This window comes from Pinus tabuliformis, chromosome 1_2 (genome assembly GCF_031772625.1).
Source record: "Pinus tabuliformis cultivar Carrire ecotype Pingquan chromosome 1_2, CPIR1, whole genome shotgun sequence".
Classification (NCBI taxonomy): Eukaryota; Viridiplantae; Streptophyta; class Pinopsida; order Pinales; family Pinaceae; genus Pinus; species Pinus tabuliformis.
In genome coordinates, this window is record NC_142298.1 from 219820747 (window position 1) to 219892835 (window position 72089).

Sequence of the window (72089 nt, forward strand, 5' to 3'; positions counted from 1 at the left end):
TGGTGGTTAAATGCCTATTAACTATGTTTAAGTGAGGGTTGAAGGCATATTTATTATTTAGAAACAATGGAAACCCATAAACATAAAAAAACCTAATCCTAGGAGATGAAGCACCAAACGTTTGTGAGCCCCATTGGGGTAAATTCGTACATCAACTTCTCGGGGTCGTAACTTTGGCATATGATCTTTATTTAACGTGTACGATATCTCATTATAAATATTTATCTTAGGAATACAAATTTCGACTACAAAACCTTATCACAGACTACTTGTTTTCCCATTTTCTAAAAGGACCTCATTAAGGGCCTCAAAACAATTTCGAAAGTTTAGGAAAATGATGCAGGTCCAAATGGAATAGGTGAATGGCCACCAATATCCACCTAGATTATTCCTCCCCACATAGGAAGCAATGTACCCATTTTGTTGAGTGCCTTCATGACATATGTAAACTTCTTCTGAATTTTGTCATTGGTGAGCCACTTTCCTTGGTGTAGGAGTTGGATAGCTTTGATAACTCAATACAATTTGATCCTCTATTTGTGAGTGTTCCTGATATGTGTGTCCATGATCCAATCATCTATGTCATGTTCAATGCAGTCTAGGTTGAGCTTTGTTGGTGTCAACTACTCAGCGATGTCTGATGTGTCCAACAATGATGGAAAGTATGGCCGAAGGTGGTCCACATTGAATACGAGGTGCAAGCCAATGAATGGGGGGATATAGATCTCAAAATTGTTGTCTCCCACAACCTTGGTGATGGTGTAAGGCTCGTATCAAAGTGTTTGAAGCTTACGATGGGCTCCATCGAGACACTTTTTCTACAAATGTAACCAAACTTTCTCGTCCACCTAAAACGATAGGGCACCTCATGTTGATCATGCTATTGTTTGTATTTGGCATTGGATTTATCTAAGATGTCATAAACGTATTGGTAGATGCGCTAATGCACTCAATAAACCTAGTGGATTTATTAGCTTCAGACTGAACGTGGGTGAATTCTTCCTATGTAGTTGCAATAGGGAGTGCAACATCAAGGGAACATAATGGTTGAAATGGCAGGCCCACTTCAAAGTGGTTATGGCGAGTCGATCTATGGAGAACCTTGTTATAGCTATGTTTCACATAGGGAAGACTCCCATCCCATGTATTTAGATGCTAATAATTGTACATGTGTAGTATCTTCACAATCATCTTGTTGACGACCTCTGTCTGCCCATCTCTCTGGGGGTGGAATGCAGTCAACTTCATGAGCTTGGTGTCCAATAGTGACAAAAGGATCGACCAAAATTCACTTAGGAACCTGCTATACTGATATGATATAGTGGTATATGAGACCCCAAATTGTAACCACACTCGTCAAAAGAAAATTCTAGTAGTGGCCTCTATTGTGATACTCTTCTTACCAGTAGTTAATATGGCCATCTTAGAAAATTTATCGACAACCACAAACACACAATCATTGCAATGCATGGTACAAGGAAGGAATACATATAGTCCATGGAAATGGATTCCCAAGGTCAACTAAGAGTAGACAGAGGAGCATACATGATTTGATTCTTAATAGTTGGCTTGGTGATGGCACATGCAGTGTAGGATCTGATATATTTTCCAACATCCTTTCGGAGATTTGTCAAATAAAAACACTTTGGTAGTATGACCACAGTTTTATCCACACCAAAGTGTTGTGCGACCTGATTGTAGAGCACCTCCTAAATTAGCTTGGCACACTCACTTGAAGGAGCACAAAGGTGGCCCAGGTAGCATAATTATGCATTCTAGAGGTGTAAGTTTGGAACTTTCTTGCCATTGAATAGCATATGGTATGTGATGGTGAACTCTAGATCATTTTTATATAGTTGTGTTCATCCAAAGATATCGTGTCCACAAGAGTCGAGAACGAGGATCAATGATGAAATTTGTGGTCGACTAAGGCAATATGCAACATGATTTGTGCTACACTTCTTGTATTTGATATTCAAATGGAAATCTTGCAGATATGTGGACCACATTGATGGAAACCATTATGCAACTTCCCTTAGGTCTATATAAACTACAGGCTTCGGTGATTTGTGTGGATGAACATCTATCTCCATAGAATGAAATGTTTCCATTTTTAGAAATCCAACATGATGAAATACATCTCCTTACCTTAGGTGGGGTATTTTTGAATTGTGTTTGAAAGTGTCTCACTTTTATAGGCCATTGGATGCCCTTGTTGGGTGAGAACTAAACCAATGGCATAGTTATAGGAATCCATCTCAATTTCAAATGGTTTTTGTAGGCCTGGAGAAGTGAGTACTGGTGTAGAGCAGAGGTGGTGCTTCAACCCAAGAAGCGACTTCTGTTGGGAGTTAGAACATAAACATTTTCTTTCCTCTGCCCTTGGTAACTTTACTAAAAGTTAAATTGATATGAGAGAATCCCAACATGAACCTATGATAAAAAATGGTATGGCCAAAGAATGTGCAAAGGTCTATTAGAGTGCTCAGGGCTAGCCAATCCCAAATGACTTGGAACTTATCTGGATCCACATGCATTCCTTTCTCATAAATGTTGGGATGGGGTCCCGTAGGTTAGTTTGGGATTAAGATAAACCAAGCTTTGATACAATTTTGTAAATAATGTAAAGTCTCCACGATTTGTGAATGCAGAGTGCATAGATGAATAGGAGTCAAAGTGGCTTAGCCCCTTGTTTCATGTAAAGTTTTGAGTCGGCTTTAAGATTCACCCATGGTCCGCGGACCATGGAATTGTATGAAAAGTCTATAAATAGTGAGTCTTAGTGAAGGGACAAGAAGTAATAGAGGGACCGAAGATAAGGAATTGGGTTGATTGAAGAGTCTAGGATAGGAGTTAGGGCAGGAAGGCTCTTCTTTCTACACTTAGATAGGAAAAGAAAGGCTCCATAGCTGAGTGTGTGGAGGCCTAGATAGAGTTCGCAACTGAGTGCAAAGACCCCTACAGCTGTGTGCGCAGGGAAGTTTGACCCTGTAATCTTGAATTGAAGATCAATGAAGACAATTTCATGAAGAATTCCTAAGTATTTATGTTTATCTCTGTTAATGTTATATGTTGCTTATGAATGACTTTTTTTATGACATATTGATTGAATGTTAGGTGATTCTCTTTAATAAGTATTAATAATGTACACACTGTATGTTTAAATACTTTCACGAAGACTCTAGTGATTTCTCTTATGTTTACTAATGACTTAAGTAAATTTGTGTAAATGCTAATTTAGGACTGCTCTCTGATGTGTGTAAGTAGACAAATTGACTCTTAAAATTCCGCAAGGTTTGATCGTATACCTTTGTGCAGGTCTGAAGATTATTTTAGTAGAGTTGCAGTGATGGACCCTGAGAGTTTATTGACCTACATGAAGGCAGATCTGAGGCATTCGAAGACATCACATTAGTCTCTGGATGAAAAAACTTGGTTCTTGCATCCCCCCATACTACTTTAGGTGAGGCTGCAACCTACGCTACATGGGTTTTTGCCAAAAGTGCCAGTAGTGTATGGTTTTGTTGGTTGGCCCAACTAACTCTGCACCTGGGTCAAGACCGCCTAAGACAACAAATGGTTCCATTTTTGGGACCGGTATCTACTTGAAAGAGATGTGTGATGTCGCATCATTGGAATCTGACCAAGAAATAAATTGAAAAGTGGTTGGATCAGAAGATTAATGAGCTCGTGGTGCAAGAAAATAGGAATTCACGCCTGTTAAAGGAAGAGTGGTTGCATAAGTATCTGTATACAAAAATACACAAGATATTCTTATGCACCTTCCCCATTAAGTTGTATGAGTGGTTGGCTAAATTGACAGATAGTGAAGGAAGGTGGAAGATCGATAATCCTATAGTGTGGACTCAAGAATTAATGCAATAGCTAGAAACCTTTGAAAACAAGATTGCACAGGCTGTTGATCATAGGGTCACATAGAATTCTAGGAGGATTTGTTAGAGAATTTGCAGTTGATACCTCAGTCAGCTATAGCGAAGTGGAGAAAATATTTTTCAAAGGACCACGAGGTAATTATTTAAGGTCATTTAATACTTGGATTCAAATGTTGTTATGTGAAAAATAGATGATTCAATTACCTTGATGTTCAGAGCTATGTGAAGTGGACAATTCTTTAGAAATCACGAAGGATCATGGCTAGAATATATTCCATTGATTGGGCCTCCTTCAAGTGATGATGAAAGGGTGGGACAGACTATGCCGTGAAGCATTGTTCAACAAATCACTTAGGGGATTCCTCGAGAAAATCATCCTTCCACTCTACCTCTACCTCCACCTCCACCACCACCATTCAACATGGCTAACATGATGAAGATGTTGATTTTCAAGGGCATAGGAAGCTATGATGTAGAGCAGTTCTAGTTTGTTGCAAATGATATATGGATAGCGCAATAGGTTACTGATGATAATATAAATAAGGCACAAGTGGTTACCACTTTACAGGATCGCGCACTATCCTGGTACATTAAGTATTGTTATGATAATCCTCTTGCAACACTAGTAGAGACTAAAGCAGATTTAAACAAAGAGTTTAGTAAGCCCAATTTTGACTCACAATCAGTAATTAGATTTAAAGAAATCATGATGAGGGTCGATGAGATGCCCTGGGAATTTGATCAAAGTTTGATGTGTCAGATCAGAGAAGCTAATATGCAGATCATAGATAGCTAGCATCGTGAAAGGTTTATAGTGTTGATCTTGCCCCACTTGAGAATTTCTTTGTCACGGTAGAAGATAGAAACACTGACAGAAGCCTTGGAAATCATGATGAGGCTACATGCATCACCTATTCAGGATATGAACCTAGGAGTACAGCAGATCTGATCATAATTACCTAGCTTACACCTAGAGTTACAGATTTTGAGAAAAGACAAGGAGACTAAACCAGAAGAGCACACACAAGTCTGGTGTTAGAAGTGAAAGGGCCATGGGCATGATAAAGACCATTGTCTAGTGTACGCAAATTATATTAGAACAAGGAGGCCAATTCCCCTAAAACCAGAAGCCCCAGCAGAGCCGAGCATGGGGTTGCACTATGGTGTGCTTGTTGGCTTTATGGGCCCTGACCCAGGTTCAGTGTCAATCAACCAAACAAATCCATACACTACTGGCCCTTTTGGCATCAACCCGTGGAGCACGGATGGAATCTCACCTGAAGCAGTATGGGGGGATGCTAGAGCCAAGTTTCCACACCCTGAGATGGTTGTGATGTTGGTTTATACCCCCTTCCCCTACTTTCATGCAGGTCGCCAAGACTTACGGCTTTATCGATCTACCCTTTATTCCACCCTTTAGTACCTTCGTGAAGGTGTACGATTGACCTTCGCACAACCCTAATTAATGGTTCAAGTACTTTCACATAGCTATGACAATGTAATGTATAGGTTCCCAAGTTATCTCAAGTGTTTTACTTATCTTACCAATCAATTACAGTTATCATCACGTAAACTGATATCATTACTTGCGTTCAATTAATAGATATAATCACATACATTCACGCATTAAATAAACATTGTAAAATAAACCCAGAATGCAATATAATCAAATGCATTAAAAGAGACTAAATACTAAGTAATTGCAAAGTACTTATCTTTATTGATATCTTCTAGTTTAATACAGACTCTATCCACCCTGCACACATAGCTGCAGGGGTCCATGCACTCAGATGCATACTTCAACCCTAGGCCTCTGCACACTTAGCTGGAGATCCTCTACCTATGCTAAGACCTGAAACACTTAGACTCCTCTACCAAAACTTTCAAAGCTTAATTGACTCTCTTACTTCCTAGAGCTTACTTTCTTAGATCCTTTTTATGTAATCCCATAGTTTGCAAACCTTCAGTAGATATTTACAGCTGACTTGACATTTTACAAAATAAGGGCAGACAACCCTTATGACTCTTAACACTTTCATGCTTTGGAACCACAAAATGTGGAGACTTTACAACTTTATTACAAAATTGTCCCAAAACATGGGCTTTTAGCCCCAAAACTTCTCTTGGAGGAACTCGTTCCCAACAAGCCCCCAACACAAACATGGTGACTCGCCCTTGAGTCACTCTGCGAACACAAATATCTTCACGTGAAGACCCCCCATCTTGACCTATATGATGGAAACCTTACTAGTGCACTGCACGGCTGCCTGCTTCACTTCTTCAACTAACTGCTTTATCGTTGGTCTTGAACTGTGAGCCTGAAGCTTCTGCTGAGTCGCTTGGAGACTAAAAAGCTTGCCTTCAATGGAGGCCATGACTAAATAAGCTTTATCCAAACAATGATTCAAGCACGCCTTCAGTACTGCCTCTTTGTGATGTGCTACTTCTACCTATTCCTTTAATGTTTTGGCCTCCAATAGGTTCTCCAGTCGTTGTGTGAGAGCGATATTGCACATTGTTCCTTTTACTTCGTCATAGCACTGCAACAATTCTCACGCCTCTATCTCCAGCCCCTGTACATTAGGATCCTCTTGCATGCTGGTCAAGACCTTGAATGACTATTCAAACAACCATGTGGAGTCTGCTACTACACTCTCTATTGCCGCTATCGCCTCTACAATAGCGGTTGCACGTTGCTCCTTCACTTCTGGCGGAGTTGAAGGCTGGGACTTTAACTGCAAATCTACAATATGTACGTTTAGCTCCAGCTGAACCTTAGCCAACTCTGTGTAAGCATCGTGAACCCCTGTGGTAATCTTGTAGAGTTGTTCATCTGCTTCCACATCCTTAGGAATGGCCAATTTAGGGACCATTCGGTAGGCTTCCTTCATGTCCTTAATCATGCGTTGATCTGTGTTAGTAAGTTCCACCATGGAAGTGAGGGAAGTATCTCGTTGCAAGGCCATCTACACATTGTTGATATTCAGCTCACTGATTACTTGCAAAGTACATTGGTCTCGGGCCCTCAACTCCACGATCACCCCATCCTGCAGTAGGTGGAGCTCCTCGCCAGGAAGCACTACAAATATCAGCCCTACTCCCTTGAGGGCGCTGACAGCGGGCCTATCAGATTTGTTTCCTATGGTCAGTGCTTCATTTGACAACACTATCACTCAAGAGTCCTTCACAAGAAGCATCCTGGTGAATTTTGAAGTACCGATGGCAAGGCTGGTGGACACTGCACCAGCCTGTGATGCATGGATATGTATCTCGTTTAGACCCTCTCAATGGCCCCCAATAGTTGTTGTTGCTACTGCTCAAACTGATGCAGTACCTCAACAGTGACATCCCGTATCATATCTCCAATGTCATTCAAATCTCCCTCTGTTAGGGAAATTAGGTCTAGCAACGTCTTACTGGCCTTTGATTTCTTTCGCAACCCAAATTTTTCTTTTTTTCTTGGACATTTAATGTGGTATGATGCCGTCTACAGGTCCGCTCCATGATGCTCTATTTGCTCGTCTGTTTCTTCCTCTGTTTTGGGCAAAGGCAACCTCACACCTTCGTCAGAGCCATGCTCTGCTCCATTTGTCTGCTTTTCCTCCTACTGTGCGGCATCGCGCTCTTCTTGGGCCTTGTCAGTAGCCTCCTTCTTCCTCTTCTCAGCTAGTCATACCATCTTGAGCTTGGCCCCCTCCTTTTTGCATTGCACGGTGGACTTGCTTGACCCCACCACCGAGTCTGAGGTAGTGCACCACTCTACCAGCCAGTGATCAAGAACTGCATCAATCACCTCATCAGTTTCCAAGTAAGGCAAATCATTCCACTACCTCTCAGGGTCCTTCCATGCCCTAATTGGTACGCGTTAAAAGTCTGCCTTGAACTCCACGTACTCCGGTAGTTTGGCAAACAAAGTAGGTGACAACTGCAGCTTGCGATTGATAGCCATACGTGTATTCATTTCCATCAAGATCCAAAAGATATTGTTATCCTTGATGCATTGGGAATCCTTGGTTTCCCACATCGAATTGTATTTCACTACTTCTGGTAGGTCTGGCACAACCGAGGGGAATTGACTATCTTTAGGCAGCTCTTAGGCTACCATCACAATGGACTGCAAGAGCTACGCATAGTGGAAGGTCTTGTTGAGCTCCTGTGCCTTGTGGCAATTCACAAGAAACTCGCCACAGAGATAGCGCGCACAATTAAATTGGACTGCTGGGTGGATTAGACTTCTAGAGAGATGACAGGTGTCGGCACTTCATCTGTGCAACACTTCCTCATAACCTTTTTTCCCAAAACCTATGTGGCCACCTTGACCACAGGGTTGCAGATGCTCGAGATGGCATCGCCTCATAGCTTCTTCACGAGTTTGAATTTCTCCTTCATGGCCTCTCCAAGGGCTTGATTTCCACCTTTTCTGCCAAACATCATGGCTAGATTTTCCCTTGTATAGGGCAGTCATGTGTTCCTATGGATAAACTTATCGGTGATGGGTATCAGCTCCTCTAGCCACAAACATCCATCGTGCACCAAGCATAACAGCTGCTTGATGACCAACACTGTAATGGGTGTGCAATTGTAGTGCGACATCCATAGCGGGTTGAGCATACCTGCCTTGTCTACATTGTTGAGCCACTTCCACGGTTCCAATGCAGTCATCCTGGTGGTTATATGAACAACATGGTGCATTAGTTGTTCTATTGCTGAATGAGGGAACTTCTCAGTGTCATCTAAGTCCTAATCTTCCAATTTCAATAGCAGGACCCACCCCAAGCGTGGTCCTTCAAAGCGAATCTCATCCGGCAACAAAGGTATGTGCAAGGTGACATTTCTTTCATCGATGTCCTTCGACACCTTAGTCTTTCTCTTGCGTGGAGGGATGTATTCAGGAAACTTAGTAACAAGGTCAGAACCCTTGACTTCAATGTCCTCCACTTCTACCCCCAAATCCTCATCATTCATCAGGATGTCATCAATATCTTCCTCCTTTAGTTCCAAGTTAATATTTTTTCCCTCTTCCTATGCATTGGGCTTCTCCTTCTGTGGGTTTCTTCGAGGCGACGCGTGCATCGGTATCGCGGCCTGCTTTCCCTTCTTATCCTTCGCACTCTCCTTGGTCAGGGTAGGCTTCAGCCTAGGCATCTGTGGTGATTTAAGGACTTCAGCGAGTACCTCTGTGACCTCTTGAGCAGCTCACTTTACCTACATAACTACCTTCGGCACAACCCCCTCGGCTGTTACTGCTTCAGCATCCATAGCTTCAGATCCTGGGATAAATGCACAGATGAAATTATGGTCAGACTCTGGAAATCGATCAACCACTGGGTAGTTAAGTAATGCTTGAAAGAATGAGCAGATCATGCACGTCTGAGAGCTCACCAAATCAATGTTCAAAATTCCAAATGCTTTTCGTTGGGCCTCCACATGTAATTTATAGGCAATTTTGAATTCAAATTTGACCGTTCCCACCACATTCGGTTCATTAATGCCAGATTGGCGCAGATTTTCAAGGATCTTACCCATAAATTTCATCTTAAATGTCGTTCAGCCACTCCATTTGGCCGCATTCTCATCGTCAAATCATGAAAAATGAATTTAACGATCACTTTCCAGCTAACCTGTACGATTTCTCCCCAGGCAGTGCAGTTCACTCCATGTTGTCGCGAACCCTGTGACATCTCCTAGTTCCGCACAATCCTCCAATCGCGCAGTTCCCCAACTTGGGTAGTGTATTTTATAGTCCCGCACCTCCTTTTAGATACTTGGAGCACTACGACTATGCTACCTTCATATAATCGACTGGCCAGATCACCAGTGTATGGCTTCACTCGGCTTCCATTCACCTTTCGTGGGAAGGGATCTCCATACAATTTAACCAACTGAACGGCTCCACCATCAGTAATTTCCTTAATGACATAGGGCCCTAGCCATTACATCCTAAATTTCCCTAGAAATTTATCAAACTTGTTGTCATATAACAAAACCAGATCATTTACCATAAAGGTGCACAGTTTAATGTGTCAATCATGCCATGATTTTTCACGTTGCTTTTGGACCTGTTGTTGAAATCCAACTAGAAACCTTTCTTCCTCAAGCTCAGCAAGCTACAAGAGCCTCTCTTCCAAGGCTCCGTGATCCGTCATACCCGTGAATGCCGCTATGCACAAACTAGGCACAATGTATTCCATTGGCATCAATGCTTCAACACCATATACAAGCCTAAAGGGTTTTTGTCTAGTTAATGTTTTACATGTCGTTTGATAGCTCGATAGTACTATGGGTATGTGCAGGTCCCAATCACTTTGTTGAGAATTATAATCCTTGGTCAGTGCATTCTCCAGTACCTTATTGAATGCTCCCATTGTCCCATTATACTGTGGGTGATAAGGCATGCTTTTCTGTTAATATACCTAAAATTCCTCTGTAAGTGCACTAATCATTTCATTCAGAAAGTCCGTACCATGATCACTCATCAAAATCTTTGGACACCCAAATCACGTTAGTACATATTCAAATAGAAAATTTGCAGCAATCGCACTTGTGAAATCCTTCATAGGATGTACCTCTGGCCATTGAGTGAAATACTCAGTCATGGTGATAATGTACCGTGCACCCGTCTTCTTTCCTTTAGGTTGAATGGGTCCCACAAAATCCATTGCCCATTTCTTGAAAGGTTGTAATGTCATCTGTGGGTTCAAAGGTAGCTCATCTCTTCGTGGTGGCTTCCCATTCCTTTGACACACGTCGCACACCCTATAGTAGGCTTTTGAATCTTGATAGAGGGTTGGCCATAACAACCCTGTGCGTAGAATCTTCTGCCTGGTCGCCCTTCCTACATAATGGCCTCCTGCGGCACCACCATGCGCGTCCGCGAGGATATTGCTTCGCTCAAAATTTGGTACATATCATCGCAATACTTCATCAGACCTCCTTTTATATAGATGTCAAGCAATGAGAGAAAAGTCTGTCACGTGCACCTCTAACTCCTTTTTCTATTGGATGGTGTAGCCTTCTGGGGCAGTCCCTATCATTGGGAAGTGTATGATATCTTCAAAGTTACCATCCACGACACGCGCTACAAATAGTTGTGCATCAGGTAATCCTTCTTCCAAATTAGTGGGCTTTTCTCCTGTTTCAATGCACGATAGATGGTCTGGTCCCGTGTTCAATCGTCCAGGCTTCACCATAACTTCAAAATCATACTCCTCGAACAATAACAACCACCTACAAATTCTCCCCCCCAACACAGGCTTATTGACCAAGTATTTTATTTCAGAATGATCCGTATACATCTTAAAATGTCCAGCCAGCAAATAGTGTCTAAACTTTTGGATTTCTTATACCATGGATAGTCCTTCACACTCAGTGGTGGAATAGTTCTCCTTAGCCTTGGATAACCTTATTCTTGCGAATTTTATAGGATGGTATAATTCTCCTTCACCAACCTGTGTTAGTACTACTCCTAGTGCTATACATGACGTGTCTACATGTACATGAAACTCCTCCTTCCAATCTGGGAAGACTAAAATTGGCACGGTGACCATTTTCCCCTTTAGCACATTCAAGCTTTTCTGATAGTCCTTGTTCCAACAGAACATGACATCCTTTTTCAACAACTTCTCCATACGCACGATGATCTGGGCATAGCCCTTGATAAACTTCCTATAGTACCCAGTATGTCCCAAGGTTGCACGAAACTGTTTCAAACTCCTCGGTGCCTCCAGGTTAATTATCACTACAATCTTTACGTGATCTACCATCAATCCCTATTTTCATACCACATGACCTAGCAAAGTCTCAAAAGGGAAACAAAACAGACAATTCTTCAAATTGTGTGCAATCTGGTACCTTCGACAAGTATCTAGCATTAAGCGCAAACTGGCCACATGGAATTTTACCAAACCAAACACAGTCCAGTCATCAAAGTACACCTCCAGAAAGCTATAAATGAATTATTTGAATGCAGCAATGACTACGTGCGAAAAAATTATATGTGCATTCTTTAGTCTAAAAGGCATGACAGTGTACCGAAAACATCCCCATTTAGTCGCAAAGGTCATATTCCTTCTATCTTCAGGTGCAATTTTGATTTGATGGTACCTAGAGAACCCATCAGTGAAGGAGTATGCTTCCTGGCCACCTACATTATCCAATACCTCATTAGTGAATGGAGTCGGGAAAGGATCATGTACACAAGCATCATTCAACTTCCTAAGGTCTACACATATCCTTATTTCATTCGACTGCTTCTTTTCTTGTACCACCATTTAACTTACCCGGTCAGATTCTTCTACGGGCTCAATGATGTTTGCCGTGAGCATCTTATCTAACTCTAGGTGGACCTTCTCCTTATACTTCGGATTGAGATGGTAAGGTCTTTGCTTAACCAGCTTCACGTCGGGTTTTAATGTGCTCTTCATAATGCCCAAGTCTCCTATTATCCCCTTTAACTCTGTAAACTTGGTAGGGAACAAATCCTGGTAGTCACAGAGCAATTCGGTGACCTTATCTACCATCGGGCCATCCCAGTAATCTCCAATCTTTGTGAATTTGGACTCTGCCTCTATACCAATATTTATTTGTTTAGTCTTTAGCGGTGTAGTTATGTCAGGATTCTCCATCGACAGTCCCTTGACCTCGCGGTGACCCTCTGTTTCAGGAATATTAATCTTTCACGGATCCTCATATTCTTCTTCAGTAGTCAGATTGTAGCATTCCAATGCGTGGCTCAGCTAAGTAGTCCAATTGGGTTGAATCAGATCAAAAGGATCTTGCAGTGTCCTAAAGATCACTGCTTTAACATCTTGTAGCACTTCATCAATATATTCAAATTCATATTCAAAATTGAACGTCATTATGAACCCTTTGCGTAGAATATGCCATTCTCCTATGCCATGGTGGAGCTCCGTCTCCAAGTACTAGTTCATCAGGATGACGTCCAAGGTGTGACAAAACAAGTGCACCCATTCACGTTGGGGCTTCGCTCCACTGGCCTTAGCCAATTTGGCCAAGTGTGCACACAGATCATCCTTCCCATCATACTTGTTTTTCACTCATACCTTCAGCTTCCCAAAGCGTGTTTTCATCATCCTCCTACACTCGCGCCAATCATCAAAACTACACTTGTGCGTACCCCACCATCTCGCGGGTGTAGCGCGCAGTTCCCAGTCCAAAGGCTGGAAGCGCTACTTCTCTAGTAATTTCCTCTCAAATACATCCAAAAACACATCCACATCATTCAAGCCAGCATAAGTGGGCAGATGTCCTATTTTTGATGACACATAGTGTAGTGACCAGGTCATCATGTTACAACTCAGCGTGGTTACTTCATGTAGCCAATTCTGTTAGCGCTTTAATTGTTCGTCCGAGTCTAATTGTAGGAAATCTCATGATCCCATATAGTTCTTCCATCCACTATCAGATTCACTGAATATTGGTCTCATGCTGTTATCTTATATATGCAACCCAATTCGCCATCGCTTTTGTAATCGCGGACTAGTTCAGTATAGGGCGATCCTTGAGCAGGATCTAGGGGTACTATTACAGGAAGCGATTTCTTTTCAAATATCATCTTTTTCTTCTTTAGGTTGATTTACCCCATTCATGTCAGTAGCCCAATCAAATCCCAGGAGCACAGGATAGGGGTTGTTGTCATCAACAATTTCTATTACTTCAAAATCAGTCAATGCGCTCGCGCCTTCAATATCCATAGTTACTCTTTGCAGCCGTCCCATGGGGTTGATATTCTACTGATTTTCCATCCTTAACTAAATCAGAAACCACTGTAGCACAGGTCTCTCCATCTGCTCCCAAGTCTACTTTGGAAAAACATTTGCGTCTAACCCTAGATCCAGAATGACGTGATCCATTTCATATTCTCCTATCTGTGCGGTTAGTCTCATCTCACGTCCCGTCCTTAATGTATGCTTACCAATATTTCGTACCACGTGCGGTTCACCTAGAGTGCTTTTGATGCATATATTTCTAAGTTCATGTTATCCCTTTATAGCCTTGCTATCATGCAGTGCAGCTTCATGCAGTTCTCTAGAAAGGTCGTAAGCATAGAACGGTCCATTTCCTAAACAGGTTTATCCTAGCTCCATGAGGTAGTGGCTTGAGTGAAGCTCTTCTTTGCTTCCATGAACATTTTGCAGGAATGCTCCAAATAAAATTTAGCCTCCTTCGCTGGAGCGTTGTAAACCCATACGCTATCCTCAGGCTATTTCCCCTTATTGTCTCCCATTGCAAGCCAACTTCGGAGCACTATATTCACATTCGAATCCTCTTCATGAGGCTCAACCCTCATCAACTGCAAGTTTTGATTTGGTTGCGGTGGTAGTACCCTTTTGTCATGTATCCTCGCTATTAGTGTAGGATAGTCCTTTGTCTCATATTTTCAAGATGGATGCGTTGGGTTAGTGTATTCATGGGCATAGTGCCCTGGTCCTCCAAAATTGTAATAGATTATCTATCCTCAACGTTTGCCAAGTCCTCCTCTACCTCGGCCTTGTCTGCACCCCTAAAAGCCTGTTTGTGCCATCCCAACACTCTGGTCAAGCCACGTTTCTTCCTGAACTCTATAGGCAGGTTTTATGTCCACCATCAATTCATAACTTCGGCAGTTGTGCTCATCATGCCCTACCAACCTGCAGAAGTTGTAATGTAGTTGTTGTGGTGCCTATACAAAGTTCTATAGCAAATGACAATTATCAGTCATATGTTTCCCTGCTACCTGACATATAGTTCACCACAAGGAAAGCCTCGTGCTTGGTCCTTCTTTGGCTTCTGGCCTCAAAGGCATCGGTCCTCCTCCTGAAATATAGTTTGGAAAGACCAGGTAGTGGTCTTTGTCATGCCCCTAACCTTTACACTTTAGGCACCATATATCTATTCACACACCTCTGGTTGAACTATTCTATCCTTCTTCAAACTTTGCATTTTGAGGCAAATATTAACTGTGCATGGATCTGCTAAACCCCCAGATTTGGATCTTGGATCTTCCTGAATCGTAATCTTCTATGGTGAGGTAGGAGTGAAGCCACGAACCACTTGTGGTGTTGTTCATTTTTCAAGTTCATATTAGCTTCATGGATTTTACACTTCAATCTCTGATCCAACTCCCAAGGTGTCTCACCTAGTTTCATTGCAATTTCCTTGAACCTTGCAATCAACTCTGCCTCCGATTTAGGCCTACTGAACTCTTTATTCAATGTGGTCTGGATCTTTTCCAACTTAACATTTGGGTTATCGTTAGAGTACTTGATGTACCAAGTTAGTGCACGACCCTACAAAGCACTAACAAAAGTTGCCTTCTTCATGTGATCATCTGTGATGCTGTGAACTTCCCATACAGCTTTTATGATGAACCAGAACTAGTCTAGGTCTTCATTTCCCAAGCCCTTAAACAAAGGTAGCTTCACTGAATTCACCATGTTGAACTGCGATGGAGGTGGTGATGGTGTGGGTGAAGTCAAAAGCAACGATGGTGAAGGTGGAGGTGGTGTGGTTGGAGGTGGTAGTCATGGGAACCTTTCTTTTATCAACTGAACTGCACTTCGTGGAGAAGCCTCCGCTACTCCCTCTTCGTCACTTAATTCAGGTGAAATCAGTGGGCTATATTCAAGAACCTTTCTTCCTTCATTCTTGTAAGTCTTTCCACTTCACATAGATTTGAACATCAAGGTAGCTGCATAACCCATTTTTTTCACAATAACATCTGAATCCAAGTCTTACCTCGTGGACCTTTGAAAAAGTGTCGCTCCACCTCACTGTAACTGACTAAGGTATTGACCGTGAATTATGTCACAAAACCTCCTATGATACGATCGAGCCAATGATCGACTACGCGGGTGATCTTATCCTCAGAGGCTTCCAGTCTCTGTACTAACTTCGGGGTCTAGACAATAGGACCATCAAGTCTACACCTTCCTTGGTTATCTGCTAGCTTCGCGATCCACTCGTATAACTAAACTAGAAAGGAACAGAAAAATATCTCGTGGATTTTTGTATACGGGTACCTATCTGGCCATTATTTCTTTGTTCACCGTGGATTTCTGTTCTCCTGAACTACAAATTTGTGGATCTTCCTATCTAACCAGTCTTAGATTTCTTTCTTAGCTAAATTAAAGTGATATGACATCACACATCTCTTATACAGATTCAGGTCCCAACAATGGAACCATTTGTTGGCTTTGTGGGTAGTAACCCAGGTTCAATGTTAGTCAGCCAAACAAATCCCTACACTATTGGCCCTTTCAGCATCAACCCATGGAGCGTACCGAAGTTTCCGCACCCTAAGATGGGGGGATGCTAGAACCAAGTTTCTGCACCCTGAGATGGCTGTGATTTTGATTTATACCCCCCTTGCTCTACTTTCACGCAGGTTTCCAATCCTTAGGGCTTCATTGATCCACCCTTTATTTTTCCCATTAGTACCTCCATGAAGGTGTAATATTGACCTTCACGCAACCCTAATTCGTGGTTCAGGTACTTTCGCATAGCTATGACAATGTATTGTATAGGTTCCCAAGTTATCTCAAGTTTTTTACTTATCATACCAATCAATTACAATTAGTGTCGCATAAACTAATATCTTTACTTTCATTTAATTAACATATATAATCACATACATTCATGCATCAAATAAACATTGTAAATAAACCCATAACACTATATAATCAGATGCATTAAAAAGACTAAATACTTAGTAATTGCAGAATGCTTCTCTTTATTGATATCTTCCAGTTTAATACAGATTCTATCCACCCTGTGCATATAGCTGCAGGGGTTCATGCACTCAACTGCAGACTTCTACCCTAGGCCTATACACACTCAGCTGCAGAGCCTATACCTATGCTAAGACCCGAAATGCTTAGACTCCTCTACCAAAACTCCCAAAGCTTAATTGATTCCCTCTTACTTCCTAGAGCTTACTTTCTTAGCTCCTTTTTTGTACAATACCATGTTCTACAGACCATGGGTAGATCTTTACAGCTGACTTGACAATTTACAGAATAAGGGTAGACAACCCTTTATGACTCTTGACACCTTCGTGCTCCATGACCACAAAATGCAGAGAATTTACAACTTTATTACAAAATTGTCCCAAAACATGAGCTTTTAGCAACAAACCTGCTCTTGGGGGAACCCGTTCCCAATAGTGCTATTTGTTAAGTTACTGGACAACATGTAATGAATAATTTCCATTTACTTGAAAATTTTGTCTAGACACCCTACTAGTTTTTGTGTAACTTCTCCTATGAGTGCCATTAGTGAAGCTATGAGCAGATGATGCAAAGGACACCTACATATTGGATACAAGCAGAAACTCGCCCTCCATATCAGGGTGCTAGAGGAGCACATGGAGGTTATCAGAGTCAAGGATGGGGCTGAGGAGGACGAGGACCCGGTAGAGGCCACGGTTAGATTATCTTCTACAACTGCGACATCCAGGGCACTATGCGCGAGAGTGCCAAAATGCTACACACCCATATTGTCAATACTGCAGATAGTTTTACTATAGTATAGAAGAATTCCCAATGCTAATAGCTAAAATGGAAGAGAAGAAAACACAACCTCAGTAGCCTACACAGAATCTATAGATGATGAGGGTGGAGCCCCGTGAATAAGATCAAACCATTAACATTGTGCTAAGAAGTGCAATGACGGTTGGCACTAATAAGGGTAAACATCTTGAAGAAGAAGTATGGGTTTGCAAAGTGCCATAGAAAGAAGTCGCCTTTGATCCGGATCAGACTAAGGAAACATTTATGGAAGCCAAGAAGAGCTTCACTGAGGCCTCCACCTGAGGGAGCCAGGACAGGATACAAGAAATCAGAGTGCTTACAGTGGTTGATCCCTTTGTACTCACTACGTTTTTAGAGACCTGCATTAAATTGTTGCACGATAGCAAAGCTATGGAAGGCCTGGAAGAATTAATAAATAAAGGTGCCAAAAAGGCGAAAGTCCCTGATGGACAATGGGTGGTTAGAAAAATTGGGAAACATAAGGCACAAACAGGGTGCAAGATGAGGCTCACGTGTAGATAGGTGATTATGATATGGAGGAGGTCATTTTGGATCTAAGTTCTGAAGCGAATGTATTACCGAAACAAACATGCAAAAGGATGGGGAGACCTGCACTGCAGTCATCTCCAATTTATCTTAGGATGGAGAACTAACAGAAAGTCATCCCTATGGGATGGTTATATAGAGTAATAGTTGATATAAAAGTTGTGAGTGCGGTGGCCGACTTTGAGGTTATAGAAATCGTTGACGATAATAACCCTACCTTGCGCTATTGGGAATTGACTGGGCTATTGACATGAATGGGGTCATTAATTTGAAGAAAAGGATGATGTCATTTGAAAGAAATTTGATGTGGGTTATTGTTCCACTGGATCCTGAAAAAGGGGCGTGCTATACTGAACCAGTCCATGATTATGATGAAAGTGATGATGAACTTCATCAAATTTACAAGATAACAGTGTGAGATTAGGACTGGATCAATCCAATGATAGATGGACGGATTTCCTAGGACCAAGAGATTTCTTGCACCTCTGATTCTGACGAGGAGTTAGAGCATTGGAAAAATCTCTTGCATGAAGTGTCTACATTGTGATGCAATATGATGATGAAGTCATTGCACTGTATTTCGTCGAAGGTAAGGAAATTACCCTATTATGATGGTTCAACTGACATAGATCTGTTTTTGGATGAATTTGAGCATCAAGTCCCTCAGGATCACTGCTTGCAAGCATTAGAGTTGGCACTGCATGCTACAACTACACGATGGTGGGGTACACATAAGGATAGTTTTGTTGGATGTTGAGATTACCGAAGAATGATGAGGTTACGGTTTGGGCATGCTAACACCTGAATGTCTAAGAAATATAATGGAAGGAATGATCCATGCGATCTCCTAGCGAAATGGACTAAAGCATGGGGAACAGAATCGCAGCCACAGTGGGTACACATATTCGTCCATACTTTGGATACGATTCCCATGAACTGGTATCTGGAAACGGAGCTCTGCCATGGCACTATTGAATGGGATGTATTGAAGGAAGGGTTCTTATTGAAATTTAGCTTTGAAGACAACTTTGCAAGCATCAATGATGTGCTGCAAGAGATAAAGGTGGTTACCTTCAGAACGCCAGAGGAACCTATGGAATGGATCCAACCAGACTGGAGAACCCAACTATGCCATGTGTTGGAATGCTATAATGTAACTGCTAAAGAGGAAGATGAAGATTGGAGAAACATTAATATTTTAGAGGCAGAAGGGTACCGTGAAGTTGGCCAACAAATAGAAAACCCAGACATCTCTGCACCTTTGAGGACAAAGCAAGTAAACATTGGCACTGAAGAAGAACCGAAGTTCGTGAAAATTGGAGATTATTTGGATGACACTACAATGGATAAAGTTGCTTAGTTACTCTATGAATACCAAGATCTCTTCCCCACTAATTTCTCGGATTTGAAGGGAAAAGTTGGCAGTTTGGGCATTATGAAGATCACTCTAAATTAGGATGCGAAGCCTATTAAACAGAGTTTGTATCACCTTAATCCTAAATATAAGGAAATGGTTCACCAAGAGTTGGATAAGATGTTGGATGTAGACATCATACAACCTATTGAAGAATCTCATTGGATGAGCCTAATGGTGGTTCAGGAGAAGAAACAAAAAGGTGAAATAAGGATTTGCGTAGACCTGTGGAAGCTTAATGATGTGTGTGTTCAAGACCCATTCCCAACGCTATTTATAGACGAAGTGTTAGACAATGTTGGAGGGCAAGAGGCCTATTACTTTAATTACGAGTTTTCTGGGTATCATCAGATCAAGATCGCGCCAGAGGATAGGAGAAAAATGACCTTTGCGATGGAGTGGGGTTGTTTTCATTACACTGTGATGTCATTTGGACTCAATAATGTGCTTATGATATTTTCCTACGTAGTCATAATAACGTTCAAGGAGTTCATTCATAAGTCTCTAGAAGTATACTTTGATGACTGGATGGTGTTTGGATTAGTGAAGTGCTAGGTAGTAAGTCTGCACCTGACATTGGATACATGTCATAGATACCAGATCGTGCAGAATTTGAAAAAATGCATATTATGTGTTCCCTTTGGGATCTTGCTAGAGAATGTTGTGTGAAAGAAAGGATTGATGGTGGACCCTGCAAAGATTGTGGTAATTGTGAATTCGGAGGCCACTAGGAATGTCAACCAGCTGTGTGTGACACTGGGACATATGGGATACTATAGAAAATTTATCAAAGCTTATGCTCAATTTACTGCACCCATGGAGAAACTACTAAAGAAGGATGCAACATTTTGTTGGGACGAAGAATGTTAGTGTAGCTTAGATGTGTTGAAAGAAAAGATGGTCATTGTGCCAACCTTGGTATTCCCTTATTGGAAAAATGAGTTTCATGTACATGTGAGTGCCTCTTGCATTGTGTTGGGTGCAATGCTAACGCAAGCCGGTGAAGGAGAAATGGACCATCCTATAGCCTTCACAAGTAGGAAGTTATCAAAGGTTGAGAAAAATTATTCGACGACTATCACGAAGGATTGATCATGGTGTGCACGCTACAAAAATTTAGGGATTATTTGTTAGGAGGGCGTTTCAAGATGTACGCAGATCATTCTGCCTTGAAATACCTAGTCAACAAGCCTATGTTGGGGGAGAATATTTGCAGATGGTTGCTATTACTTCAGGAGTATGACTTCGAAGTCAATGAGAAGTGAGGGAGGTTAAATGTGGGACATGACCATATGTCACGGATCAAAATAGGTGAGGAGCCTAATAATATGGAGGAAGGGTTTTCATATGTGCAACTCTTTGCGGTGCGTGTAGTGGATTACCATTTTGCAGACATTATTCAATTATTGACTACGGGGATGGCACCAGAAGGATATAAAAGTCAACAAAAGAAGGAATTAGTAATATGTACGGCTGATTTTTCTGTTATTGAAGGACATTTATATAAAATGGGTGTAGATAAAATATTTCAAAGATATGTGCCAGACTTTGAGCGGGATAGTATTCTCACTAAAGCTCATGGGGGAGCTGCAGGAGGCCATTACGCAGGCAAGGCAACTGTGTAGAATATTTTGTGCATAGGTCTTTGGTGTCCAACATTGCACAAGGATTCCAAGGCATATTGTAAGGCATTTGATGCATGTCAAAGAATTGGCAGACCATTGCGAAGAGATGAGATACCACTACATCCTCAAGTATCTTTGCAGCCCTTTGAGAAGTGGGCGATTGATTTTATTGGTCCAATCTAGCCCCTTGGAAAGGAAATGGGTGTGCACTATATTATCACAGCGATGGAATATCTAACCAAATGGGTGAAGGCACAGCTGGTTAAAGATTGTACAAGGACTATGGCAACAAAGTTCTTGTTTGAGTATGTCTTAACCAGATTTGGCTACTCGAAAGTGTTGATGTGTGATAGGGGTATGCACTTTCTGAATGAAATGACCAGCGCATTAATTGAGGAATTCCATGTCTACCATCATAAGGGTACACCATATCACCCACAAGAAAATAACATTGTTGAAGCCTTTAACAAGATTTTGGAGAACACGCTGACAATGATCTGCAACGCACAACAGAATGATTGGGATGTGTGTGTACCTGTAGTACTGTAGGCTTATAGGACTAATTGTAAGAATATGACAAGGAAAACATCGTTCATATTAGTATATGGGGTCGAATCCATAATATTGATGGAGTACATTATGCCTAGCCTACAAATAGTAGCTCTAACAGATATGGTGGATCACGAGGCCTTGGAGGAATAGCTTGCATAGCTGATGGAGCTCGAAGAAGATCGATTTTTGGTAGGATTCCATCAAAAAGTACAAAAGGAACGTAAAAAAATGTGGGATGATCGCCACAACGAGCTTCACAGATTCAAGGTAAATGATCTTGTCCTTTTATATGATAGTAAATTCACTAAATTTTCAGGTAAATTATAGATGCATTGGTTAGGGGCATACATTGTCAAACAAATTACATATGGTGGTGAAGTTCAGCTCATGAAGCTGAATGGGGAACCCTTCTCGGGAAGGGTGAATGGGGGTAGTTTGAAGTTGTATATAGGGGATCCTATATAATGACTATATGGTAGTAGGATATTTTTAGTGCTCCAGGTAGTTGCAAGGGCACGTGGGACTATAAACTACAATGCCTAGCTTAGAGGACAATACAGCAAGCATGTTATGCGGAGAATGATGAAGATGCAACCTAGGAAGTTGTGCCATGGGAGAAGGTACCACGTAGTAGAGTAGGAAGATGACCGTTAGAGTTATTATTCATAACTTGATGGCCATAAGATGGGTAAGTGGAGCAGGGTAGCCGAAATTAAGGAAAACATCTTTGAAGATCTACTACCAAAACAACATTTATTATTAGAAATTGGGGAAAACGGTCAGATTTTAATTGAAAACCCCCTATAAATTACATGTTTCGGTCCAACAGAAAACACTTTGCACTCTAAGAATTGTTTATGAATTTCGATGTCTGTTTCCTATGAGTCAAATGGTTTGGGAAGATTTTGTTGTGAGTCCCATGTTTGCTGAATTTCCTGAGATAAACCAGAAGCTTATTATTGAGCAAATGTCTGCACCAATTTCGGCTGAAACTGTTAGCACTGGCGATGTTGTCTCCAACACAACTAGCTCAAAAATCATAATTATGGAAGCTCCAGCTACCATGCCTACGACGCTGAGGTCACCTAGGTTGAAGCATACCCCTTCCAGAGAAAAAAACCAGGTAAGTCAAAATAGTCTGTGAAGGAAAAGCAAAAGAATTCAGTGCCGTGTGTGCAAAGTAGAAGAAAGATAAGCAGCCAGAGAGAGTAGTGGACCTAGAGGCAGAAGAATTGCAAGGAACAAAGGGTATTCATGTTGAAGGAGTGGAACCCATGACAAGGCTACCTAAGTATATCTCTCTGCAAAAGGGAACAACAAAGGTCATGAAGGACCTAAATACCAAGAGGTTTTTAGTATCCACTCCCTTGCTACCTGAGCAGGTCACTTTTGAATGCCCTCGTCTTGCAAGGATCTTGTTGTTAAAAATGGAGGATTGGGGCCTCGCAGACCACACTAAGTTTCCACATTTAGCGACATAAAAATATATGCAAAAGGTCTATTATGAAGAAAAATGTGTTATAGCATTGGAGATGAAGGAATGGGTCAATGGTGCCAAGCAATCAGGGTTTCTCAATCTATTGTGGGTGCCGCATTATCGCTGCACCCCCATTAATATGATATGTGTGAGCCAGCTCCTCACACTAGTGCATGATGGATGTTTATGGCTAGGAGATCCTAGCCCCATCACGGACATGCTAATTCACATAATCACGTGGATGTCTTACAAATGGACAAATGTAGCTAAGGAGTTTGGAGGGAAGACTTGGAAGAAAGATCTTATAGACAAGATGAAGAAGGATTACAACCTCCTTAAGAAGTCATGAGAGTATTCCATTCTTTCCATAATATACCATGTAGTTCAATTCTATGCCTAGATTTTACCAAGGAAGGTTATGGGAAAATGTTTTGTAGATGAAGTTCAGACGCCAGTAGTTTCCCTTGCTACGCAGTGTGTGAAAGGCATACAATTTAATTGGGCATGGTACCTCTGTCAAGATTTCCTAGTGAACTGCCAAGAAGCCCAGGACGAAACCAAGTCATTCCACTACACTTGGTTGTTGCTATCAATTATGCTCGTTACATGGAGATTGTCAGATGATAGCCAATTTCCTCCGCTCAAGGAAGGATTGCTGGAGGCAATGCAATTTGCCTCCTTATGGTCTACAAAGGACGTTGCATGGATTACAAAGACAAAGATATTTTGGATTTTTGTGGAAATGGATCTCCGTATGGAAATAAATTAGCATTTGGGATCGTCCCTAATATTTTTCACACAGCTATCAACCTACGGGGTGTTCAAGGCTGACTTCCACAGAGTGTATATCTAGGTGTGAAAGAATCCACAACAGAAATGGCACCAGTTGCCCTATTTGGTGTCAGAAATGGATGTACAGGAGATTGTAGCATCATGGCCTATGGAGTATGGGTGGAAAAATTTCTTCTAGGCAGAAAAGAAAGGAGGCCCCTACGAAAGTTGCGCGTACCCTAGTAAAATAGAAAAAGAGGGAAGCTACAAAGAAGGCTTGCATAGAGCAAGAACACACTGCTAAGGAGTAGACAAAACAAGAACAACGCGAGTCATAGAAAGGTGAGAAGTCACCTTCGCCAGAGACCGAGGAAGAAGAGATTTCAAGCCAAGGCAGAGGCAGTGATGAGGGGTAGAGCACCCCATTTATTTTGAAAAGACAAGGAAAGGAGAAAAAGGGTGGAACACGAAAAAAGCAGAAATCAGATAAAACACAGGTTGGTCCCATGGTGTTGACAAAAGGCGATCTTGATGAGATCGATGACAAATTCAGGGATACAATGATAGAAGTGTTGCAGCAGTTTGAGAAAAAATACTTGCAGACACTGGGGAGAGTCCAGATGGATCTTTGTGAGTTACAGATACAAACAAGCAGAATACAGGTGGTTGTTGGAAAAGTGAGTGTGGAGCAAGTGAGCCAGACACCCGAGACAAGCCAAGCAGTAGAGCTAGTAAGGACCTGTTGAGGCCTCGAAAATCACTTCATCAACATCGGGGAAAACAACCCGGTCCGGACCTTAAAGGCAGCTCCTTTTCCATTTGGTATGGTGGCTTCGACTGGATATAATGGGACCAGTTTCCCAATGATTTGTAAATAGGATGATAAGTGATTGGTCTTCTAATTTCTAATGGAAATGATAGATGATTTATTCTAAAATGCAATAACGTAATTACCTAATCTATCCCTGGAAATCTCTATTTTAGTGCAACTCTTAATGGCTCTTATTGAAAAGTAGGCATGTAGATGAATTTACTTTTAAAAAAGAATATTCATTCATATGATAATTACATTGTTCAAGTAGTTAAACAAAGTAATATTTAAAACATTATTGCATTGGTTTTATAAATATCATTGACACATAAATAGACGAAAGATAACAATTCTTAAACATTCAATAGTGATAAATAAAATAAATTGTTGTAATAACTTTATGCATACATCAATAATAGCAAAAATGAATGAATGCTAGTTCACATAAAAGAATGAAACAAATCATAGATAATGGTACCATACGTGTTCGAATCCTTCCAACATGAATTTGCATTTGAATCCCACTCTCTAACTTAGAAATACTCTTATAGGAAGCAATAGTGCATGTCAGACAAAAGTAATCTTCATTAAAATCTCATAATACAGGTCCAATTTCATAAAAATATATATATTGGAAGCACAATAGTGCAACTCCCAATCCAAGCCTTAATACAAAATTTTCAGGACCCTTTCTAAAGACATGAAAGGGTCTATAAATACTATCTAAGCTAACTAACTATGAAATAAAAATGCTATGAGTTGGTAGTAACCATATCACAAATACATGAAAATCTCCCCGAAATAGATATGCTTGAAGTCAGTAAGGATGGTTCATTGTTTCGGATGATTATCTTTTGGCTTGAGCTGGCATATGGCGAGCATCGGTTGCAATTCTGGAGGATGACTCATACGCGAATGAAGTTGGGCAGTATAGGTGGCATCAGTAATTTGAGGAATCATGTAACCAATTGTGTCGGTCAGGCATTTTATTGCTATCCTCTAACTATATGGTTTTACAAGGAAGAACCAAAAGGTTTCCCATGTTAAAGTTTGGATGCCCACAATTAATCTCTTCCTCTTTTCCAGCTCTTGCTTCCATGTCCACTCCAATGCTTTCACTGATGGCAATTTTCCTCGAGTAAATTCTGAAATTAAATTTGAAAAATAGAGAGTATCATTGATTAATTCCACTAAATTACTAGTCGCTGATCTACATCTTGATGTTTCCCTTTCTGTCTTCATCAATTGGGTTTGCCACTCAAGGAACATGATTTCCTTGTGTGATTGTAGAATTCGAGGAAGATTTGCTGCGTGTCATTCCTTGGTTTCTTACCAAGAAAGAAACTATGTTAATGTTTCATCTGCCTGTTCCAACTTTTGTCTATCATCAACCGATTTATCAATCATAGACGAGGAAATTTCATAGAAAGGAGAAACAAGAGAAATATTATTACATAATAAGCTTAACTGAGTAGATAGTGCCTTATTGATTTGGAGAGCCTCTGATTTGAATTCCTCTATTTTAGGAAATTCCTTGAACCTTTCTATTTGTGATGATAATTAAGCGATCTGTTCATCTTTGGATTTTCTCAATTGTTCATTTATTGTCTTCAGTTTGTTCAATGCTTGAGAGAGCTCTTTCTTTTTCTGCACTACATGTTGGTCTATTCTCTGTTTCTCTTTTAGCAATTTTTCATTTAATTGTTTCTGTGCTGCTAACTCCTGCTCTAACTGCTCTATCCTCTGTTGTTTTTCCTATACCTATGTCTCCAATGAGATGACCACTTGATCCTTTTCTTTAAGCAAATTGTTGACTTCCGATGCCTTGTCCATAGTAGCTGTTGTATATGCCCCGGCACATTGAGAGAGCTTACTGAGATCTTCGGAAGGGTCGACTTCCTCTTTCCACACCACATTAGTTATCTCCATCTGTGTAAGTAAAAGAGAAGATTTATCAATTTTTCTCTTTTTCTTTTGCCTCTTTATTACAACCCTATGCTTGGGGTTGTAGAAGACATCTAAGGGTGGTATTTCTTCTACACGTAGAACAATCTCTTCGGAAGGGTTCTCTGGAATTATTTCAGCATCTGTCTGAGTTATGGATGGGCTGCTAGTTCCTTCAGATGGAACTATATTAGTTATTGTCTTCTGTTCAGTTGTTGCTTTAGGTGTACTAAATCCTTGCAAACTCTTAGTATTGCCATTCTTTGAGTAGTTTGGGATCAATATGTATGTCTGAATCAATAAGTTCATTGCCCTTTTCTTGTCTTTGCTCCTGCTCTGGTGTTTTTTTCCTTTTCAGGAAACTTTTCCCTTGCAGGAGCTTTATCAATAGCTTGCTATTCAGTTTCGCTTGACTGGATTGTCGAGGTTGTGGCTAATAGGTCTAGAGGTAGAGTTTGTAACCTCTGGTCTCTAATCATATTAAACGTTTCTAGTCCTTCATCTTCATACCTCATCCTGGCTAATGTTTTAACTTGAAATAATGATTCAGCTAAGGAAAATAAATCATCAAATTCATCATCCTTATGATCAAATTTAGCAAGTTTGGCTTGAGACATGACATTATAAGTAGTATTTCTTGGATCATATGGCCTGTTAGGAATTGTGACCAAATTCAGAATTAGGATCTTTTCTATCTCCTTCTCTGCATGCTTATAGTCATGCAGAGTGAAAATGCCACACCGTAAAGGAAAGTTTGGCCAAATATGCTTCTTTGAATCCTTAAGGGTTCTGGATGTTCCTTCTATTGTTATTTGGTAGGCCCATAACCGAGCTAATAATTTATCGGGAACATACAAGGGAAGAACATGGGGTTTGGTAAGGCTACCAAAAAGCCTCATGTAAGTAATTTTCACCTCCTCGAACCAATTGCCTACTGCTGTTAAATCAACTACTCCTTCAGGGGTTATCCTTGGAGCAGGTTTATTAAAAACAGAATAATATACAGGGAGCATAAAAACATTGCAAATTTTACACAAATGATTCTTGTAATTTTCCTTCCATAACTATTGGTGGTAAATGTGGATTGGATTCAAGTATTGAGGTGTCCATTTCCACCCGAGTATTGGATAATCTGAATTAAAACAAATTGTATCCATAATATAAGAATTGTAATACAATGGAGGAATAGTCCGAGAAGTTTTATATGCATTGGCTCTGTATTCTAAAATGGTTGTGGCTAGTTTATCGGACAAGATATTAGCCCATTCCATTACATAACCGTTGATTGCAGCTTCCATTAGGGGTACCATTCCTATGGTGAATTTGGCTGAATCACGTATTCCCCATATCCTACACATCATAGCCCTAGCATAACAATAATCAGAAGCTAGAGAGTCAACAGAGTACTTACCTGATGACTCATGCTTGTGCTTTTCAGGAAAATGTCTCCATTGCCTTATCAGGGCTGATTCTGAATCGTTCTCCTTTGCAAACGCCTCCAAGAACACCTTGTTGTATCGATTTTTAGGTCAAGGTAAGTGATACATTTTCATGAGATCTTTAGGCTGAAATGAACCAAATATCCTCCCATCAACTGTGCAAAAGGTTCTGTCGGAGACTGAATTTTCTCCACCACCCATCTTACTATGTCCGTATATGGAAGAATTTTAGCTCACGTTGCTATTCTGTGTAGATAGGAACAAGCCAATTCTTTAAGAGTTCCTTTCTATTTGTTAGTGGAGTTGACTGTGGCTGATTCTGATAATTCCTCAAGGTCCTTGGCTTCTATTAGATTGTAAATGCTCTCCTAGCTCGTGTTTCCTAGGCCAAGGCACATTGTATATGAGATTAATCCTTTCTCTCTTGGTTCGGGATCTTTAGCTGGATGAGCTACTGCTGTAGGAGTTGATGCTACGGATTTCTTTGATTTCTTTCCCATTTTCTTTGGTTCTCTGGTCTCGGAAGTATCTTGCGCAAGCAGTTGCAAACAATGATACAAAGAAAATGTTGGTGCAAGCTAATGAAATTATGTTGATTGGCATAAAATACAATATAGTTAAGGATTACCACGAGTGAAATCCTTTGAAAGATTCACCATCAACTGCAATATTGAATAGCCATTTAAACTGTCAATCGTGGTGAATATCATCATAAATTCCCATCACATTGCCCATATGCCGAATGAGTGTTTCAAGCATGTCTTAGATTTTAATGATCAACGATCAGTGATAAATCGTTGATGGGCGATCGGGAGTGTCAATGTGAAGGTTTTTAACAGTTGCTTTAAATATTTCCAATCACCGAAAGGTGATACAAAATAATGCATGCAAACTTCCTTTAATATATTCAGTTTTCGAGATGTGCGCCTAATAAATAGATCACAGTCGGGATTTGACATGGGCATTATTACTTTATTATGTGACTCCGCCGAGTGCCGATCACCAATTGCGATTAGCTTTATCGCATCGGGAGTTGATCTGGCCTCTTGAAATCGCATCAGAGCTTTGGTTATGCCTCCTCACATATTCCTTTATTGTTGTCATAGCTGAATCGCCGATAGCTGATTTTGATTAGCTTTATCACATCAGAGGAACTAAGGGGCTTCGCTTTATTATGTGTTGGCATTTGCTTTCCCTGATCGCCGATAGCGGGCTTCGCTTTATTATGTGTTGGCATTTGCTTTCCCTGATTGCCGATAGCGATTACCTTTTCAGGTCAGAGGATTAGGCGATGCCGTTTTTGTGTGCTTCCTCTAATATTGCGATATGCGATCTCTGATCACTTTATTGAAATATTAAATGATTTTTTATTATTATAAAGGAAACACTTTATTTTTTATTTAAAAGGTTAAATGAAATAATTTATTTACATCGGGGGTTTTTTAACAAGGATTTTCTTATGATGAGGTATATACCATTCTATTCACATATCTAACTAAGTCTATTTTTTAAGGGACCCATTTCACATTAAGATTTTTTATAAAAAATTTATAAAATGGGGGGGTTGTTGTACAAAACAAAAATTGGCGATTCACTGGGAGAAATAGTTATCTCTGAGAAAATAAAATAATACTTGACTTCTTAATCTGAAAACTTTAATAGATAGAGAAAATCTAATATAACTAGGTAATTATAAATTCTGAATGTAATGAAAACTATTTTTGCTATTTCTTTTTCATCTCAAAATTAAATACATCCCTAAGTTTTAAGTAAACCTTACTTGGTTGATAAAGATAAAACAAAATACTTCTCTCACCTTGCTTGTATAATGACTCCTTTATCACAGGTAGAGCCACTGCTGCTAGCAAACGTCCATAGTCTCGGCAGGGTTACCTTTTAACCATTTAATCATTCATTGTCCCATCCATTTCAGAGTATAATTTAAAAGAATGAATCCAAAAGATATGTTTCCATATTTTTTGTATTTCATTTTCTTTTTTCATTTATTTTGTAAGATAAAAAGCCATTGTCCTAGTTTGGTGGCCAACTGTTGACAATGCCATTCACCGATTATAATTTAACTAAACAAGCTGGCTCGTGATGAGACCCCTTGTCTTGTAATTATAAGCCATTAACCTGTTTTAGTATGCAGTATTGGTAATGTTAGTTGAACTAGTCCCCTATGAACATGGTAAGCAGGATTATGATAGGACCTCTTATCTCTTATATCAAATATATTTTAGAATTACACTGTAAAAAATTATAAACTTTGATGGATGGGGTGAATAATTTTCTCCCTAAGAGAACATGGATGACAATTTTGAGAGTTGAAGATGCTAGGCTTGATTCAGTCTTTGCTTTGTATTGATAACCGTTTTTAGGGTTCTAAAACTTTTAGAATGATTTACAACATTTCTAAGTTTTGAGAAGATTTTACAAAAATGAAAAGAATTTTTAGAATTCAATCATACCTAATTTCCTAGAATTTTCTTTTTCTTTCAAGACTTCCATCTAACAAAAGTAAATATTAAAAGTATTTTCTTTTGAGTAACTTTTTCAATACAGTAAAGACCAATAGAAGGCTATTTACAATTTTATTTTCCTAAGACAAAAATATCTGTTTATTCACACAACTGAAAATTGAATATTTACAAAGTGAGAAAGGGTTACCTCCTCAATTGAAGAATTTTTTCAAAATAAGCCCATTAACAGGAAGAGAATCTCTCTTTCCTGATAGATCTTGTAATATGAAAGTAGATGGGCCTATCTTCTCGATGATTTGGAATGGTCCAAGCCACATTTTCTGAAACTTAGTGTGTTTTCCTTTATCCTCATGGGCTTTGTCCCACTTCAAAACTAAATCACCAACTTGTAAATGCTTTGAGCCTGTTGAAGTTGTATCAAAAGAAGATTTGATAATTTGTTGATGCTTTGCATGTGTAATTCAGGCTTTCTCCCTTTCTTCCTCTAGTTTCAGAATCTGATCATGTCTTAATTGAATAGAAGATGAGGGATTTTCTTCAATAAACTACACTAAAGCTAGTGATGGAAGTATTAAATTTGATGGTATGACAGCCTCTTTTCCATACACTAGATTAAATGGAGAAGTGCCTATTGAGGCCTTCTGTGTTATGCGGTCTGCCCATAATGCAAATATCAAAGACTTATGCCAGTTTTTATGATTCTGTTCAATAGTTCTCTTAATGATTTTGATAAGATTTTTATTGGTAGATTCTGCTAAACCATTACCCTAAGGGTAGTAGTTTGCAGAATATTTCAATTTTAATCCTCTTTTGATAGCAAATTCAAGCATATATTTACCAAAGAACTAGGATGCATTATAAAAAATAAGAGTGTTTGGGACACCAAACTTGGTAATGATGAACTGATCTATAAATTCAATGATTGCCTCAGAGTTTGTTGTCTTCAAAGGAATTGCTTCCACCCACTTAGTAAAGTAATCAGTGGCTGTAAGGATATACCTATGTTGCTTGGATGAATGTGGAGTAATTTCTCCAATGATGTCCAATCCCCATTGTTCAAAGGGCTGTTCAATGTTGACTGGTTGCAAAGGAAAAGCTGACTTCTTTTGTCTTCCACTGGTAGTTTGACATGTTTGGCATTTCCTTACATATTCATGAGTATCTCTGAATAAAGTGAGCCAATAATACCCAGCATGAGTGATTTTGTGGGCTATTGTATCAGCTCCAAAATGTCCTCATACTGGACCATCATGTAGTTCCTGCAAGAACTTTTTCACTTCAGGTTTTTCTAAGCATCTTAACAAGATTGAATCATAATTCCGTCTAAACAACACATCATCAACCATCATAAAATTATTTGCCTTTAGTCTTAAGGCATGTTTATTTTTATAGGAAAGATTAGAAGGATCATACCCATTTTTTAAATAGAATATCAAATCTACATTTTGGGATTCAGGATTTATGGTACTTATCTTACTGATTTCTTCAATATTGTGTGTACCTTCATGTTCCTAAATATTAGAAGCTCCTACTAACAATCTGCATAAACCTTGGCCTTTGAAAGTATTTGTTGGTTTTATGTCCACATCATATTCCTGTAATGCTATGACCTAATTTTCCCTTTTTTCTCCTAATTCTCTTTGAACTAGTAACTGTCTTACTACTGAAAAAGGGACTATAACTTTTGTATGAGCCTTTAAGAGAAAGGGTCTGAAATGTTTAATGGCTTTATATACAGTAAAGGCTTGTTTCTAATCTTCAAAGTAATTGACTTCAGCACCTTGAAGGTTTGAACTATAAAATGAAATTGGTGCTTCCAAGTTTTGATTATTGATTTATCTCAGCACTGCTACGTAAGATGAATCAGATGCGAGAGTATATAGAATGAAATGATTTGAAAAATCAGGAGTGTTTAATGCAAGAGCATTTATAATTGATTGCTTGATTGAATCAAAAGCTTCCTTTTCTCTATGTCCCCATTTAAACACTGAATTCTTCTTAATCATGGTTTGTAAAGGTAAAACAATCTGTGAAAAATCTGGAACAAATATTGGTACAAAATTAATCTGGCCTAAAAATTATTGCATTGTTTTTGTATTATGTGGAAATGGAATATCAGAAATCTCTTTGATTCTATCTGGATCAATATAAATACCATCCTTTGAGATAATGAAACCCAAGAGCTTACCTTGGTCAAGAGAAGAAAAGGACTTCTTTGGATTGAGCGAAATACCATACCTTTTACAACATTTAAATATTTGTCTCAAATCATGTAAGTGATTTGATCTTTTTTTAGAGAATACAGTAATATCATCCAAATAGACAACTACAGATTTGTTGATTAGTCCTTTGAATGCGATGTCAATTGCTCTTTCAAATGTACCTCCAGCGTTGATTAGTCCAAAAGGCATTTTTTGATAGGCGTAAGTTCCCCATTTGGTTCTAAAAGTAGTCTTAAGTCTATCATCACGGCGGACCAAAATTTGATTATACCCTGAAAAACCATCTAAGAAGGACATTAATTCAAAACCAACTATTGAATGAAGAGTTTTCTCCATGGTAGGTAAAGGGAAGTTATCCTTTTGACTTGCTTTGTTAAAATTTCTGAAATAATAAAAATTCTAATGTCACCATTTTTATTCCTTACTGGGATCATGTTGGACACCCAATTTGAATGTCTAACAGGAAAAATTATCTTAGCTTTCAAGAGTTTGTTTAATTCAACTTTCATTTGACTCTCTAAGTTAGGATGAATCTTCCTTCATTTCTGTTGTACTGACTTTTCTTCAGATATCATCGGAATTGTATGTTGTATGATAGATGTATCATATGTTTTCAAATCATCATATTTCCAAGCGAAGACATTTTTATATTTGTGCAATAATTTGATAAATTCAATTCTTTCTTCTGGTGTAAGTCCTAATCCCAAATTGATATTTTGTGGATTCTCTTCAGTACCAAGGTTTATTAATTCAAATCTCAAAGTGGAACTTTGAAGCTTTGAATTAGTAACCTATTTAAACCTATCTTTAATGTCATAAAGATCTTCAAGTTTAACCACTGGTTTGGTTATTGAGTTTTCTTCAAGTTTTTCCTTCATTTGAAAATCATGCTCACTTTCATCAATAATTTGATCATCATAGGACTTATCAGAAGTTAAGAAATTTAAAATGTCATCATCATGATCGAACACTCACCAGTTAGTGACATTATCAGGAATCGATGGCCTAAAAAATAATTCTACTGAAAATCTATTAGGGCTATAATCTTCAGATGGCAGGAGCTTAGAAGCAACATTAGCTAGCAAATCTGCTACTACATTATGAGATCTTGGAATGGGAGAAATATTGAATGCTAGAAAATGAAACACAAGGTCTTGAACCAAGAATTGATAATGTTTAAGGTGACTAGAAAGGCAATGTATGGTACTTCTAACTTGTCTTATAACAATTTCAGAGTCATCGAACACTTTCAAATATTGAACTTTAAGACAAATGGCTTTATAAAGTCCTTGAATCAAGGCTTCATATTCAACAGTGTTGTTTGTGCATTCAAATTCTTATCTACATGATAACATGGTCTTTTCTCCCTTAGGACTAAATAAAATACATCCCGCTCCTGCACCTTCATTAGATTTAGACCCATCAAAATATAATGACCAAAACAAAGGTTTATCTACAGTTTTATTTACAGATTCCTTAGCAATTTTAACACACCTTGAAGTACTTGTTTGGGAAAAATTTTCAATTTGAGATGTGAAACTATTAACTGAGAAAGGTGATGTTTGAGTAGTAAAATTTCCAAAGAATGATTTGGATGAGTAGTTACCTAGAATATTGTTGTTAAATGCTATTGGCTGGTTTTCTTGTTCAAACTCAGTAACGGTGTGAGTCATATGTTTCTCTCGATCAATCTTGATCTGATTTGGCTTTCCTTTATAAGGTAGCCACATGTGTGACCAATCGGTGGAAATATAACCATGAAGTTTCTTAGACCAGTCTCTACTTAAAATCAAGCCATAGAACTTAGGGATATCTGCGATTAAGATATCAATTCTCTGAACAATTCTTGGGTCAGCTGATAACCTGATGGTAACATAATTGATTTCTCCTAAAACTTGAACCTTAGTTCTATCCAACTGGACAATATGTATTGCAGACTTTTGAGGTTCAATATTCAATTTAGAACAAACTGAAGATGGCATTATATTCGCAGAAGCCTCTGAGTCTATCCAGCAATTGTGCAGATTTCTATTATATATTTCGTAGGTCAAGAGAAAAGGAGGAGTCTAGGAATTTGATCTATCTCCAATTAAAACATCATCAGTAGCTTCTACCCTTCCAGAAGGTGGTTTACCTGTTTCATTAGCAGCTTTGGATAGAACAACATTTGGAAGAGGGGAAGAAGGTACAACATCTAATTCCTTGAGTAACAATTTTTGTTGATGTTTGAGTGTAATGAGCTCAAACATTGTGATATTTGCCTTTGTTTTCTTCATGTCTTCAATAATGTTGTAATCCATAGAATCTGTGACTACTAGTGTTTTAGATGTTGAAGGTGGATTTGAAGCTAATGGCTGATTTTGAGAAGGTATCACTGTGGATTTCTTTGTGGGAACTTTTTCTTTAGTAGTAGTACCTGTATTCCTTTTTTTTGAGTTATTTGAATAGGTTCAGTAGTACCCTTACTCTTGGTAGTTACAGGATAAGCTTCTTGTTCATTTTCTATATCACAATTAGGCAAGATAAAGTCCCACATCCCATGACATTCTACAGTTACTTCTTCTTCAGGTTCTTCAGATGATAAGATAGTCTCTTCTTCTTCTTCCTTTTTGGGATCTGAGTCTGCATTGGATATAGCATTTGATGGCTTTGATTCAGGTTTCTTAAAGTTTCTAAATGGCCGTTTTGTTGAAGTCTCAGCTACTTGCTTCTTTATTTCTATCATTTCATTTGACATAGTTTTGTGAACTTTTTGGAGACCTTCCATATCGTAGGGATCTTTAGCTACTTTCTTTTTGGAATCATCTTTGAAGGAGACTTTTTTTTATTTTATTTCTTCAAGAGCAGCCTTCTTTTCTAATGCAATGACGTGTTTCTCTACAGCAAGTGCCTCTTTCATATTTTCTTCTAGAGTTGGTTTTGCAGCTCTATCTACAAAGATAGGTATATTTGAAGGTAAAGATGTTATATACCATTTGCTTTTGGTTTGCTCACTAGGTTTAGGGGTAGTTGGAATCTTATTCAAGAGTTTATTAAACCGTGAATTGAACTCTTTTATAGGTTCTTTAGACTCTATCCTAAGATTCGAAATATCGGTGATTAATTTCACTAGAGATCTGTCATCACCGTATTTAGTGAAGACCTATTCTTGAAAAATGTTCTAACTAGTAATGGATCTTGATGGCAAGGAAAAATACCAAGACCCAGCTGATCCTTGTAAGGTTTAAGGGAAAAGCCTAGCAACGAAATCTTCCTCTATAACTCCTTTTAAATTAACTACCAACATAAAGTTGTTAATGTGCTCATCGGCCTGTATGCCTGCATTTGGATTAAATTTCGGCAACCATTTTTCAGGATGTGCTGGCAATGGGTTTAATGGTGCAGGCATCATGACTACAACAAGATTATTCCATGGATTCTGTGCCATTGTTGAACTACTACTAGATGACAGTGCAGATGAAGTTCTAGATGATTGGGAAGGAGCAAATATTGAAGTTTCAGGAGGTTGAGAAACAGATGTTGAAGTTCCAGTTCCCTGTTGAACAACAATCTGGAGTGGGGGAGTGGATGGTTGACTTTGCACTGGAGAAGATGAAATGGATGATTATGATGAGAAAGTCTCACTATTAGATCCTTTAGTCATTTTCCTTGCCCATTTACTTTTAGGCAGAGGTAACTCAGTAGGTTCAATACCAAGCTTTTCACTCTGAAGTCTAGTGAGAGGGTGAGAAGGAACAAATTGCGAAGTTACACTGCTTTGAGATACCTCAGATTTCTGTGAAGAAATTGAGAATTTTTTAAGTTCATGGATGAGAGACTATACTTCAGGAGACTCTGGAGTTAATCATTCTAGGATATTTTTGGATTGAGTAATGGTTGTTGTCTCCTCTAGTTCTTGCTTGGAAACTAAAGCTCCAGTTTGCAAGGGAGAAGTCGGAGGTGAGGTTGAGGGAAATTTACTCTTGGAATGGGTTGTAGATTTGGGTTTGCTCACCATTCACAGTTCATGCCCTCCTTCTAGCACCAAAAATGTTGAGGCCTTGAAAATAGCTATATCAACATCAGGGAAATCCACCCAATCTGAACCTTAAAGGCAGCTCCTTTTCCATTTGGTATGGTGGCTCCGACTTGATATAACGGGACTAGTTTCCCAACGATTCATAAATAGGATGATAAGTGATTGGTTTTCTAATTTCTAATGAGAATGATGGATGATTTATTCTAAAATGCAATAATGTAATTACCTAATCTATCCTGGGAAATCTCTGTTTTAGTGCAACTCTTAATGGTTCTTATTGAAAAGTAAGCATGTAGATGACTTTACTTTTAAACAAGAATATTCATTCATATCATAATTACTTTGTTCAATTAGTTGAACAAAGTAATATTTAAAACATTATTTCACTGGTTTTATAAATATCATTGACACATAAATAGATGAAAGATAACAATTCTTGAACATTCAATAGTGATAAGTAAAATAAATTGCTGTAAGAACTTTATGCATACATCAATAATAACAAAAATGAATGAATGCTAGTTCACATAAAAGAATGAAACAAAACATAGATAATAGTACCATATGTTTTTGAATCCTTCCAACATGAATTTGCATTTGAATCCCACTCTCCAACTTAGAAATACTCTTATAAGTAGCAGTAGTGCATATCAGACAAAAGTAATCTTCATTAAAAGCTTAGAATACATGTCCAATTTCTTAAAAATATATATATTGGAAGCACAATAGTGCAACTCCCAGTCCAAGTCTTAATACAAAATTTTCAGGACCATTTAAGGACATGAAAGGGTCTATAAATACTATCTAAGCTAATTAACTATGAAATAAAAATGTTGTGAGGTGGTAGTAACCATATCAAAAATACATGAAAATCTCCCCGAATAGATATGCTTGCAGTCGGTAAGGATGGTTCATTGTTTCGGCTGATTATCTTTTGGCTTGCGCTGGCATATGGCGATCATTGGTTGCGATTTTGGAGGATGACTCATACGCAAATGAAGATGGGTAGTATAGGTGGCATCATTAATTTAAGAATCATGTAACCGATTGCGTCGATCATGCATTTGATTGCTGTCCTCTAACTATATGGTTTTACAAGGAAGAACTAAAAGGTTTCCCATGTTAAAGTTTGGATGCCCACGATTAATCTCTTCCTCTTTTCCAGCTCTTTCTTCCATGTCTGTTCCAATGCTTTCACTGATGGCAATTTTCCTCGAGTACATTCTAGAAATAAATTTGACAAATACAGAGTATCATTGATTAATTCCACTAAATTACCGGTCGTTGATCTACATCTTGATGTTGCCCTTTCTGCCTTCATCAATTGGATTTGCCACTCAAGGAACGCGATTTCCTTGTGTGATTCCAGAATTCGAGGCAAATTTGATGCTTGTCCTTCCTTGGTTTCTTGCCAGGAAAGAAACTTTGTTAATGTTTCATCTTCCTGTTCCAACTTTTGTCTGTCATCAACCAATTTATCAATCATAGATGAGGAAATTTCACAGAGAGGAGGAACAAGAGAAATATTATTACATAATAAGCCTAATTGAGTAGATAGTGCCTTATTGATTTGAAGAGCCTCTGATTTGAATTCCTCTATTTTAGGAAATTCCTTGAAAATTTCTATTTGTGATGACAATTGTGTGATCTGTTCATCTTTGGATTTGCTCAATTGTTCATTTATTATCTTCAGTTTGTTCAATGCTTGAGATAGCTCTTTTTGTTTCTGCATTGCATGTTGGTCTATCATCTGTTTCTCTTTTAGAAATTTCTCATTTAATTGTTTCTGTGCTACTAACTCCTGCTCTAACTGCTCTATCCTCTATTATTTTCCTGTACCTGTGTCTCTAGTGAGATGAATGCTTAATCCTTTTCTTTAAGAAAATTTCTGACTTCTGATGCCTTGTCCATAGTAGTTGTTGTGTATGCCCCGACATACTGAGAGAGCTTAGTGAGATCTTCAGAAGGGTCGACTTCCTCTTTCCACACTACATTATTTATCTCCATCTGTGTAGGTAAAAGAGAAGATTGATCAAGTTTTCTCTTTTTCTTTTACCTCTTTATTACAGCCCTATGCTTAAGGCTGTAGAAGACATCTAATGGTGGTATTTCTTCTACACGTAGAACAATCTCTTTGGAACGGTTCTTTGGAATTATTTCAACATCTGTCTGAGTTATGGATGGGCCGCTAGTTCCTTTAGATGGAACTATATTAGTTACTGTCTTATGTCCAGTTGTTGCTTTAGGTGTACTAAATCCCTGCAAACTCTCCATATTTCTAATAATTGAGTCAAACTGTTCCCATTCTTTGAGTACTTTGGGATCAATATGTATGTCTGAATCAATAAGTTCATTGCCCTCTTCTTGTCTTTGATCTTGCTCTGGGGTTTTTTCCTTTTCAGGAATCTTTTCCCCTACAAGAGCTTTATCAACAACTTGTTTTTCAGTTTCGCTTGACTGGACTATTGGGGTTGTGGCTAATAGGTCTAGAGGCAAAGTTTGCAACCTCTGGTCTCTAAGCATATTAAATATTTCCAGTCCTTCATATTGATACCTCATCCTGGCCAATGTTTTAACTTGAAATAATGATTCAGATGAGGAAAATAAATCATCAAATTCATCATCCTTATGATCAAATTTAGCAAGTTTGGCTTGAGACATGACATTATAAGCAGTCTTTCTTGGATCATATGGCCTGTTAGGAATTGTGGCCAGATTCAGCATTAGGATCTTTTCTGTCTCCTTCTCTGCATGCTTATAGTCATGCAGAGTGAAAATGCCACACCGTAAAGGAAAGTTTGGCCAAATATGCTTCTTTGAATCCTTAAGGGTTTTAGATGTCCCTTCTACTGTTATTTGGTAGGCCAATTCCCGAGCTAATAATTTATTAGGTACATACAGGGGAAGAACACGGGGTTTGGTAAGACTAACAAAAAGCCTTATGTAAGTAAATTTCTCCTCCCCGAACCAATTGCCTACTACTATTAAATCAGCTACTGCTTACGAGGATATCCTTGGAGCAGGTTTATTAAAAACAGAATAATATAAAGGGAGCATAAAACCATTGCAAATTTTATACAAATGATTCTTGTAATTTTCCTTCCATAACTGTTGGTGGTAAATGTGGATTGGATTCGGGTCTTGAGGCATCCATTTCCACCCAAGTATTGGATAATCTGAATTAAAGCAAATAGTATCCATAATATAATCACTGTAATAGGACAGGAGAATAATCCGGGAAGTTTATACGCATTGGCTCTGTATTCTAAAATGGTTGTGGCTAGTTTATCGGACACGATATTAGCCCAATCCATTACATAACCGCTGATTGCAGCTTCCATTAGGGGTACCATTTCTATGGTGAATTTGGCCAAGTCATGTATTCTCCATATCCTATGGACCATAGCCCTAGCATAACAATAAGGAGAAGCCAAAGAGTCAACAGAGTACTTACTCGATGACTCGTGCTTGTGCTTTTCGGGAAAATGTCTCCATTGCCTTATCGGGATTGATTCTGAATCGTTCTCCTTTGCAAACACCTCCAAGAAAACCTTGTTGTATCACTTTTCAGGTCGAGGTAAGTGGTACATTTTCATGAGATCTTTAGGCTGAAATGAACCAAATATCCTCCAATCAGCTGTGCAAAATTTTCTATTAGAGACTGGAATTTTCTCCACCACCCATCTTACTACGTCCGTATATGGAAGAATTTTAGCTCGCACTGCTATTCTGTGTAGATAAGAACAATCCAATTCTTTAAGAGTTCCTTCTGATTTGTTAGTGGAGTCAACTGTGGCTGATTCTAATAATTCCTCAGGGTCCTCGGCTTCTATTAGATTGTAAATGCTCTCCCAGCTCATGTTTCCTAGGCCAAGGCACGTCGTATCTGAGATTAATCCTTTCTTGCTTGGTCTGGGATCTTTGGCTGGATGAGCTGCTGCTGTAGGAGCTGCTGCTACGGATTTCTTTGATTTCTTTCCCATTTTCTCTGGTTCTCTGGTTTCGAAAGAATCCTGCGCAAACGGTTGCAAACAGTGATACAGAGAAAATGTTGGTGCAAGCTAATGAAATTACGTTGATTGGCATAAAATACAATATAGTTAAGCATTACCATGGGTGAAATCCTTTGAAAGATTCACTGTCAACTGCAATATTGAATAGCCATTTAAACTGTCAATCGTGGTGAATATCATCATAAATTCCCACCACATTGCCCATATGCCGAATGAGTGTTTCAAGTGTGTCTTAGATTTTAATGATAAACGATCAGTGATAAATCGTTGATCGACGATCAAGAGTGTCAAAGGGAAGGCTTATAACAGTTGCTTTAAATATTTCCGATCATTGAAAGGTGATACAAGATAATGCATGCAAAATTCCGTTAATATATTCAGTTTTCGAGATGTGCGCCTAATAAATAGATCGCAGTTGGGATTTGACATGGGCATTATTGCTTTATTATGTGACTCCACTAAGTACCGATCGCCGATTGTGATTAGCTTTATCGCATCGGGAGTTGATCTGGCCTCTTCAAATCACATTGGATCTTTGGTTAGGCCTCCTCACATATTCCTTTGCTGTTGTCATAGCCGAATCGCCGATAGCCGATTGTGATTAGCTTTATCGCATTGGAGGAACTGAGGGGCTTCGCTTTATTATGTATTGGCATTTGCTTTCCCTGATCGCCGATAGCGATTACCTTTTCGGTTCGGAGGATTGGGCGATGTTGTTTTTGTGTGCTTCTTCTAATATTGCAATATGTGATCTCTGATCGCTTTATTGCAATATTAAATGATCTTTTATTATTATAAAGGAAACACTTTATTTTTTATTTGAAAGGTTAAATGAAATAATTTATTTACATCGGGGGTTTTTTAACAAGGATTTTCTTATGATGAGGTATATACCATTTTATTCACATATCTAACTAAGTCTATTTTTTAAGGGACCCATTTCACATTAAGATTTTTTATAAAAAAATTATAAAATGGGGGGGTTGTTGTACAACACAACAGGACCTTGGATCTCAGAACTCTACCATTGCGAGATGGGTCCATTCACACAAAGTCCGTTGAGGATTGTATTATACTTAGTACAATCAAGGACATAGGACTGAATATAGCAGCACTCTCCAATGAAACCCTCTGCATGCTGCATAAGGGGGTGGCAGATGAATTAAGAACCAGGTAGCAGCATGCCCTCAATCTCATAAGTGAGTACAAAGTCAACAATGAACAAATGTTCATTGAAAATATGTAGGCTCTGAAGGAAAAGGAGGCACTTCAAGCATATATTTCCCGTCTGGAGTCAGCAGTAGTAGAGGCATGAAAGATAGTTCCTAAGCTTCACATCCCAGATGATGCACAACCAAAAGCTAAATCAGAAAGTTAGTCGCTGGTGTGTGTGAGGCTAGAGCAGAAGTTGGACAAGTAAATTTTGATTTCAACATGAAGATTGCAGAGTTGCAGTTGAAGTTGTAGCCCATGACTCTACTTGAGGTCTGATCATAATGCATAATCACAATAAAGGAAGGCATGTATACCTTGGATGCCACAGTCACTGACTGTGCGACACTATTCGAACAGGCTATGGATCTAGTGACCAATCTATAGGAGGATCAAAACGAGTAGGCATTTAACACAAAGGTAAGGAATCTATAACGACAATATAATGAGGTCAGGGCGACTACGTGTACCTTAGCACCATCACAGTGCCTTGCCAAGTTACAGGAAAGGAAAACAGCTACTGGCACAGGTAGAGCATGCGTAGAAGAAGGAGGCCTTGCTAAAGGCTAGGTTGGAGCCTTGGTTGGAGGAGGCTTATTAGGGCACAACTTCCATTCAATATAAGTTTAAGGGACTGTAGCAGACATAAAATGATGAGGTTGGTAGTAGAAGGACCAACCATGGAAAAGATTAATCTAGGATGTTCAACAGGTAGCGTCACATCGCGCTGTTGAAGTTGTAGTAATCCAGGTGGAGCTAGGGGATCTTCACAGTAAGATCATGGAACCAGTAGAGAGACTCGAGGGTGAGTCATGATATTTGTGTTAGGGGCCTGTTGGGATGGGGTCCCTTGGGTTAGTTTTGGGTTAAGATAACCCAATTTTTGGTACAATTTTGTAAATAATGTAAAGTATCCGCGATTTGTGGATGTGAAGCATGTAGATTAATAGGATTCAAAGGAGCTTAGCCCCTTGTTTTATGTAGATTTTTTAGTCAGTTTTGAGATTCACCCATGGTTCGTGGACCATGGAATTGTACGAAAAGTCTATAAATAGTGAGTCCTATTGGAGGGGTAGGAAGAACTAGAGGGAACGAAGATAAGGAAGTTAGTTGATTGAAGAGTCTAGGGCAAGAGCTAGGGCAGGAAGGCTCTGATTCCTACACTTAGATAGGAAAATAAAGGCTCTATAGCTGAGTGCGCAAAGGCCTAAGTAAAGTTTGTAGTTGAGTGCGCGGACCCCTATAGCTGTGTGCACAGGGTATTTTAAGCCCATAATCTTGAATTGAAGATCAGTAAAGATAGTTTCCCTAAGAATTCCTGAGTATTTTTGTTTATCTGTGTTAATTTTATATGTTGTTTATGAATGATTTTTTTTATGAGATACTGAGTGAATGTTACGTGATTCTCTTGAATAAGTCTTAATAATGTACGTAATGCATTTTTAAATCCTTTCATGAAGACTCTAGTGATTTCTCTTATGTTTACTAGTTACTTAATTAAATCTGCGCAAACACTAATTTAGGATTGCTCTCTGATGCGCGTAAGTAGACAAATTGACTGTTAAAATTCCACAAGGGTTGATCGTAGATCTTCATGAAGGTTTGAAGGATTTTTTAACATAGTTGCGGTGATGAGACCTAAGAGTTTATCGACCTGTGCGAAGGCAGATCTGAGGCACTGGAAGATATCACATTAATCTCTAGATATGGAAACTTGGTTCTTGAATCCCCCTATATTGCTTCGCGTGAGACTGCAGCATGCGCTATGCAAGTTTTTGTTGAAAGGGCTGGTAATTTAGGTTTTTTTTGGTTGGCATAACTAACTCTGAACCTGGGTCAGGACCCCCTAAGCCAACAATAAATGATGTAACCCAAATATTGGACCTGTTTCATGCCAAAGGTGGATTTCTCCAAGTTGGTACATATTTTGTCTTATTGTGGGGTTTGAAGGACCTGTTGAATGTGTTGCAAGTGCTCTTCCCAAGTCTTTCCTAAGATAAGAATATTATCTAGATATATAACCACGAACGAGTTGGTGAAGGGATTCAATATTTCATCTATTAGCCTCATAAAAGTAGCAAGGGAATTTGCCAACCCAAAAGTCATGACCAAACATTCAAAAAGGAACTCCTTTGATTTGAAGGAAATCTTGCATAAATATATGGGCCTAATTGAACCTGGTGATAGTCAAACTTCAAATTGATCTTGCTGAAATACTTGGCCCCATTGAGCTAGTTAAGAAATTCATCAATATGTAGGATTGGATACCTGTTCCTGATAGTAATTTTGTTCATTTCTTGATAATCATTGCAGAACCTCGAGGTCCCATCCTTATTCTCTACAAGTATGATCAGGCTCCCACAAGGTGAGGAACATGGTCAGATGTGCCCTTTTTGTAGAAACCCCTAGACTTGTTGCTTAAACTTTTCATTCTCCAAAATGGAGTGACGGTATATTAGCCCATTGTCTAGAGGTTCTCTGTTGGTTATATTGATTGAATGCTTGACCTCACAATGTAAAGGAACCCTTTTGGATGACGATAATATGTCCATGTATTCTTGCACGACCTTATCCACTTTCTTTTGCTGCATGGAGGAACCTCTCCTAGGGGCCATGGATGTGGCCACAATATCCCTCTTACTTTGAGATCAAATCAAAATCAAATCAAATCTCCCAATTTGGGAGATGATATTACTACATTTCCTAGTAGAGATCAAAGAGATGAAGTTAGGTGGGGTTGCCTCTATTATCATATATAAATTATTTCCAAAATTAATAATAATAGTGTGAGGCCTAGACTCATACACAGCATAAAAATTCCACAAGTATGGTTGGCCTAATAATACATCACAAATTTCAAGAGGAGCAACATCACACAGTACCTCATATGTGAAGTGTTTGATGTTTTAGGGAAGGTGACACTACTAGTTGATGCAGATATATCCTCCTTAGTGAAGCCACCCGATGGTGTACAATTGTGGGTGTGTTGTGATCGATAGACCCATCCATTTCACAACCTCTGCTGAAATGAGGTTCATTCGGTTCCCATTATCAATAATGAACTGCAATGGAAATCCCTACACCCACATCTGTGAGTGGAAGAGATGCTCCCCTTCCTCTTGATCTTCGAGTTCATTCTTCTGGATCTTGGTGGTGGGTATATTAGCATTGGGCTCTACATCAATAATATACTTCCCTTTGTCATTCCCCTTTTTGGGTTCTTACTCTGAGTCAAAACATGCATCTAACTCTGAAGCCTTCAGCTCAGCCGTGAGTGATTTCTTGGCTTGACACTCACTTGCATTGTGAGTGGGTCTCTTATGCAACACACACCACTTTCCTGTGTCCTTATGTGTCTCGTGGTGTTGTTCTTTTCTTGTGGCTTCAATGGATTTTCCTGAGTCACCCCCCCTTGGCTTTTCCCTTTCTTTTATGGTTTAGGGGAAAATTTCCGTTGCTTTGGATTCATAGATCCAAAGTCTCTCTTATTATGTTTAAACTTTTTCTTTATCTTGATAGCTTATTGATATGTGAAGTTAAGCGAGGAGATATCTAGGAAATCAATCGCATCCTAGATGTATTTGTGTAGATAGCCACGATACTTAAGTACCAGATCCTGCTTAGAATCCTTCATACCCAACTTCTTGTGAAGGGTATGACAAATATTTGTGAACTTAGGTATGTCTTGGTCCCTTCTCTTCCATAGTGTGGTCCACTTTATGTACCTATCCTCATAGCTCCCGATAGGGTAATACTATTCCTTGATGGCATCTCAAAAATAACTACAAGTGGTTATGGTTGAAAACAGTGAGGGTTCCCTCTCGTTCCTTTACTCACAATAGGTTTCCACCAATCCTTGACATGGCAGGCATCTTTGACGAGTTCAAAGTAATATTTTTGGTATTGGAAATATTGTGAACTAAAAAATATCATTCTATCCTATTTAACTATTTATCTACGACGTCTATGTCTATATGGCCTTCAAATATGATAATTTCAAAGTTGACTTGTACCTTAAAGGGAGTGGCACATTTAGAGTGGTTGCTGGATGAATATGCATCACATGTGGGCATCCACCAAAGGATCTAGGAAAATTTATCCATAATCTCGTTCCCTTTCCAATCTAGGGCTTATTTGACAAATATTTTGAAAGGATCGCTTGATCCTTCATCTTTCTTTTCTTCCACCATGGAAGGTCATAGGTGTCAACGAGGCTGATATTACAAAGGTTCAATCAGTTCAATACCTAACTCCTTATATCTTGACCTTGTTGGGGACATTCACAAAAAAAAAGAGAAAGAATATACTGCTTTGATACCATTGATCTGAACTTATAGATGAAATACATATTTAAACATAAACATAGAGCTACAATGAAAGCTAAACTTCAATTCATTGATAACAAAACACTAAAAAAATTTTGCATGCAGAATGGAAATAAAGTAGCTCAGGAGATGGTAGGTTATCTTTGAGAAGATATGTGGAGACAACATGCCTCTGAAATGTTTTAAAATGAGGCTTGAAGTCCTATTTATTATTGAGAAACAATGGAAAACCCTAAACATCCAAAAAACTAACCCTAGGAGATGAAGCGCCAAATGTCTGTGGGCCCCGCTGGATTAAATTGGTATATCAACTTCTGGGGGTCGTAACTTTTGCAAATGCTCTCCATTTGATGCATACGATACCTCATTAGAAATTTATATATGAGGAATATAAATTTTGACTACAAACCCCTAGTATTAAGACTTGGTTTTCCTATTTTCCAAAAAAGAAAAAAAAACTCTGTTTAGGGCCTCAAAATGACTCCACAAGTTTAGGACCCAAAAAACTACCAAAAATAGTAAATTGTTCTACAATTAAGGAAACTAAAAGAAACAATGGTGGGGGTCCATGTCAAAATAGGTGGGTGGCCACCAATAACTGCCTAGATCAACCCTCCCCTCTTAGGAAGCAATGGTCCCCATTACGTTAAGTGACTCCATGAGATGGGGAAACTTTTGCTAAGCTTGGTCCTTGGTGGTCAGTTGTCTTAATGCGGGAGTTGGAAAATTTTGACAACTTGATACAGTTGGATCCTTTGTTTTTGAGTGTTCTTTATCTATGTGTTCATGATATTATTAGTTGTGGCATGTTCAATGCAGTCCAGGTTGAACTCTGTTAGTGTCAACTACTCAGTAATGTTTGATGTGTCCATAAATGGTGGAAAGTATGGCCAAAATCCCACCACATTGAATACGGGGTGCAATCCAAGGAATTACAGGATACTAAGCTTGGAAGCCTTGTCTCCCACAACCTTGGTGATGGTGTAAGGCTCATATCGGAGTTGTTAAAGATTAAGATGGGATCCAACGAGGCACTCTTTCTGCAGATATAGCCAAACTTTGTCGCCCAACAAAAACTTATGGGGCACCTAGTGTTGATCAAGTCATTGTTTATATTTAGAATTGGATTTCTCCCATATGTCATGAACCTACTGGTGGATGTGTTGAATTTTCTCAATAAGCATGGTGGATTTATCAACTTTGGACTAAACATGGTCGGATTCTTCCTATGTAGTTGCAAAAGGCAATCCAACTTCAAGAGGACATAATGGTTAAAATCACAAGCCCATTTCAAAGGGGTTGTGGCAAGTCTAGATATGAAGAGCCCTATTATAGTTGTGTTTCACATAGGTAAGACTCTCATCCGATGTCCGCAAATGCTTAGAGTTGTGTAGTATGTGTACAATCATCCTATTGAAGACCTATGTACTCCCATCAATCTGTGGGTGGAATGCAATCGACTTGGTGAGCTTGGTGTCCAATAACAAGAAAAGGCTCAAAATAATTTTTGTTAGGAACTTTCTATCCCAATGGCACCGAAAAATGTACCCATGGTCATTCAAAGAAGAGTTTGGAAGTGGCCTCTACTGTGATACGCTTCTTTCAAGTAGCCGATATGGCCATCTTAGAAAATCATTCGATGATCATAAATACATAGTCATTGTCATGCTTGGTACAAGGAAGGCCAAACATATAGTCCATGGATATGGATTCCTAGGGTTGGGTAAGAGTAGGCAAAATATTATACAAGCCTTGCTTCTTAATAGTTGACTTGGCGATGGCACAAGCAGTGCAGGATATTATGTATTTTCCAACATCCTGTTAGAGATTTGAACAATAAAAATACTTTTGTAGTACAACCACAACTTTCTCCACAACAAACTATCCTACGACTTGACTATATTGCACCTGCCAAATTAGATTGGCATACACAAAGATGTCTCAGGTAACATAATAATGTATCTTAGATGCGGAATTACATAACTTTCTTGCCATCGACTAGCATCTAGTATGTGGTGGTGAACTCTAGATCATTTTTATATAGTTGTAGCCATCCAGAGGTGTCATGACAATAAGAGTTTAGAATAGTGGTTAGTGCTACAACCGTTGGTCGACTAAGGAAATCTAGAACATGAATGGTGCTACCCTTCTTGTATTGAAATTCAAATGGAATTTTTGCAGATATGTAGACCACTTATGATGGTGACCATTCTACAACTTCCCTTGGGCTTGTATAAACTACAATGGCCTATGATCTATGTAGAGGACCATCTCCTTCCCTAGAATGTAATGTTTCAATTTTCAAAAATCCTACAAGATGGAATACATCTCCTTATAATAGGTGGGGTATCTTTGAATTTTATCAGAAAGTGTGTAATTGTGATAGGCCACTAGATGCCCTTGCTAGGTGAGAACTACACCAATAGCTTTTTTAGAGGTGTCTATCTCAATTTCAAATGGTTGTTGGAGTTCTAGAAATGTGAGTACCGGTGTGGAGTAGAGGTGGTGTTTCGACTGAACAAATGCCTTCTATTGGAACTCGGGCCATAAAAACTTTGCTTTCACTTCGCCCATGGTAACTTGACTTAAATGCCAAGTGATAAGAGAGAATACCAAGATGGACCTCCAATAAAAGTTGGTAAGGCCCTATTAGAGGTGATAGACCAGAAAAAATTCATGGGATCTCCCAAGTATTAAGTCCCAACTAGACCTCACACTTTTTGGTGTTGGAGCCCCATCTGGTACGATGGCCTGGTTACCATTTACTTAGAGATTTTCCTTACCTCTTGCTTTTCAACACATGAGAGTGTTATGTTTGTATCTTCAAGAAGTGAGGTGAGTATTCCTAGTGAGTATGTAATGTAACTTGTATCCAGGTTCTATTACTGTAAAGGGGGAGAGTAAAGTGAGCCTCTAAATGAGAGGTAGTAGTACCACCCAGGAAGAGACACACATGAACCAAAATGGGTCTGTCTAGCATCTAGCAAAGTAGTCCATAGTAGATGCAACAATCATTAAAACCCAAGTGGAAGGGAAAACACATACACCATCTAGTAGAGTACTCCACACAAAGGTGATGGTGTTTGCAAGTAGCACAATAAAGGTTTGTCTAATGTCCTATAGAGTAGTCCACAAGGACAAGATAATAATGATAAGAAATACAACACATCTTCAAAAAAAGTACTAAAACAACCAAAGCAGTTCAAATATCTTAGTACAGGTTAAGAAAACATGCATTACAAATGTTTAAAGAGTAGTCTTACAAACATCTACAAAACATGTGTGAAAATGTGTTGGCGTTAATAGGCTTTTGAATTAATAAAAAGTCCCAAGACACATCTGTACACCATACATCACTAATCCCAATAGTGGGACATTGGAGCCAAGGTGAAAAGTCCTTGCTCATACAATGGGAGGAATATATATAGGCAAGGGTGATGCCTGACCTTTGTGACTCTTGGACTACCCTCATGACTGTTGAACTTACTATGAATTTTCAACTAACATGACTCTTCAAATTCTTGTGTGCATCCATTGGAATTTCACTTTACATTACATTTGGTTACAACAATTATGGCCCACACTGATGATGTGGCCTTAACAACTTATGACACAACTTGACACGGCACTATTGACATGTACTAGTTGGCTATGGTGTCCATGTTAAGTTGTTGCGGTGCTAACTGATGGATGTACTCTAGAGGATGCTTTTCCTTCTCCTCCGCATGGCTTGATTCTATGGTATCTTCAATGGTCTTGGTCTTGCAATATGGTTCCATGCATGTGTTCCTTTCGCTTGTTTCTTATTTCATCTGTCTAGCTGCATGTGAGCCTTCTAGCATATGTGCTCCTTTTCATATTGTTTGTCATCTCACCATGATCTATCACTGTACCTATTCCTGCAATTCACTCATGATGGGGTGACATCATATCCGAAACCTCCTAGTCTAGCATGATGCATTGTTTTCCGTGTTTCGGGCCTAGGACAGATGACAAGCTGGGAAGACGGCTCAATAACTTTGCACTGTGTAGTTCCAGGTGATAAGGAGGGGGGACTGGTCACTGATACTGTGCAAAGTGTAGCTCAGGCTTGGAAAAGGAACTCTGGGGCACAATCTTCACTGTCAGGGGAAACTATGTAGAGGCCACTATGAGGCGAAATTACATAGTTAAGGACACCAGTGGTAGCTGCAACATGTGACCCTAATGGACACCTCTGCATAGTTTCTAGAGGGAAGATAAGGCATGACAACAAAGGGACTAGAGGAAAACTTTGCGCATTTTTTGAGAGCGGTGATTCCCTACTGAGGAAAGTCACTGGGAGGACATCTCTGCGCAATTTCTAGGAGAAGTGCAGGCTCAGGTCTCTTCGCAATGCGGGGTTCCAGTAAGTAGGAAGGAGGCTTGACAATTGTTCTTACGAAGTGTGTAGTTCAGATAGGAAGTGAGGCAGTTTCTCCGCAGTTCTGGGAAGGAAGACAGACCGCTCACCTCTGGGATTACGCATTGCAATTGACCTAGAGGACAACCTCAATCACTGCATAGTTTCAGATAGCAGAGCAACACCACTGAGGGTTGATACTATGTAGTGCAGTTCAGTTGAGGTATGGTGAAGTGAAGTTGTTTCATCGAGTGATTTTAAGGAAAATAGCTAAGTGTGGGAGGAAATTAAACTTTTGATGACTTGACATTGTGATCACACACTTAGCATACTTCGACAACATGACAACACTAACCACGAGGACAACATAGCAAATCATGACCTTCTGTGGGACTGTCTAGTGCTGAAAGTGAAAAGTGTGACACTTGGGATAGACCTTTGGATGACCATGATGACACTTGCACGATATTTCTTACAACTTTGTGTGTGAGTGCGATGCATGTTCACATAGCTCATAGAACCCAAAGACATAAAGACAAACCTTCGAAATCTCCAGAACAAGATCACAAGCATGACAAAGCAATCAACATGACAAAAGATGGTAGTTGGTTAAGAAAGAAAAATAGTTAAAATACTCTAAACGAGCTCAAAGAATGAGCTTGAATGTTTGCAATCATCAAAAGAAAAACCAAGGAGTGCAAGCCAAAATTTTGGAGGGTGTTGTAGCTGCTACAACACTTGGACACACACTGGTTGAATACAAGATTCTATGTTTTGTTTCACTTTTAGTGAAGGGATTTGGTCCTTCGAGGAGTATTGATTCATTTTGTTGATTATCTCAGCTTCCCACTTACCCCATGGACAAACATAGTTCACGTTTTACCAACTCAGTTGAACACAGCATAAGATTAAGTGAAATCATAATGTTTCGAATTGGGAAGGGTAGTTTGGATCAGGAGCTTAAGATTTTCAGAGTATAGTTTTTCATCTCTAGTTTTGCTTCACTTCCAGTAGGCCTGGACAGTACCCCGGTGGATTCATGTAGGAACAAAAGCCTTTCTCCATTCCCAACGAGCTTGGATAGTACCCTGGTGGAGTTGCCTGCTTCAAATATCTACACAGGAATCCTTTATCTTCTTTTTCCTTTATTGTTTTTTAAAGAAAACAGTGCATAGGAACTTATTTATTTTTGGGGTGGAAGAGGGATCTCGAATTATTGAGAGAAGGAGAGGTTGTTCCTTCATAGAAGCATGTAAATACCTCTAATTCATGTTTTCTCATTTATATTTTCCCCTTCTTCGTTTCTACTAGTTGGATAAGCTTGAACACACCAAAGTAGAAGATTGAGTATAGACATCAGGTTTCCCAGACTGGACACAAGTTCATAGCTTGACCAAAAATCTCCTTACAGATGGATTGTATTTTTCATCAAGACTTCATCAACCAAAAGTCACAACCAAACACAAAGAATGCAGACATAGGATTGGCCAAGCGCTACAGTGTCACAAGGCTCTTTGAACTTCAGCCACATACAAATTCAAAGCCATAACGTAGTGTAGAACCACACTTATTTACAAAAAAACACAGCAGAATGGTAAGTAAAACAAAACAACAACTAAAACAACATAGTAAGCAATGAAAATACTATGCACATAGCATGAGGCATGGCCCCAGACCATTGAAAGTAAAATTTGAAGTCTTGTCCATTGATAGGGAGAGTGGCAATCTCCCTGCCAAGTGATTGAAGACAATACATGTGTTGGCCAAGCTTCTCGTGGACTATGAATGGACCAATCAACAGGGACTGAAACTTCATGTGCTTGCATTTTTCCTCATGGGGTTTGTCCCACATTAAAACTAAGTCCCTCAACTAAATTTATTACTCCCTACAGACTTTTTGTCAAACCAATTCTTGATACAGTTCTAGTGGAGTGTAAACTTTTCTTTTTCTTTCATCCTTTCTTCTTTTCGCTTGCGTAATGTGTGCATCCTATGCTAAACTAACGGACATGTCTTTCCTTGGGATTCTTGGGACAACTAGAGAGCAAGCACGTAAATGCTCAGTGGGAGGATGGCTTCTTTTCCATATACCAAGAAGTAGGGGTAGGTATCACGAAAAGGCTTAGGTGTGACTTGGTTAGCCCATAAAGCATTCACAAGAGCGGAGTGCCAGTTTTGTTGTTCAAAGTAAATGGTATTTTTATGATGGGGATGAGATTCTTGTTTGTAGACTCAAGAAGACTATTTCCCTATGAGTAGTAATTAGCAGAATGTTTCAACACAATACCATTTTGAAATGCAAATTCATAAAGCTCCAACGAAGAAAAGTACGTTGCATTGTCAAAAACAAGTTATGTAGGAACGCCAAACCTGGAGATGATGTTATGTTGTAGTAATCTGATGACTTCCTGGTCATTCACTTGTTTCAATAGAACTATTTCTATCCACCACATGAAGTAATTTGTATCAGTTAGAATATAGTGGTGCTGCTTTGATCAATGTTAGAAAATCTCCCCAATGATATCCAAGCCCCAATGTTGGAATGGTTCTTCCACTGCAACAGGCTACAATAGGGCCACTGACCTTCGGATTTTTTCGGCACATCTCTAACGGACTGGACACTTGTAGGCATAGGCATGTGCATCTTTGAACAATGTAGGCCAATAGAAACCGTCCCGCATGACCTTGTGTGTTGTTGTGTTACCGACAAAGTGTCCCCCAATTGGTCCATCATGGAGATCATGTAACACCTTTTCTGAATCTTGTGCCTCTAGGCACCTAAGCAAGATATCGTTGTGGTGCTTTCTATAAAGCACTCCATGCACCAAGTAATAAGATGGATCTTTGAGTCAGAGTGCCCTCTTTTACTACATAGAAAAATGAGAGGGCATGGTGCCATGCTCTAGGTACTGCCACATTTCTATGTACCAAGAGGTTCCGTGCGAGGTGGAAGGGGTTCTCTCGACATTATAAATTTCTATTTCTTGCTCCCAACTTGCAATCTTTTCTTCTTCCTCTTGTGCATGCAGTTCTTCCACTTCTAGTCTACAAAGACCATGACCCTTGGTGTGAACTAGCTTGATGTCAATATCATACTCTTATATTATTGTCATACATTTTTCCCTCCTTTCATCTAGCTCTTGTTGAACAAGAAGTGTTCTAACTTCTGGGTGCGGCACAAAGACAATGCAATGGTTTTTCAAGAGGGACACTACAAATGCTTGTTTTTCCATGGTGGGATATTTGATTTCAGGTCCTTGTAGGCTTGCACTCATGAAGGAGATGATTTGTTCATTGTTTAACTCGTCCTTCTGAGCGAGCACAATAGTGAGTGAAGTATCAAAAGCAAAAGTATAGAGCAAGAAATATTTAGTCACATTTGGGTTGTACAGTGCGGGTGCTTCCACTATAGCTTGCTTGATACAAGTGAACACATCCTTTTCCTTCTTTCCCCAACTATAGAATATGTCATTCTTGATCCTCTCTTGGATGGGTTTGACAATCTGTAGATAACCAGAGATGAACTTTATCACGAATTTGATCTTCCCAAAGAAAGACTACATAGCTTCCCTATTCATAGGGTAAGGAATCTACGTGATGGTATGAGTTCTTCCTAGATCTACCTTCATCCGTATTTTAGAAATGATGTGTCCTGTATTCAAGGATATCCTGTATTTTTTACATCGCTCAAAAATTTTCTTAAGATGGCGTAGGTGGTATGACTGCTATCTAGAGAAGAATGTCACATCATTCAGGTAGACCGTTATGCTCTGTCAAATGAGCCCATGGAATGCAATGTCCATTTTGCAATGAAAGGTTGTGCTTGTGTTCACCAACCCAAATAGAATTCTGCAGAAACCGAACGTACCCCACTTGGTACGGAATGTTGTTTTGATCCTATTAGGCTCTGCTACCAAAACCCGGTTATATCGTGAAAAGTTTTCAAACAAAGAAAAAAACTATGCTCCAAATATTGTTTGCAGTATATGCTCCATGGATGGCACTGGGTACTTGTCCTTGTCTGAGCTGTGGTTGATTCTGCAAATATTCAAAGATGAAATTTCTGAGGAAGTTGATCTTCCCTAAGAAATACTGCATAGTTTCCTTGTTCACAGGGTAAGGAATCTACATGATGGTCTGAACTCTGTTTGAATCTACCTTGATCCATTTTTTAGCAACGATGTGTCCAAGAAAGTTACCCTTGGACACTACGAAGACACTTTTCTTGGGATTCAAGGATATCCTATATTTTTGACACCGCTAAAAAATTTTCTTAAGATGGCATAGGTGGTATGACCGTTGACTAGAGAAGATTGTCACATCATCGAGGTAGACCACTACACTTTTTCCGATGAGCCCATGGAATGTGATTTCCATTCTGCATTGAAAGGTTGTGCCTGTGTTCACAACCCAAATGGAATTCTATGGAAAGTGAACATACCTCACTTGGTACGAAATGTTGTTTTGAGTCTGTCAGGCTCTGCTATCAGAACCTAGTTGTATCCTCAAAATTCATCAAACAAAGAAAACATCTCTGCTCCAAATACTGTCTACAGTATGTGCTCCATGGATGACATTAGGTAGTTGGATCTATTAATAGAACCTATTTGTATGTTGAAAAGTTGTCAAACAAAGAAAACATCTTTTCTCTAGATATTGTCTACAATATATGCTCCATGGACAGCACTAGGTAGTTGTCCTTGTCTGAGGCATGGTTGAGATTACGGAAATCTGCCCACCAGTGGATCTCCCCAGACTTATTTCTAATAGGGACTAGATAGGAAACCCACATGGAATGTTGAACTTTATAGATGATCTGAGAATCCAGTAACTTGGGTAGTTCTTTCTATATGAGGTGCTGAAGTGAAGAATGAAATTTCCTTAGCTTCTACTAAAAAGGCTTGGCCCCTTCCTTAATTGGAATTATGCATTGGAGTATTCACATTTCATATGTGTCCAGGTCATCGCACATCCACTAGGGAATATTTTAGGGGCTAATATTTGTAGGTGGGTGTTGTAGCGGCTACAACCACCCTCCAAATTTTTTCCTTAGCTTTATTTTGGAGCCTCCCTACCAACTTTTCACAGCACTTTGTCTTGCTTCGTCAAGTATACAAGCTTCAATGTTTTTATTGTACAAAGGCATCCTATCAATCACATCTTGATGCATTCCTCTCATAGGTTGTTCATGTGGAATTGGTCCAACTGCAGGCTGAGAATATCCCCCAAGAAATTGCGCAATCCTGGAGGGAAACCAGTCTTCCCTCTAGAAATTGCGTAATCTTGTCTGGCAACCTGTTGGGCTCTAGAATTGCACAATTCTGCCAGTCAACCCTCACAGTGAAAATTGTGGAATTTTCCCAAGCAAGGTTGCTCGCCCAGAATTTGCACAAATCTCCTAGGCAGCGAGCCCAACTCCCAGCCAGAAATGTGCATTTCCTTTATGCAGTTGAGCAGCTTCATGCATGAGAAGTTGGGTGGACAAGTCCACCTAGGACCAAGGAAACTTGACTTGCATGCATGGCTTGCTTTTTACCCAAATAGAAAAAGGAAACATTCAAAAGGCATACCATGATTCAAGGAGATATTTTTAGCAGTTAGAGGTTACATGCAAAGTTGTTTAGAAACTTTCCTCCAAGTGTCGCTTTTTCCTAGATTTGTGGCATGCGCATCATGAGCTCAAAACTTATTTATTCGACGCATCATAGCTCATTCTTTCACATCAATCTTGGATATTTGACATCCCACAGCACATCCAGGACTCTTTGACACATCCAGCTTAGTTATTCATGGGTAAGTGGCCTCAACTTGTCTTTTTCAACATTTCTATCTCTTTTTATGTTTTCACTTTTGTGAGTGTTGTTTGCTTGATTTCTTTGAATGCTTGCTGTCGTTTACATGTATACTAGCTTTTCCTAGCATTGTTTTAGTTTTCATTGCTATCCCACTGTTGTCACATGCATGAAATGATTTTTCATGAACTGTCACGGATTCGGTGACTCACTTCACCGACATGCATGTTGATCTGTTTACTGAATATTTCATTAATGTTTACATGCAATGTCAATCACTTCTTATTTCACTTAGTGGCGCCATGCATTCACTTTCATATTTTCTTTCAGTTGCTTTTCAGCGAGTTTGGCCAACCTTGGCCTAGACTCTACCTTCACTGAGACAACATTGCGCAATCTGAGGAAGGAAGGCTCTCTCTTCCTCTCCAGAAATGTGAATTTATACCCAGGCACTATCCTCCAGGACTATTTTTCAAATTTCTAAGGGACAATGAATGTTTTCCCAGAAAATTGCGTAATGTAGTCCCTGAGCCTACAATCACTCCCAGCTGGAATTGTGTATTGTGTAATCCCAACAACTAGAAGCTAGTCTATATTGCGCATTGCACAAATCCACCAGCCAGTCTTGCCTCCCAGATAGCCCAAACTAACTTTTTCACAGTTCTGGTAGCTAGTCACCTAGCCTCCTAGAAGAAATTGTGCAATCTTTCCTATCAGTTCCTCAGGTATGTGTTATGTCACTCCCCAAATTTTCTTGAGTTTTCACTGCCAAATTTCTTGCCATGCATGTTGCTTGTCTCTAGATATTTCAAGTGTTCATCTGCCTCTTAACAGTATAGGATCAATGGATTCCAAGAGAGTGGGATCATAGGACACTGACAAAAACGTAGCGGGAGCAGCAGTTGAGCGAGTGTTCTCTTGTTTACTGATCTATGAAGATAAAAATGTGTTTCTAGACAAGGACATCAAAATCAAGTGGCAAGAGGTCAATGAAACATGTGTAGGCACTTTTTATCAATACCTCAAAGATATTCAGGTGTATGTGAACATTGATTGTACTAGATTGCATGTAGATACCCTGTGTTCCCATGTGTGTACATGATGCGCTGGATTGTCTGCTACACTGATCCTGAGACGATGACCTTGAGTAGTGTTAGTGGGACAAATCCTGCAAACTTCTGGGAACGAGACTATGACGAGATGTATCAGATGTCAGAGCCTATGACTATCATGAAGACTCCCTTTAGCTTACCCAACAGTAGTGCTAACTCCAAAGACATTCTGAAGAACTAGGTAATGGAGCCGGCTCGATTCAGGTTAACACCCAAAGAGATCTATAAGATCAAGATACTATGGAAAGCATATCGGTACTTGGTAATATTTGCATGTCAACTATATGGCCAAGAAATCACAAAAACCTTCCCACAGAGTTGGGTGATTGTGCTGGACCAACTGGCTAGAGAGGGAAAACCATGTAATTGGTCCAACATGTTGGCTCATCAGCTGAAGGAACAAGTAGTAAAGGCTTGATAGTCAAGATACTATGGAAGGCATATCAATACTTGGTCATATTTTCATGTCGACTGTATGGCCAAGAAAACACGAAAACCTTCCCACAGAGTTGGGTGATCGCGCTGGACCAACTGGCTAGAGAAGGAAAACCATGTAACTGGTCCAACATGTTGGCCCATCAGCTGAAGTAACAAGTAGTAAAGGCTCGACAGTCACCTGAAGGTATGCATGTAGATATTTACATGTCCACATACATCTTAGATGCAATCTATGCTCAACATGATTTCTTGGGCTTGGAGTGGGCATGGTCACTGGAAGAGACTATTATGAACACATATTTCAAGATGTTGTCTAAATACAGCTTCAGAGGAGTAATCAAATGGTTGTTCACTCATTTTGTCACCCTAGTCTACACGATGATGTTCGAATAGGATCTGCCATGCATGTCAAAGGAAGCAATGGAGGTATTGATAGACAGTGTTGATTGGTACACCTCACCGTCCAACAGCTTCATCCGAATGTTTAGCACAGAGAAGCCTCCACATGTTTTACCGCAGTTTTCCTTGGACATACTTGTCATGTAGGATGTAGCTTATCACATCTCAGCAGGATGGACAACTAGATTTCACCGGAAGAAGAAGGAAACTTGGCCCACTCTTCCATTGCGGATTGGGTTATATGAGATCTGAATTATCAAGCAAGCAAATGTCGAAGTAAAACAGATGAAGAAGTATCCATTCAACCTCTGAAGCTACAATCTGTATGACCCACATTGTATTATGAAGGATCATTGCACGAGAGTTTAGTTCAACTAGATCGACAAGGCATTTCATTGGGCTGAGGAGGACCCATGAAGATATTGCTACAGTTTCTCCAGACCCAATGAATAGGTTGGCTTCGATGTGAAGTGGTTAGCGAAGCAACATGAAGTAGCATCTCAGAGAGCACTAGCACCAACAACAGTAGTAGCAACAAAGGAATACATACCAATGTGTGACAAAGGTAAGAGGAATATTATTGATCGCATGGAGGAGGAGGAAAGCTGCAAGTTCTGAGCTAATACATTAGTAGAGAAAGAAACTATGGCTATAGAGGCAAAGAGGAATCAATGCAACATGTGAATCGCATTGAGGAAGAGGGATAAGAGATGAATGGATGAAGTAGAGAAGAAGTTGCATGAGCCAAAGGAGAAACTTTGAAAGGAACAAGAGCTATGAAAAAAGGAGAGGGGAGCACAATAGTAGCAAATATATTAGGGGGCACAACATGTGCAAACAGATGAAACAACACCTGTACAAGTAGTTGATTCATCAGAACAACTAGCATCAGGAAAACCTAGTGAACCATCGTAGGAGCAAGTCTTCACCCATCAGATAGAACAAGCACTTCAACAGTTGGATGCAAACATGGAGCAACAAGAGTTGGAATAGGACACTGACCTCATGCCTCATCACTAAGAGGTTGATCTACATGCTTCACCGCATCCAAATGATGAGTAAGTCTCAAGTGACCCAGGAGGCATTGAGGTCCTTGGTGATCAACCGGAAGGAGAGATGCATAACAACTCATTTAATGAATCTCAACATAAAGTTGTTTAGTCTCGTAGAGTGTCAACTCTAGAGGATCATACATCTCCTTCACAAGTTGAGGAATGAGTGATCATGACTGATGTGTGCAAACATCCATCAGCATTGGTGGTGGGCTCCAGTATTGTAGCAATAATGCTACAACTCCTGGAGCTTCCTTCTCTAGTTTTATCAACCCGGTAGTTCGTAACAAACTTGGAAGCGACGGTGCTATATGCACAAGTACTAGCTCTTGTCGCAGCTGTCACTTGGTCAGCTGGCACAAGTCCGCTAGGGCTCAAGCCAACTTCTATATGTTCTCAGAAGAAGCTTTTTAAGTGATGAATGAAAGCTATCTCAAAGGAAATTAACCTACTTTGCAAGAATAAATTGAAAGCCAACAGAACAAGGAAACCCTAATTCTACCTAGCTTAACCCTTCTGGTGCAATGGTGGGAATGCAACTTCTAAAGGTGATGTCATTACTTCTATTGAGATGATATGCATGTGTCTGAACTACTTTCAACTGAAAAGAACATGTTTTTGTATTTTTTCTCAAGTGGTTGGAGTTATTGTGACTGTGCTTCTTACTGGCTTGTGACTGTGCAGGGGTAAATCAGGGGGGAGGAAGGTTTGGAAAGGGTCAGGAGGATTCTAAGAGGATCTAAGGGATCCCTCACATCACCCTAGAGAAGTTCACAATGTTCAGATGCATGGCAGCCGTGTTTGCAAGCTTCTACAAGATGTCTGCAGGGGATTCTACAGGAAGTTCAGGATTTCTACAGGAAGTTTGCTAACTTCTACAGGATGTTCTGCAATCGGAGTTTTGAGTGATGGAGGTGTGAATGAGTTGTATGGGTGGATAGGTAGGACGAGAGGGGAGCTTGTGATGGCTTATGGGCAGAGAGATGAGATGGAGAGGGGGTGCGTAAAGCTGGTTAGTTGATAGAAGGATTGAAGCAATAAAAGGTCAAAAAGATGGAGCTACGTGGACAGTGGAAGGGTTGGAAGGCAAACGAGATGAACAGAGGATGAGTAGGTGGCTTAGGCACGGTTGAAAAGAATAAGGAGATAATAGAGTGGTGTTGCGCAGTGTAAATTAAACAAATCACCTCTGTACTGCACAAAATCGAGAATTCATTAGCCTATTCTAACTGCGTTATTAAAAACTAAAGAATAGAAATTTAAGTTTTAGAGAGAAATCGTGCATGGTGCTGAAACAAGGAGTTATTGCTCAATATCTGAATGCATGGACGCTTCTACAACTGAAATGATTCCGTTAAAGATTGCATGAACATATACAACAGTGTTTTTGGTGGTTGGCACAGTCTACACTCCCAATCTCTAAACAGAGGTGAAAGTGAGTGTACAATCAACCTTTTCTTGGAACTCTGATGAATTCTAATCCTCCTACTCTAATCTAAACTACTGAGAACACTTCATCCATAAAACTAACCTACTTAATCACATCAAGAAATTCGAATCAGCAAACTGTGTTTTCCAAATGCATGTAAAGGAAAGGAAATGAAATGCTGAGAGGAAAGACAAGTACAATACAAAGAAAGGAGGCCTATTGCTCTCAGGTTGGGCCCAAACCTGAGAGCTATAGCTCCTCTAAGAACTCAGAATTTAACTCAAATCTGCCTGCCTTTTATTAAAGATCATAGTCAACAGTCTAACAACATGCCAAAAATGGCTTACAAACAGCAACACCGAGCTGTAGCTCGTACTCAGAATTTGCAACAAAGGTTCAAAAGTTCAAAAAGCTCCTATCAAAGGCTACGGCCTCAATATTTATACATCATGAGGGCCAAGCTGGCCTCCTAAATTAGTGGAGCTTGGCTGGCCAAACTAAAAGTAAACTGTTGTTCCTTCAATGCTTTGTTTGGCTGCCTTCTAGCTCGTTGGTGATAGCTGTTGGAGCTCGGAGTTGGGGTGGAGATCACAAGGAAGATCATTGAAGGCTGTGGACAACCTTCCTATAAAACCGCAATGCTACCTTGGTTGTCGCCTTGTCTCCATTTGCGTGGTTCTGCTCCATTTAATGTCAAAAAACCTGAAATAAACGTGCATTAGCTACCTAGGCATAGTGACCGCCCTCCTTCCTACAAATAACATGAATATACTAAGAAATGATGCATAAGTGATGAAAAATGAAGGGTTGAGCAAGGTAAGTAGGCCAAATGAGCCCAAAATGTTACCAAAATTTGGGGCTCATCATCACCCCCCAGCTAAAATATTTGCTCATCCTTGAGCAACTAGTCCAACTCCTCATCCTTCATTGCCTTTACTGCTACTCTCACATCCCAAGCCTCTGTAGTAGTGTCCTCTTTGCTGATATGAAACCCAGCCTTCCTGTTCACCTCTTCCCACTGTTCACTGTCATCTTTTCCTGTGCTGCCCTCCATCAGTCCTAGCAGCAGTGGTGGGCTTAACTTGAGGCCAATCCAGCTGGCCTGGAGGTCTTGCATGGATTTCTTATAGAGGGGCACCCATGCTAGTGCTTCCCTCATCCGAGTTGGGGAATGATACTCTCGGATTTTCAGACTGTGGGCCAATGTATTCCATCTACGGGTACAAGCTTGGGCCAAGTTTTCCCCTAACAGTCTCTCCATATCTTCAAAATGTGCTATGGCTTGGGCCTGTTGATCCATATATCTTAATGAAGCTGTAGGATCAGTGGACAAGTGTTGGTGTGCTGAGATGAGTGCAACTGGATCCTCTGGTTCTGCTCGAATGAGCAATGGCTCGTTCAGTTCTCGGTTCATGACCAATTTTGCTTATGCTGCTCTTTGGTCCTCATGGTTCAACCATGAGGCAAACACCATTAATTGCATATCTCCCAAGGCAGTATTGGGATCCCATGAAACTACATTAGGCAAGGCCAAATTATGGAGGTAGAACTCCACTAATTTGGCCTTATCCTCTGACGAACTAGTACTGCACAATTCAGAAAATTGTTGTGGGTCTTGGAGCTGAGAGATACCTCTTTGTGCCAAGGTATTTATTTGGAACTGCAGCCATTGGTCTTTCAGGTACAGGCCATAGGATTTGGCCGGTTGTCTGGACTGTATTGCATCCATGGCCCAACTGGCCATGCAGGCCAATTGTGCCTCTTTCTGCTGCAGCTGTTGTTTGAGAGCTTGCACTTCAATTTGTGCTTGCTGTTCTGCTTCCTGTAGATGTGTCGTTGGCTCCCCAAGACCGGTGTACAGTTCCTTTTCTCCTTGCTGTTCTGCTGTGGTGTCATTGGAGGGTGTACCTGTTCCTGTCCTCAGCTCTTGTAGCTGCAATCTAAGCTTTGTGTTTTCTTCCTGTAGGTACACTCTTTGGCAATTGGCCACGTGTTTAGCCATGGCTAATTCACTCCTGGCCTCCTTGAGTTGCTCTTATAAAGGACCTATGTCCGCCACACCCTTTGACTTGGCTATCTTCATCCACGTGTGTGTACGTACTCTCTCTTCCTCCAATGCAAAGAACAGCGGCACAGTAAATTTCTGAGGTATAATTTTGCCAGCCTCTAAGAAATTGTAATATGAACTCAGGCTTGGCTGAGGACTAGGCTCTGGAATGTGCTCTTTTTCTACCTCTTTGGGTGGCTCTACCTCGCCCTCCCTCGGTGGTGATGAGGGTCCTTCTCCTTCCATCCTCTCTGTTTCCTTAAGCCGGGCCAGAGTTTCCTGTAGAACATCCTCGGCATCCTGTAGCCGGGCTTTTGAAGCCAATTGGTCCAACCTATCTTGCCAAGTAGTCTTCTTCGGGCTCCCTCTCTCGTAGGTGACCGATATCTTCGAGGGAGACTTCTCCTTGGGCGAAGTAGGGGCATCATCTATGGTGATCGGGCTGCTGGACGGAGGCTGTGGCTTGTCCGTCTTTATCCTCACACTTCTCCTAGCTTTAAAATATAGAGGGACTTCCCTCTTCTTCTTCTCCTTTAGCTTAGGATGTGTACTGAGGGTGGCCAGCACGGCTGCTGCCTCCCTTGCAAGAATGTCTGCTTTCTTTTCCTTGGGTTTTGTTTTTTCAGGGCTTCCTGTAGAAGACCCTTTTCCAGTGATTTTCGGGCTTCCTGTAGAAGCCGGTTTCGGTTTTCCTGTAGAGACAGGTGGCACCACTTTAGATTGCTTTGCTGAGGGTGTTTCACTTTTTGACTTGGTTGCGGGTGCTGATGAGGTGCCTTTGCTGATGTGGACCTGCTCAGCCTTGTCCACTCTGCCTTGCAATCTCTTTTCTCTGGCTGTCAGCATGGGTGTGTCACCCTTCTCTTTAACATCCTTTTTCTCGTGCTTCTTCTTTTGCTCTTTCTTCTGCACTGTGGTCGTGGGTTTCTGACCTTTTTCCTTCTTCCCTGCGGGCACTGACTCCTTCTCCTCACTGCTGGAGGAACCGCTCTCTTCGGTCAACATCCTTATATCTCCATCTTTGGTCAAATTTCTGAAGGCTTCCCATGAGAGAGGAACCTTGTACGTGTGGAGTGCATCCTCCATGAGGAGTTTGATGAGCCCATGGTGGGCTACCTGGTCTGGTGTGCCTTCTTTCAACTTAGTGGCACACTCAATTAGAGACTGTAGCAGGAAATAGGGGATGCTCAGTTTGTTTTCTACAGGAAGGTCCATCTGGTGCCTCAATTCAGTGAGTAACCGAAAATGATACCCGTATACAATGCTAAACCTGCCTTCGCAGGTGATGTACTTCATAATCTGCAGGCTAACTTCACTCCACAGTGGCAGCAAGCTGGTTCTACGAACCCCATTTTTGTCTTCTGAGAATTCCTCCTCTGGTGGAAAGAATTCCTTCTTAGCCTGTTGTCCCAGCTTCCTTTCTTCTTTATCCCATGGTAATCCCATTGGGAGCTCAGTAACTCGACTGATAAATTGTGGGGTGAGTCTGAGACTCAAACCCCTGAAGTTAACGGTGGCCAATGTTTTAGATTTTGGCTTCAGAGCTTGCAAAAACTCTTCTTCCACCTCGTCGTCATAGCCCTGCAATTTGTCACAGAATGATATCCATTGCGCTCGTGTGAAGAGCTCCACTACCTCAGGATTTTCCCTTAACTTCGTTGAATCAGTTGGTTCCCTTCTGATGAACCCACCCGGCATGGTGAAGAATTGCTGCGTCAGCTGGAGGTGGCGAATGTGGGAGAAGATTGGCCTACTGAGACAGAGCGTAGAATTACGCCTCTGTCATGCATACAATTCACGAAGCTTCTCTCGAGGACTTTAATCACAGCTTAATTATACTGACATCCTGTAGGACGACAGTTCATGCAATGGCAGACAATATTTGCAAAAATTTTCTACGACCAGACTGTAGACGTCGATTCTGCCACCCTCAAAACCAATTGCATGGAGAGTTCAGGCTTACCGTTTTAATCCGCCACCTTTCGACGTGCAGAGCCCAGCTTCCTATAGAAACAACTTTCCTGTAGAAGCAGCGCGCAAATTCTGGAGGATACTGCAGTGGGTCTGTGCTCTCTGTGCTACTTAATAGGCGTTCGAATGGCTAAAGACTTGGAGTGTCGAGCTGCAGAGGGATCCAGATTATCACTCGAGTTTCAAACGGCGAATGATAAATGCATGGGGTGGCAATCTAGCCGATTAGATTTGAATCGGCAGAATCCATGGCGCGGGGGTGAGCTGTCCCTACCGGACCATTGGACGACGTCACACCATCATTCTTCTACAAGTTCCCTTACTGCTGCATCATTCTCCCACAGATTCGCCGCCATCATTCCTGTTACAACTCATTTTTCCGCGACTGGATGGCTCTCACGTGTGCACTGCCCGTTCCTTTTTTCACGACCACCGTTTACCATCTGACTGGGCCATCTGACTGGTCGACGTGGCCATTCGATTGGCCATACAACCGCTCAACCCATTCACTTCACACTTGCAAACATTTTCAAAGTAAAATTCATGCAATTCGACGGAAGAAAGGGTCGAGGCACTTACCTGTGCGGCTGTAACATGATTTTTCCAGGCTCTTGAACGATGATGGCTCGATTCGTTTGCTGCTGCTTGATTGCAAATGTTCGAAGGTTCATATTCACAGGCCGCTGATGATGAATCTTATGATTCGGCTGCATGTGCCTGCGTTCTCATTACATGTGGCCAGCTCTTTGAATGGTGTGCACTCTAGTCGACTTAACTGCTACGGGACTCCTGCAGGATGTCCTGTAGCAGTTTTTCCTCCTCGGGTGCATGCTGCACGATGAGGACAGTGGCATTACAATCATGCTCACGGAGATCAAGGATAGCTGGGATGGATATGGTATGACATCTCAGCGTTTTTTTTTTTAACATTACTTTCTCTTGATAACTAAATGATCTGCTTTGATGGTGCAGGTATCTTCATTGCATGTCGACAGGGGTGGTAAAAAGAGGTGAGGACAGTGTGTGAAAGAGAAACTGGTAGCTTGCATGCGTCTCTACCGGACCTTGGTCGTTAGATCTCCTCATATAATCAGTTCTGGGCCGTCCAAAACTTCTACAGGAAGTTTCCTGTAGAAATACAGAACTTCCTGTAGAAAGTCTGCACCTTCCTGTAGAAAGTCTGCATCTTCCTGTATAAAGTCTGCATCTTCCTGTAGAAAACTTAAGCTGTGATGAAATCGTGCCCATACCTTGGAGAAGATGATTATTCTTGGAGGAGGTGCTGGTGAGGTCTCCTGGCAGCATGATAAGGATCCTTGACTTGAGTTGAGAGACCTCCTCTCCTTCATAGAACACCTGCAACCTGCATGCATTTCCACATTATAAACTTGCTGTCCCGGTCTTCTTTTGCTTATTGTTTTTCTTTTTTTCTTTTTTTCTTTCTTGAAAGATAACAGGGGCGCCTCAATGAGGTTTTCACCCTTGCCATCTGCCTTAAGCGCCTCAGAGAGGTTTTCACTCAAGGATCTTTTTCAAATATCTTTTTTTTTTTTTTTTTAAAAGACAAGAGGGGCGCCTCAATGAGGCTTTCACCCCTACCACCTGCCTTGGGAGCCTCAGAAAGGTTTTCACCCAAGGATCTTTATTATTATTTTTTTTAGATCTTTCAGGGTATGCCCAAAGCAGAGGCAGAACCCTTCTCTATGACCAGCACTGACTTCTCCACAGTTTTGATGAATTCTTGTCTTGAGAGAGGTTTCCTGTAGACCTTCAGTCGATGCCCATTGACAAGCATGGGGATGGCCTCTTCATCAATGGTCCGAATGAGAACCGATCCATTGTCATGACATTTCTCCACTGCATATGGTCCCAACCATCTGGTTCTCAGCTTCCCCTTGAAATCTTTGTGCCTGGAATCATACAACAGTGCCCAATCTCCTGGCTGAAATTGTTTGTCATTGAGGTGTTGGTCATGCCACACCTTCCTCTGTAGTTGAACCACTTCTGTGTGAAGGAGGGCCTGCATTCGGTGCTCATCCAATCCATTCAGCTGCAATAACCTTTCTTGTTGTGCATGGCTAAGATCTAGGTCCAACTGAGCTACCATCCTCAAAGTGTTGTATTCAAATTCGATGGACAGCAAAGATTTCTTCCCATAGACCAGCTCATAAGGTGTGAAGCCGGTTGTGGTCTTCCAGGTGGTGTTGTAAGCCCATGTGGCCTCAACCAGACGATCTTCCCAGTCCTTTCTACTGCTTCTCACCACCTTAGTCAAGATCCCTTCCAATCCTCTATTGGTGACTTCCACCTACCCATTTGCTTGAGGGTGATAGGGGGTGGAAGTCCTATGCTTGATCTTGTGATGAGCTAGTAGGTCCTCAATTAAGTTGGATGTGAACTAGCTTCTTTGATCGGTGACTAGCTCTCTGGGGTAGCCAAACTTGTAGAAGATGTTTTCCCTCAAGAACTCAGCCACTTTTTCTTCTGTTGCTGCTTTGATTGCCTTAGTTTCTGCCCACTTTGTCAAATAGTCAGTGCACACAATGATGTAAGACCTTTGCCTCGAAGGAGGGTTGATTAGACCCACAAAGTCCATGCCCCACTTCTCAAATGGCTCAAGAGTCACTTGAGGTTGGAGAGGCATCTCATCCCTTTGAGTCGGTTTCCCCATTCTTTGGCATTGGTCACATTGGCTGATATACCTTCTGACATCCTGATGAAGTGTGGGCCAATAGTAGCCTGCCTGCAGGATTTTGAAGGCAGTCCTCTTTGCTGCAAAATCTCCTCCACAAGGCCCATCATGATAAGTGAGAAGGATGTCAAAGACTTCCTCCTCCCTTACACAACGCCTTAAGATCTAATCAGGGCCAAGCTTGAATAGGTTGCCCCCGATCCAAGTAAATGAGGCACTTTTTCTGATGATTTTGATCTTCTCTCTTGAAGATAGGTGCGGAGGGAACTGTGCTGAAACAAGGTAGTTTGCTATATCAGCAAACCATGGAGAGAGTACTGAAATAGCAAACAGATGCTCATCGGGCATCTGGTCATCCATCGTTCCATCCTCATCTGCAAACAAATCCAATCTAGATAAAAAGTCAGCAACAACGTTTTCTTTACCTGGTTTGTCAACAATGGTCAAATCAAACTGCTGCAACAAAAGTAACCATCTAATAATACGAGCATTCACATCTGGTTTATTCATTAAATATCTAATTGCAGCATGGTCAGTATGTACAAATGTTTAATAGCCAGTGATATAATGTCGGAACTTGTTCAGTGCATGGACCACAACCAAAAACTCTTTCTCAGTTACAGTGTAGTTCAGTTCAGCCTTGGATAAGTTTTTGCTAATAAAGTAAATAGCATATGGAAGTTTTTGTTCCACTTGTCCTAAGGCTGCTCCTATGGCTTTGTTCGAGGCATCAGTGTGGATGTGGAAAGGTAGGGCCTAGTTTGGACCTCTCAAGATTGGGGCAGACACCAATTTGTCCTTTAATTCATTCAGAGCCCTCTGACAATCGTCAGTCCAATTAAACTCCACATCCTTTGCCAAAAGGCCAAACAATGGCGAGGCTAACTTGCTGAAGTCTTTGATGAATCTCCTGTAATACCCTACTAATCCTAAGAAACTCCGCACATCCCTTACCTTTTTAGGGGGTGGAACCTTCTTGATGAGAGCAATTTTGTTACGATCCACCTGCAACCCTTGGCAAGAAATGGTATGGCCTAGAACGGTCCCTTCAGTCATCAAGAATTCACATTTTTCAGGACTAAGGGACAGGTTCATCTCGATGCATTTGGTTAGGACTTTTCCTAGATTGGACAATGCTTCCTGGAAGTTGGCCCCATAAGGAGTGAAGTCATCCATATAGATTTCCACTACATCATGGACCAGCTCCGAGAAGATGCTCAAGACAGCTCTCTGGAAGGTAGCAGGAGCATTGCATAGCCCAAAGGGAAGAACTCGGTAAGCAAAGGTACCCCAAGGACAAGTGAAGGTGGTATTATCTTGGTCTTCTGGGCTGATTTGGATTTGGTTGTACCCGCTAAACCCATCTAGGAAAGAGAAGAACTTCTTCCCTACCAGTCCATCCAACACTTGGTCTATGAAAGGTAGAGGGAAGTGGTCTTTCTTGGTAGCTTTGTTCAGTTCTCGGTAGTCCACACAGATTCTCCACTTCCCATTTTTCTTGGGAACCAACACCAGAGGGGACACCCATTCACTATCTGAAATGGGGTAAATGAATCCGGCATCCAACAGTTTTTGCAATTCTTCCTTGACAATGTCCTTAAGGGCTGGATTCATTCTCCTCTGGGGTTGCCTAACTGGTTTACAATCCTCCTTGATGTATATGTGATGGGTACAGACCAAAGGATGGACTCCTTTCATCTCCTTATAGCTCCAGGCAAAAGCATCTAGATGACTGGCCAACAGGCTACACAACTCCTTTTCCTGGGAAGGAGATAGGGAGGAGCTGATCTTTAACGTTCTCTCAGGGCCGAACTCCACATTTTTGACTCTGGGAGTGACAGGGTTGGTTGTACAAAGGTCCACTAAGGTGCTGGCTTGGGCATCCTCCACCAATTTCTCTAAGGATAGTGCACTGGGAGGTGGATTCTGGATCAAGGTTTCAATCAAGTCATCCTCTGTTGGGGGATCTCTCCTAGAGGTGTCTAGGGTGCACAAAGGTGCTGAGTACACCTTGTCCTTTTCTCCTTCCTCCAACCAATGTGGTAAGTCATGCTCTAAGGAGGGTTGGGCAGGAGGGTATAGGACTAGCTGCTTGGACATAGGACCATTTTTTATGGTCATGTTTCATGCACGACAGATTATGTAAGCATCTGCAGTAGCTAACCAAGGCCTTCCCAAAATAAGAGGATATCCAGTGAGCTTTGCCTTTGGTTGCATAACCAAGAAATCTGCAGGGTATTCCCAAGAGTCAACAGAGACCAAGACATCCTCCACAATCCCTTCGGGAGTCACGGTGGAGCAATCTGCTAGTTGCAGGACTGTCGAGGTCTTCCTCAAGGAACCATGAAGGTTGAGTTTAAGCATAGTATCCCTGGTCATTACATTAATGGTAGCCCCCAGATCAATCAAGGTGTGTGGTATGATGGTGCCATTGATGTGGACATCTACTACAGGACTCCCAGGATATAGATACTTAGGGCAGATGACTTGTCCTAACATAAGGTCAGACAGTTGTCCTAAGACATTGATGGTTGAAGCACCTCTCTTTCGCCTGCCTGGGTGTCTGAAACACTTTTCCTTAACCAGTTTGTTGTATATCGGTACATCTTTGATGGCTTGAAGAAGTGGTATTTTCACACACAACTGCTTGAGTTCTCCCAGAAGCTCATCCTCCTCTGGGTTGGGTTGTGTGGTGGCTGTTAGTCTCTCAGGAAAGGGTGGAATAGCCTTTGGTTCACTTTCCTGTTTATCTTCCTCATCCTCTGGGGGAGGAGGTTGGCGATCCGGAAGAGTCTTTCCAGATCGAAGATTGATCTCCTGGATCTCCACAGCATAGGTAGGGCATGATGTTTCCCCAGTATATACCTACTGGGCCTGTCTGTTGTTGGGGTTCGGGTTCGGTTGAGCAGGCATTTGAGGTTGCCTTGGAGGAGCAGGAGGTAATGGTTGTGGTTGAGCTGGTGGTGGAGGCAAAATGGCAGGAGGAGTGTTGTATTGGGGCCTCCACCCTGATTGAGGTGCATTCCACTGAGGTTGTGGCTGGGTATGTGAGTGATATGAATGAGTAGTGGGTTGAGTGTGGTACTGAGGTGGATAAGACCATGGAGGAGGCATAGACCAAGAAGGATGAGTAGGGGGGCCCCAGGAGGGCATAGGAGTAGATTGGTTGGGGTTGTAATAAGCTTGGGGTGCTCCTTGCATCCCCTACTGGTAAGGTCTAGGGCCTTGTGGCCTCCTTTGGTTGAGGAAATAGAGAGGTTTAGTGGGGGCTTCTATCCCTTGATACATGGCTTTAAGCCCAGGTAAGGTTGGACATTGGTTTGTGGGGTGGTCCTCCTCACAAACAAAACACACCTCAACCGAATGCAATGGACATTCGTTCTTGGGGTGTTTCCTTGTGCACCTAGGGCAGAATATGGCCAAAGCCCTCTCAGCTTCTTCTTTCTTTTGCTGGATCCTGAATGTGTCAAGCTGCATGGCAATGGTTTGTCTCACCTCACTCTTGAGATCTTCTAATTGATTTGCAAACTCATGTTTGGAGAAGGGAGTACCAGTTGAGAAGAGGTTTCCTCTTCCTCTTTTCCGGGCTGCTCTAGAGTGGTTTCTAAACACAGTCTTTATGTCCTCATAAGGCAGTTGGTAAATATCTCCTCCAGCTAACATGTGAAGGGTATCTAAGAGATCTTCAGGGACTCCTCAGAGCAGGACCAACTTGAGGGATTCAGGGTCAAGTGTGCACCTGGCCCGTTTATAGCTAAGTTGGAACCTTTCCTCATAATCCTCTAAGGACTCATCATTTCCCATGGTCATCCGAAAGATTTCTCCCTTGGTTTCCTTGGACCTACAGTAGTCCCGGTACTTGGTATTGAAGGCTTGCTGCATCTGAGCCCAAGTGGTGATACTATTCCCAGGTAAGCCCATGAACCAGTGTAATGCTGCATCCTTAAGAGTTGAAGGGAAGAGTTTCAGCTTCTGCTCATCTTCAGTATAGTCATAGGTTCGACAAAGGACAACAAACTCAAACAGGAAGGTATCAGGATCTTCAGTAGTCAGTCCATGGAAGTGAGGTAAAGCGGAGGGGCTAATGTTCTTCATTTTCATGTCTCCATTGGTTTCTCAGATGGGGAAGGCACCTTCTATTCTCTCATCTTCTCCTCTATTGTCAGCCATAGCTTCAGATGGAATGGTCTCTAACTCTTTTTCTGCTATAGGATCTTCGTATATCTTAGGAGGTTCACCTATAGGTTCTTCTGGATCACTATCATCGAAGAAGAGAGAAGGGTGACTCAGTGATGTGGTGGGGATGTTGGGTAAGAATTTTCCTGTTTTATCTCGATTCCTACGAGGCATGAAATGGAAAGACTTTTTTGATTGCTTTTGCTTTTTCTGGTACCTGCAAAACTGAAACAGATTGATCTACAACTAACTATCTTGCTGAAATGAAAATGCAGAATTGAGATGAAAGCAGGAAAGAACTAATCTACTTTGCTCAAATGAAATTG